The 72,089-nt window shown below is 38.7% G+C and overlaps 3 pseudogenes; 2 read left to right on the top strand and 1 right to left on the bottom strand.

Moving 5' to 3' along the window:
• LOC122354380 overlaps positions 1-9,131 on the top strand; it is a 27,954-nt pseudogene extending 18,823 nt beyond the window's left edge.
• A 10,585-nt stretch (positions 9,132-19,716) lies between these two features.
• On the bottom strand, positions 19,717-22,814 carry LOC122354379 (annotated as a pseudogene).
• Positions 22,815-23,012: 198 nt separating this feature from the next.
• LOC122354378 lies at positions 23,013-29,471 on the top strand (annotated as a pseudogene).
• Positions 29,472-72,089: the final 42,618 nt, after the last annotated feature.

The following is a 72,089-nucleotide window of genomic DNA, read 5'->3' as shown; positions in this document are numbered from 1 at the left end:
GAATTTATCTCACACTAAAGGACTAGTGAGTACAGACCTAATTAGTGGATTATATGAATTTACTTCTTAATTTGTTGAATCTAAGTTATAATAAATTAATGTACAGTACCATTAAAACTTTTGGGGTCAATGTGATTTTTTTATTTAAAGAAATTAATATTTTTATTCAACATGCATGACTTAAATTGATCAAAAGTCAAGACTATTGTAAAGCATAGTTTAAAAACTATTTTGAATAAATTCTGCACTTTCTATTTATCAAAGAATCATGAAAAACATGGTCACTGTTTCAACAAAAATGTTGCCATATTATAATCTTCACAATATTAAAATGATCTCTGAAGTATCATATGACACTGAAAACAGCAGTAATGGCAGCTGAATTATCAACCATTAGAGGAATAAATTACATTTAAAATTTTAATTAATTTACCTCGTAATACCATTAATATCAAAAAATAAAAAAGTAACAACTCCAAACCTTTTGAAAAAGTAGTCATTAAAGATTTTTAATTATGAAATGTATGTTATAGATTCTATTTTTGTCTCTGGTAAATAAAAATCTAAATATTATAAAATAACTTTATAAAATTAACCACACAAGACGGTACTAAGCATGCATCTTGGATTGTTTATGTTACCTTTTTTGAAAGGCATAAATATAACAAATTTAGTTGCATTACAGTTTAAATGCTAATGTATGTTTGAAAGATAATCTCGGTTTGAAAGCCCTTAACCAAGTGGGAAGCTTAAACACACTACACACGTTTTTTCATTGCTCTTTTTTGCTTTGTTGCCACTTTGAAATATGATGCAATCCCTGGCCAGAGAACTTTTCAAGTTGCGCTGTTGTGTTTTGAAATATATTACTTGTTATTTCTCCTGCTAACTGTCTTTCATACTCTTCTTCCGAGCAGATGCCAGTGATCTCGACAGCGTCAGCCATGGCAGTCTGGACAGCTCTAAAACGATTCGGCAGAGCGGGTTTCCATTGATACAGACTTCACTAAAATGGATTCCAGTGATGACAGATCCAGCACAGGTACCCGGTCTGCTTTCAGTCTTTCTGTGTTCTCGTTCCATCATCAGTTCTCCACTGTGCTCTCGGCACAACAGGACGTGCTTCTCTCTCCTTCAAACTCGTCAGAAGTCTCTAGGAGAGTCATTACACTGTGGGAGTGAAAAGACATCTCTCACCCTTTTTTTCTACGCTTTCCAGTCTTTTCTGTATTTCTTTACACACATTAGTATAACACATGTGGTGCAGTGAACAAAGCATTATGCCCTCAGATGATCCAAATTCATTTTGAATGCAATTTTCAAAAAAAAAAAAATTATCAACTTTAATAAAACAAAGGGAAAAAATGTGTATCAAATACACATTATAAAATGCACTACTCTTTAAAAGTTTGGGGTTTATACTTTTATATATATATATATATATATATAATATATATATATACTTCTCTTTTAGACAAAGAACCACATTTATTTGATCAAAAATGCAATTTAAAACAGTAATTTCTATTTCAGTATATTTTAAAATGCATTTTTCCTGTGATGACAACTAAATGTTTAGCAGCCATTACTTAATGTATTTATGATCAACATGTTCTTTCAGAAGTCATTTCTAATATGCTGATTTGATGCATTTTCTATTAACATCAATGCTTATAATAGTTATATTGTTTACATTTTTAGGTGAAAACCATGATACATTTGTTCTGGACACTTCAAAAGAACAGCATTTATTTTAAAAATAAATCTTTGTGTAGCTTTATAAATGTCTTTACTGTCACTTTTGAACAAATTAATGCATCATTGCTGAATAAAGAATATACATTTATTTTTTGCTAATCTGACTGACCCCAAACATTTAAACAGTAGCGCAGTAATGTTTTTGCAGGATCGTTAAACTGAGATGGGCCTAGCATTCATCTCTATATCCTCGTGTTTCTTATATCAAAGGATGCATAGAATTTGTTCATGGAATGAAACTTAATATGGTTCAGAACAGCAGTAGACATCCATTAATACTTATCACACGACAAAAAATACTGTACAGTTTGTATTCCACAGAAAAAGAAAGTGATGAAATGAAAAAAAAAAAAATATGTATGTATCTGACAAAATATTAAAATACAGAGAAAGAAAGGCCCTCCTATATGTTCAAACTGCTTTTGAAGTACTCTAATACAGGCAGGTGATGGTCATGGAGAAGATCTGAGAGATGCATGGTTTGACAGAAGAGACTAGCAGTTACTTGGAGCACTCCAGCAGGTGGTATAGCAGAAGTCTGACTGAGGAGGCGAGAAAGGAAAAAAGGAATGACAATGGCAGTTATTTTAGCTTCACCTCTGAGGCAGCACTGTGATGTGAGCTTTATGCTCCATCAGCTTTCTCAGTGTGGCTCTGTAGCTAGCTACCCTGTGAGTGTGAGTGTTTTCTCTGTCTGTGTTTCTATCTGATTGTGCTATATGAGAAAGTAAATCACTGTTCTCTTGATGTTATATTATCATACTACTAAGATGTGCTAGTTGAAATAACTTTGTTTGAAATCATTCTCCTAAGAGTCTGTATCCACGTACTAAATCACCCAAAATCTTGCAAGTAGGCTAAACTTGAAGCAAAGCAGGAAAGATTTGTGAGACACAGAAAAGACTCACAAAACATCTCTAACATTACTTTCAAGGATGTTCTTTTATGCACACTGCAATGGCTTCACAAGTGTTTAGAGTGTTTGTATGTATTGTTTGGATCTCCAGGTGGTCAGCCTGATCAGGGCTATGATTCTCTGTCTAAAGAGGAGGTGAGGTTAGGGAGGAGTGAGGAGAACCCCCTCTCCAGACTGAAGGAGAAGGACAGAAACTCTGTCTATGTGAGTAATATTGGTAGAATGCTATTCTGCCTAAAACATAAAACATAGCATGTTCACTATAATGTACTACCTTATTACTTATTCTAATAGAATTTGAGTAAAATCCAAATAAATGTTTAAACAGTAATGCAGAATAGTGACAGTAAAATAGTTATAATGGAATTAAATGCTGTTTTTTAAATGTTCTGTTCATCAGATAACTTTAAAAACATGTGGTTTCACAAGGTCCAGTTATCACTATTAACAAACCAATAACTCATAATTTGCTGCTTATTGGTATCCAATATGTTAATAATAGGCATGCTAATAAGCAACTAGCAAGTATAGCAAATGCTAGTATTTGATTACAAACACGAGTTGCACTAAACATCTCTATGTGCTTCCACCTAATGAGAAGTGACTGCAAGCTGAAAACTGGTTTTATATGCTTTATTTGAACAACTCTCTGACTGCATTTCATCTCATTTTAATGTCCAGTGTCCCAGACTGTACTCTCGAAGAAAGAGGATTCATCTCCTCTATGGCTGGAATCCATCCATCTGCAACCAACAATGTGGAAAACCAGGGATGTCTTTTCTGGTCTTCCAAAGACTCAAAAAGGCCAAAACTTCACTGATATTTTCGGAGGAAAGGCTGCAGCACAAACACTCTTGATCTAATCTCCAGACAAAACAGCACGAACTCAGCAATGAACTGTTCTGCACTGATCGAACGAAGGAAGTAGAGCCCACCCAGTTGCCGTGAGAGGACTGCCAGCTGCACAGTTGCTGCGGAGAGGAGCATATCGGGCGTGAGAGGAGTGTGAGCTGCAGTGCTCTTTGGTCGAGTGGTTGAGAGGACAGGTATAGAAGCAGGGTTTGATCCTCTGTCCTTATGATGGCCGAGACTCAACCCTACCGTGAGGGTGATAATGCAGATACCCCAATCACTGCCGAGACCTGGCTGAAGAGATTCATCTCTCACATGAACAACCTGAGCAGCCCAAGTTAAGCCAGCGCTCTCTCTCAGTGCTGGGACCTGAAGGGCCACCAGACCCCGCCCCCTCACAGCTCTCCCCGCATGCCAGCAGCCTCAGCCCCAGCACCTAACCCAACCTCGCCACGCACTCGTCTCTCTCCCTCGCCCCTCCTCCCCTGTGGGTCATGGCGCAGGGTCAGGAGCAGCGACCACCTCCCTGGCCTCCTTCTCACCTACTCCCTCCTCTTCCTCTTCTCTATGGACTTTGCCTACCCCAACCCTGGACGGTTCAAAGCAGCTCTCTCTGTTGGGAAGGGCGTCGCTGAGAAAGCTAGCTGACTATATTCACGATTTTCCTCCCCAGACGCCTATATTACAGTATAAGATGTTTGGAAATTTACTTTGGAGCAGGCCTTGAATGAAGGTCTTGCTGCACTGTTTCATCTCTGTTTGTTATCCTCACCAGGACTTGGAACTCTGACCGGGTCAGTGTGAATCTCTCTGGGTCAGGTGACCCCGATTGCTCTCTCTGATTGAGATGATTCCTGGGACTCGATGGCTCTCTTCCCTACAGCGTGACGTCACTCAGCAGGTCACACGTCCCAAAAGGAGCCCTTACAGGAGCAACCACTGCTAAAAGCCCATCTGCACCATCTCGACTCTACCCGCCAGCTCCTCACCATTGGCACGCCTGCTGGATTCACTGGTTAAATATGCTCTCTGAAGAAGCACTTTTATCTAAAATGCCAGGCACTTTAATACTTTTTTATGCTTTGCTTCATCCTACATTCTTATAGATATATCCAGACACCATCCTATATAATACAATTTATATTGGGAATGCTGTCATTATTTAAAATACCATGGGGATAAAATAATTTATTACTCTTACATAAATTATTGAGTGTTATGATCTGTGCGAGTAATAAAATAAAATAAAAATAAAATAAAAACTATTTAGCACATATAAAACCATTTATACTTTTAGATTCTATATTGTTTTGTGAATTATATTTATATTTTAACACATATTTTATTTTGCTTCTTTTTATGATAATTGGGTTTTTTGAAATTGGAGGGTCATTTGTTATATTGACCTCTTCCATTTTTTTACCATAAATACATTATTTAATGTTTATCTATGTAAAGTTTTAATGGATTTTTTTTTTGTGTGAGTTTATCCATTGGCATTAGAAATAGAATTATAGTAATAGTAATTTTAATGTAATTTCAGTATAAACATTCATTATTTATTTATGCTTATGCTTCATATTTATCTCACACACTTGTCTGTGAACATGATACACTCAGCTCAAAAGAGTGACTCCACTCTATTAGTCTGCCCTGGGTTTTCTAGACAGTGAATCTTAGGATGAGGTTTAAGTGAGCACACTTGTCAAAATGGCAAAAATACATACCACATTTTTTACTATTAATGCATAATGTTGTTTAAGTGGCTCACTGTTCGGGTAAAACTTGAGGCCTCTCTCCTGAATAATAGGCCAAGACAGACAGGCAGGCTGTGAAATCACGATCAGGCCCATGAGTACTCCTCTTTATTTTTTGGCTTTGTTTAGATAAATAAATGTTGCACAACTAGAGAAACTAAGGAAAGATATGAGCCATGTTTAAAGGCATGAAGGAGTGGCACCGAATTGTGAAGAATTGTATTGTAAAATGAACTTATGTGCCACTTTTCCATTCTTTCCATTATCTGTGATGCTTTGGGTGGCATTACACACTGCATATGAGTGCTGTGCAAGTTGTTCATGAGGCTGGTCATTGTTTCTGCTCCAGCAGCTGCAGAAGCAGGCCAGTGATGTGGGCTTTGGGAGTGTGTCTGGCTCTGCAGTAATGGGGCCTGAGGATTCAATCAGCCTGACGTGGGTTAGCTGGAGTGCTCCCAATCACTCACATCCGCATACACGCCTCTTATCCCCAGACTTCAGAGCCCTCTCTCCTCATTCATCGCCATCAGAATTAGTGCATTCATAATCCGCAGGCACCACCTTGAAATGTGACTTGTTTTGAGAAGATTGCTCTCTGATGAGAAAACATCATGCTCCCAAAGCTCTTTTGCCGCAGAGAGTGACTTTGTTTTGTCTTTTGTCCTTCAGGTCCGCCGCGACAGCAATGAAAGCTCGGTAGATCTCAGACGCGCAGTTCTGATTCCAGCCTTCACAGTCTATGCAGAATCACGCTATGCTGGAAGTGAGTTTTTAAATGACGGTTATGCTGGCGATTACTGCAGCAGACATGGCTAACTTTGTTTGACGCTCTAGGTTCGTATGTCCAGTTGTTCAGCACTTGCAACACCTGGGTGAGAGTTTGGGTGTATGATGAAGAGATCATGGCTGGTTGGACAGCAGATGATTCTAACTGGGCCAGCACTTGTCCTTTGTGGCCTCCATTTCGCTCTGCTCAATGGACATCAGAAACCTGGTGACCAGGAAAGGTAATTTGGCCTGCAACCACACAATAGACATTTCTATGGAAATATTCACTATATCTAATTGTTTTCTTTTATCTTCTCAGATCCCCTCTCAAGATGCACATACTGCTGGTGACAGACACTGCAGATGAACTAATGCTGCGTATATAATGCTGCTAGTAATCTATTCAGCAATGGCAAAAAAAGACCTTGTAAGAATACATTTCAGATTATACCTGAATCATTCGAATCATATTTTGAATGCATCAGATCTTTTATTATATTATCTATGTACCATTTTCTGGAAAACTAAGAACTGAAACATGGTGATTTCTCATTCCAAATCGACGGTACTTCTTTATAATGCACTAATGTCAAGCATGCAAAATCATGCAAAGCATACATATTTGAGTTGATGCAAACTAACATCACATTTCCTTTTCACGTACATGGTTTTAGCGTTTTCTTTACATACAAATTAATAAATGCAGTATATGGTGTTTTACTATACTCTAATTCTAGCTTGTTTCATGGCTGTTTCTTGTATTGCCGCCTTTTGACTAGTGTTTATTGTTAAAGGATTTGTTGTGACGAAAACTAAATACTTATTTATGGTGTCTAGGTTTGTAAACATTTATTTTACATTATTTTAATATGATTTATATAAACGGATGCAATTATTTTTTTCAATTTTCACTTACATATTTTCCAGAACATTGGAAGTAATACGCTCAATACGCTCTAATACCTGATAATAACTTTTAGTTATTTTAATGTTTTGTGCTGCAGGAGCCAGTTACTGCGGCCCTACCTGAGTCCTTGGTGCTGTGGAAGGAACTGGAAAGTTTGCTGGAGAACTATAGGGGATCAGGCTATCTCATCTGCAGCCATTGTGGATCACCACCCCATTGTGTTCTGGAACCTGGTGTGGTTTTTCTCGTAGGCTGGATCTGGCCAGTAGCTCAGTTAGGCCTCTATTTGAGCTCCAAACACTACTGCAGAGATTCTCAGGTAATTTTAAAAATTCCCATGTGATGTTTCTCTTCCATTTGTGGCTGAATGCATAAACACTCCAATGCTGTAGCTGATGACACTGTACTTCCTAATAAAAGCTTATGCATTTCTTTACATGTTTTGTTTTGCTTTCTTTAGCCTGCAAAGTTGTGCTCTGAAGACAGTAAGAATGTCTGGTCCAGATCCTGTGGGACAATCCAGACTGCATCAGGACCATCAAACCTTGCTACTTGCTTTGAAATCATATTAAAGAATATAATACAAATATATATATAAGTATATATATAAGTATATATATGTTTGTCATACAGAGCTCTATGGCTGTGGAATGTGCATGAAAGGGTTTTGGCAAATATTTGCAACATATTATCCTTTGTGGTATGGACGTGAGTCACGCCTCAAACCATGAGGCATAAGCTCAAGTGTGGCATCAGTTTCTAAAGAGATCAGGGACTTTGCCTGGGTGGAAGAGAAAAAATATGGGAAAAACTTTTAGTTATACACTTGCATTGGTATTAGAGTTGTAGTCACAGTATTTTTATATTTATATTATTTATTTGGCAAGAGAAAATATTAGTTAAATTTGAGTAATTTTGTAATTTGAGTTTCATTTATTCCAGTTAGTTGATAGGACACTAAGTTTGTTTTAATTTAAGCTTTTGTCTTTATTTATATTAGATATGTTTATACTATTTATGTATCTTTATTAACATTTTTATATATAACAAACAGTATTTAAAGTTTAATAAGAACTACATTAAATGCAAAGTTAAACCTACTAAAAACAGCAGATGCAGTAGTTTTGCTCCCTGTGTACTAGCCATCTACTTCATACTGGGTCTATGTTTTAAATAGGAAAATCCTGCAGATCTGAGGATAGAGGAGCAGGCTGTGAGTCCAGAGCTGCCAGAGGTCGTGAAGAGCATCCAGAGGAACGATGTCTACCAGCCCATGAGTCAGATACTGCAGCTACTGGGAACCTGACTAGGTTTCTGTCAGACAACGGTATGAGAACAGTGTAAGCATACACAGAAGCGGTTTTAATCATTTTGACAAGCCAACCTAATGACTCATTTCTCCTTATTTCTTATCATATGCAGAAGCTTATATAGAGACATCCTGTTCCCTGTCTTTGGTGGTTTTTGGGCAAGAGTAGCATACACAGAGCTGTTTGCTTTTGTTTTACAATGTTTTGAGGTTTGGGTTCAGTAAGATTTTTTATTCAAAATTCTATTTTTATTTTAAATAAATGCATTTTTTGCTTTTCATTCACTCATAAAATCCTGAAACAAATGCAGACCTTCTAGCATATATTTTCAACATCAATAATAATGAGAAACATTTCTTTGATCAGCATATTAGAATGATTTCGAAAGATCACTTGACACTAAAGACTGGAGTAATGACTGCAAATATCTGGAATTAACATCACATTTTTGAATAAATTACATTTTAAAATATATTAAAATAGATATTTTGAATTGAAAAGCTTTTTTAGTACATGCAGCCTGGTGTGCATAAGCTACTTTAATTTACTGACTAAAACTTTTAAATGTACTATATACATCTATTTTAAACCGTAGAACATGATAACTGCTATCATTACTAACATCTTCATTTATTTTCACAGATGCATTTGATCGTGAATACAAAATGGCATATGACCGCTTAACGCCCAGCTCAGGTCAAGATGACCTGGCACCAGACCGTCTAACCCAGCTGGAGTCATGGAGTGCAGGAGAACCTTTGGGCTGCCCAGTCTCTGATTCGCCCCTCTCACTGATCCTCTCCTTGTATCCATCACACAGGAAGGCATCCAAAGAAGGAACACTTTCATTCATGGGATCCTGAATATTCATCGTAACTAGCCACTCTGGCTCTCTATAATGAGGTCCCTTTCACACAAGTCCTGTGTATTTATGTGACTGTTCTTCATACACTTCCCCAGAATATGTCACTTTATATAGTCTGTAGTTTGGTTCTTTTCTTGCATTTGTCCCTCACTTTGGCTCTTCCACTCTGCCTACAATGTCTTGACCTCAACCCCTTTAGAATCTTGGGGTCGCTTGAACTGCCTAGCACCGCTCAGGTAAACTTGAGTTTAGAGGCTTGCCAGATTAGAGCAATATCATTGTGCCCAGTCATTCCATCGCCCATTCGCTCACACGCCCAGTGAATGGTGGGGTGGATTTGGGACTGTAGCTTATGCAGGAACAATCAAATCGATCACGTTTAGGATGCTGGAAGCACAATGTCGAGCAACCCCAACAAACACCGTCCCTTTAGGCCGCTCAGAGGCACTTGTATATTTCATATACAGAGAGACTTTTGGGGGTAATATGTCCCTATTTATTTTGCATATTTGTATTATACAGTTATATTTTAAGACTGGAATTTGTTATAACTGACGTGGTTCCATTTGTAAAGACTATGCTGTCTGTAGTGTATAGGTTTCTCTTTGAGTTGCAGTTGTTTGTCGCCCTGGTCCTGAGACCAGTCGAGTGGTGGACTGGCTATGACACTGTCGCCTTGAGGTACAGAACTGGGACCAAATATAAACTCTGACCTACAGTTTGATATGGTGAGAAAATATTTGAGGAGATTTTGAATTGAGAAATGCTCACCTTAAAGGAGAAATATAATGGAGACAAATTTACAACAGGGTTTAAAGGGTACATAGCAAGATAAAATAAAATGGACTGTTAATGAATGTGAAGTCAATCGCTTTACACCACTAGCATAATCTAGGCGTGTTTGCCAAGAAGGTACGTAACCATAAAATCTTCGAGGCATTGCTTTATATATTGTGCAGTGTTACATAATCATGGGTTTCCATTGTCGAAGATACATAGTACCTAGCTATTACAAGCACTTACATTATGCGATAACTGGAACTGTTATACTTTAATATTGCCCATTTTATCATTAAGTGTTAATGAAGATGCACTTTGATCTGGTGTGGTTGGGAAGAGAACTGATTAAGTTTAAATATTTAAAATGCGATGGATTATGAAAAGATAAAACACATGTAGTTATACACAGTGACATGGGACACTAATGCCCCAAGTAGGAAAAAAAAAGAGATAATACTGCCCTAAACATTTAGGATTTTTTTTGTTTATTGACCTGATGCTGTAATACTACAAAAGAAATACAATTTACACTGCTGTTAATGTTTAGCAGTTTTTCTATCACCTGCTTTTTACGTCAATATGGAGTATAGGTGAAATAAACTGACGTATTCTATGGAAGCTAATTTAAAGCGTTAATGTGTGAGGTGATTTGTTTATTTGCTCTTTAACAACTCATTTATGTTAGGTGCAAATGTGCTTTACATATCATACTCCTTTGTTACTTCTATTTATATTTTTATATATCATTTTGGCTGGGATCTGATTTTTCAGGTCTATAAAATTGTTTAGAACTGTAAATAAAACAATTTAAATCGACTCCATGTGTTTGTTTTGGTGTTCTGGTTTATTTTGATGAAATAGAGGGAGAAAAGTGGCATTTTAAACCCATTTAATTTTGCACTGAACCAACAAATATGGTTTACAATGAGCAATCCTCAAGAGAGAAATCAACATAATGTATGGTATATTCAAAAAGGAACAATCCTTGCCTCTATTCAGTAGTGAATTTAAACAGCATTGCAGACATTTGTGATGGAAATTCACAAACTGTTTTTATTAGAATCATACTGATTACATTAGACTTTGTCTCTACTTTGTGATAGGAAAAATAAAGTCATATCTTATATTGTTACAGATCTGCAATTAGAATGCTTAAGCAATGAGCATTTTTTTCATGTAACAAAAATAATTCCATTAGAGAATGGGTTAAATTACACGTATAATAAGCCACGATTTTCTCCCCAACGAGTCCCAGCTATCTGAAAACCCACAACATCAATACAATCAAGCAATATAAATTATCAAAACAATTTGGAAACATTTGTTATGCAATGCAATGTTCTTACTGAAAACAATTACACACGTTTACCTCTTCTCATAAAGTTATAATCCTTTGCACTTCCATTTTATATGTCGTAAAGAAATGTGTGTTTTATGTGTATCTTGGTATCATCCTAATAAAACTTAAATGGTTAAATTGCATCACAAATCATGTGAGATTTTAAAAAATAAAAGAGAAAAGATTTGATTATGTGGTCCTGTCCTAAAATGGCACACTGGATCTGACCTTTGATTATGCAATCATAACCATAACAGTTTGCCAAGTCCACAAGGCAGTAGGGTGTCTTATTTGTTATTTTACTGGTTCAAAAGGTGCTCAAGAGTGCTCTGTATGTGGTCTCAATGTGCCCTTTTGGAAAGCCTACACTGGTGGGCCAAATACAGCAGTCTACACTCAACAACCCATATGGCATTGCATCACCAAAGTGAGAGGATAACACAAATGGTGACCATTTGGGACAGGGCTCTGTCATTTTTCATTTTAATGTAAGGCTTCAAAGTGGTGACCAAAAAGTGCCTGTAAATAGCAATATAGCTTGAAATGATGGCCAGTTATTGCATCCTTTACAAAAAGATCTTGGTGTAAAATACAGAATAAGTCAACAGTGCTTAGTCCAGAGATGCTTTAATATGTGTAAGTTACAGTTCAGAGCGTTTCAAATGCCAGACTGTATCAACAGGTTTGCCCAGATGGACAGACATATGAGGATTCATCTCAGCATGACACTGAGTACTAGGAATACAAAGTAGAGGATGAAACATATGATCCTAACACTTTATTCATCCTCCACTCTACAGGCAGCGATGGAGATAATGACAAAGAGGAGATGAGGAAGAGCAGCACAATGGCACAGAACAGCCCATTGCTGCTCACGGGCACCGGCGCCAGTGAATGAAAAGATGAGTACATCAGCCAGGGCAATCGTGCATCTGTGGCCAGAATATAATTAAGATATAAAGCATTTATTCAGCACTAGTGGGGATATTTCTAAACAAACAACAGCTAAAATATTTTACTAATTTAGATGTAATATTACTATATACAGTTCAGAAATCACATCTGTGTAGGTGCTTCTTTTGAATGACGTACCATTTGCAATCAAGCAAAAGCATAGTTCTGAATTATATAGAATGAATATGTTTAGTATGAATATAATACATCTTAGGTGTACTATATTGTTAATTACATGTTGTTACTGGTCATTGCCTTACCAGTGTCAGATGTCATCTATAAAACCTCTGGATACACACTCTCTAATTCTCACCATAATTAGTAAATCATCCAGGTACTTTTCAAGGTATTTTCACCTACTATTTATGAATACAATGAATTAAGACATATTACTCATTTGCAGATGCAAGAAATTTGATAGCTTAGTCACTTCATCAGAAGTTCAGAGTTTTGAACAAACGTTGAGCAAATGACACACTCAAAAATGTACAATTTATTTTGTGCATGATTAGACAAATTAGTGTTGGTTTAACTTATAAATCTAGAGGTCACAGGTTTGGGTTAACCAATGTAGAGCATAATTTCTAGTATACATTATACGTGTCACATGTCATGTCACATCACTTTCTAATTTCTTCCAACTTTTAACAAAAAGTTCACTCATTAGGGACTCTTGTTGCCAGCTACTGGTGAAACTATATAATCTGCACAAAATTTACAGAAAATCCTAAAACTGACAGTCCATCTGAAAATCAAACGTGAAACATGTGGTCTGAACACAAACCAGTGAACACAAGGAGCCAGTGTTTAGCCAATCACATTTGACAAAATGTACCTATCATTTCCAGCTATCAAACACCCTACTTGTAAAGTTTTCATTGTTCCTACCCTCATGGTGATGTCAAATATGTTAAGGCCCACAGAGCTCGAGATACCATGTCTCCTAAGCCTTTCGAGCCACAATCACGCTGGGTGATAAGATCAGGAATGGATGTTCCTGCGCCAGAATGGTAAGACCCATGATTTCCCCAGAAATGCCAATGGTCTCACCCACCTAGGAGAGAAAATCTCAATGATTGATTGTTTGTTTTTATTCCTTTATTTGCTAATGCACAATGTTCATAAGCAATGGCTAACACGCTGTTTTCTTTACACTGACCTGATGCCCACCACACCATAAGATAGAGAACAGGCAACTACAATGGCTGAAATCATGAAAGTGACAGATAAAGAACTTCTGGATGCCTGTAAGTGCAAAATATAGCATGTCAGTCTTTATCAAATTTCTATCAAAGTACATTTAAAAAAATAAATGCTAATGTGATGTTTCTCACAGGGTTTCTTGACACCTGGAACTGGCAGCCACAGTGGAAAGACAATGGGAACAGGAAACAAATATGTGGCCTGTTTCCATGCCTGGTATCTGGCCACCTAATGACAGAGGTTCATCATTTTCTTCTCCTTCCTCTCCAGCCTCATCCTCATTTCATCCTCATCATCATCATCGCCATCATCGCTGCCTCATCATTGTCTTCGCACGTCATCTTCATCATCCCCTGAATCATCTGAACCCTCCTGGCTTTCTCTGATCCCTCCCTCCTGCTGCAGTGTCCTCCTTCCTTAAGACAATATAAGAAAAAGACTGGTGAAAACATCTAATAAGCATAAAAACAATTTACCATAATTCAACTTAAAGCAACAGTTCACCTAAAAGTGAAGGTTTATCATCATTTAGTCACATTCAGTCTGTCCTAAACTACTAAGGAATTCCTCTTTATAAAAAGCTTGCCTTTTCCCATGTACTTATAATAATAGAGACGCAAGTGCTTTCAAGCTTCAAAAAGTATACAAAAGCACAATAAAAGGATAATAAAGCAGATAGCTTCTACTGCTCTGCCAGATCATCTTGTCTCCACTGAAATGTTAACCTGAGTCAGAGATCTGACTTGAAGAATTATTAGCTGCGAAACAGACATAGTGAATGTGTCATGAAAATACATGCTTTGGCCCTTTAAGCTTGGAAACCTCTGTAGTTTCCTTCACTGTAATAATATTCTTCAAACACTTCCTTTGAGTTCCATAAAAGAAAGGATGTCATGACTTGAGGGTGATTTAATTATTTTTTTATTTCTTAAATATGAATCACATACTATGGTTTGGATAGATCACCCTGTCAGCACGCAAATACAGTAAAGAATTGATGAGCTCAGCTAAAAGCAGACAAGTGTCTCTTGTATCTCTCCTTCTTCTTTTCCAATTTTTCGAGACGCAATAGGCTCACTCCTTTGTGCCTCAGCTTTTGATCAGCCTCTCTTCCTCCTTGGCCCTGAGCTGAGTCTTTGGAATCTCGGACTGTTCCTGGGCCTGATCATCACCTTATTTAAACCACAAAAATAAAATATCAGTCGTGTTTCTGCAAATTACTTACTAAATGCTGCAGTAATACTACAAGCTCCTCTCTTCAGATGTGGAGTGAAGATTTTCCAATAGGAGTGAGTAATGCTGCTACTGTATATCGCTTAAGGTACTTCAACACAGTAGTTGACACAAGATAATCTCGTGAACTGATTCCAAAGCCTTCCATGCTTAATTCATGAGATGGAGCTTAACTGGTCATGTCAGGTAATGTAAAGTAGCTCTCGAGAAACAAAAGGTGGGGAAGATGGAATGCGTGATGAGTAGAGGCAAAACGGGCCAAACTCTGGCAGCTTGCCCCTCCTTTGTACCTTCCATTCAGCACAGCTGAGCACGTTTGGAAATGCAACATTAATAACTATTTGAATATGCAACAGAACTCATCTGTGAGGTAGACAATGCACTGACCTGTTCAAAGTCAGCAATCATAGAACAGACTAAGATTATAAAACTTCACCTTCACCAGATTTCCTCTTTTGTTCTCATTTTCCCGGGCCATGTCGTTTCAAAAATCTGAGCCTTGTCTTTAAATTTCACTGCAAACTATAGGAAAGGAAGAATATAGCTGAATGTGACTTTGACTGAAAATTATTGTGGCTGGGCCAATGGCAGTACCACAAATGACAGAAGTTCTATTTCACAAGACGTGAAACAAAATGTTATTTCACATCTCACAGGCTACTACTGTACAAGACGGGTCACATCACAAGAATAATATCACAGCAAAATACTAAGCTCCCTTACCTTTACATTCCCAAAGAGCTAGCTTTGCATTCCACAACACTGACTTAATGAGTAAAAGTAGATTCATATACAACAGATAATTATGGTGAGCCGTTGTAAATGCAACTCTAATGCTCCAAACTCATCATTACTGCACTGACTTGAGCAACAAACTGACTTAGTTTAGAAAAGTCTGACAGCAAGGTATAAATGCAATGGGGGAACTTCATGAAGAAATGTTTGGGTTATTAAGCCTGATTTCTTAGATTACAGATTATTTTAAACCTTTTCTCATCAAAACACAAAAATCTTTTGAAACTTCTGAGCTTTAATCAAACTTATTTTATATTACATATATTTTTGTATATAATTAATAGATGTAAGTGCTTAATTTAAAGGAAATAATGAAATAAAAATGGATCTAATGGACCTAATGGAATAGGGTTCTAACTGCCAATAGGCTTCCACATGTTAAAAATCTTTTTCTCACAATTCTGTAAATATTACATAAACAATCTCCTTCTGAGATTCAAAAGACTGATATAGAGCATTTAAAGGCAATACCAATGAGGTCCTAAAGTGTTTGTCAGTGATTTATCAGCCAAAATGTAAAATATGTTTAACTGACCTTTAAATTTATCCTCATTGACTAAGGCTGTAAATGAGCAGGGACTCCCATCACCATAACAAGATTGAGCTACGGAGCCTGGCTCTCATCCAGCTCTTTATGAGCCTCCAATCAAAAGCAGCTTAATGATGGAGGCAGCACAGAGCTAGAGGTTTTTGTGAGGACCCTGAGAGCGCAGGTGCTGCCAGCCTCCTGAGGACAGGCTGAAGGCCGAAAGAGGACCAACCTGAAACTACTCGCACCACAGACCTCAGACCAGAGCAACAGGCTTCTGTTTACACGCATGCATGCCAGCCATCAAACAGCTGTGCAAGGTGCATTCGTATGACATCACATCTTCAGTGCACACAGTGATTGGTAATTAAATTGAAAGTTTGGATGATGTCTTCTAGTTTATACAAGAACTGACATTTGGACTTATGCATTTCTTGTGATGCTAAGAAAACAGTGCTTCGGCACATGTTACCATCTTGTTTGAGAGCCCATGTAATAAAGAAATAAGATAGCGTGAGTGTTCAAATAGACATATACACTGATGTGGACTTCCAACAGAATGTCATAGAGCCACTGCAGGCCTTTCTCTCACATTATGAATCACTCTCCACCTATAGACTGGAGAAAGAGCTATTTATCTTCTTAGTATCAATCTGATTTCCTGAAAAGGTCATCATATGGAATGATTTGCTAATCCATTTGTGTACTGGGAGAAGGACAAACGAATCTCTCCTGCCTACATCTTGCAGCAGCTTGGAATATAGGCCTATGATTGCATTTTGATCTTAATAATATAGCAATGTACAAAAAGTTCAGAAGGTGCAACCATAAAAATATCTAAAGCTCCTTTAGTAAACCAGTAGTGTTTAAATTTCAAGCATTTTGTATGAACAATATCTAGTAAAACATCATAAATGGCAAGGTGAATTCTGAGTCTTTAAAAAAGCGTATACCTTCCTAATTATTTAATATTAACATTTATTCAAAAAAAAAAAAAAAAAAACTAATTTATAAACTCTTGTAATACAGCTTTCATAAAACAATAAGGGAATGTCTTGACTAAAGTCAATATCTCACAACTTTTCATTCCAAAATCTGATTTCATTCTTTGTGAATATAGATAAAGATTTTATATATACAATAATGATGCATGTTGTTTGTTCCCAACGCTCTTCAAAATATTTTTGTGTCCTACAGAAGAACCAAAGTCACACAGGTTTGGAAATCACATGATGGTGAGTAAATGATGACAGAATTGCTTTGGCTTCAGGTGGAATATCCCTTTAAATAGGCAGAATTGAAATTTGTAACGGCTTGCAATGTCGCTTAATGAGTAATCACAGGAGGGTTCAGGCACTGAAGGGCTCTACCTCCCAAGAGGATCCAGTGTGAATCATCAGCCAAAGATGGTGTTCCCTATAGGAAGTTAGCAGAGAGGCAGAACTGCCCTCATTGCAGTGTGTGGGCTTCAGCTACACAAAAGAGGAGAAAATATTCTGATAATGTCGCCATACAAAGATCTATGACTTTGAACCGCGTGCATTATGTGGACTTTTAGAGATATAAATATTATATATGTCGCTTATTTTAGTAGTTAAATTAATGAGAATCAAGCAATTTTATGACAGGATATGTGGAAATTTCGTGTCTTCTCTCATATCTTAGTTTGTAATCCAAAAACAACTATGAAAAGCCTTGTAGATTGACTTTTCTGTGAAGCATTAAAAGGAGTTAAAATATGTTATGTTTAATAAAATACTGTTTTTAGTTCAGCACACATCAATGTTTGCTCAATCAGTTGTGTGATCTCAGTGCCAGTCAATAGGAATACTATGAATGTGTAGATTCTTTAAGATACTAGAGACTATGATATTTAATTATTATGATTATTTTGTTCATATATTTCCCTTATTTTGATTACCTTTAATCTATTCTTGTCTTCTCTGGGTTCAGGTAGTCTGTTCCTTCTTCGCCTCTGAGGTCCCATTGTCCTGTGTGCAAATAAACAGTTTGAAACACATTACAGAAGATGGGAAGAAGATCTACCTTGACCTTCTCTCATTCTGGCAGTTTGGAGAATAAAGGTGGGAAACTGTTACAAATCTCATAGATGATTCATTCCCATACCTCATGGAGTGTATTTAAAAGTATTCTGAACATAAAATAATTTATGATTGTAATGAAAGTATTAATGTAACATACAAGATTAGGTAATATAATATACCAGCATTATTTAGTATTATTTATACTATTACAATAATTTAATATTTTGAATTATCTTTTTTAGATTTTAGTCCTCATTTTAAGTTTACTTAGGTTTTAGTGATGTTTTTTGTCTTTTGTCACTTTTTTAATATTTCTAATTACCTTTATTATTGTTTCAGTATATGTTTGATATTTTAGTACTTCGACTACTTTATTTCAATTACTTACAACCAATATTTCTAATCTCTTTTTAATTTTAAATTTTGTATCAAATATTTCTATTTTATTTTATTTCAGCTTCCAGTTAATAAAAATATTTTTTATAACTTTAGTTTTGTTAACATTTACAAATACTGTAACATGTCAAGCAGTAAATATATAATATTCTGTATTTAATTGTTACTGTTGTATTTATATTCGTGATAATTTCAATCCAGGGTTTAGTTTGACAGAGATCTAGGTCCTCTGGTCTAGTAAGCCTTCTTACACTATATAAGCTTCAATCACACTTAGCAGATTTAAACACTCTATATGTTATACAGTTTGTAAATCACAGCGACCCTCAAAGGATTAAGTGAACGCCTTTAGATCAGGAGTGCCGTGGTCATTGTTACCATTCCAGAGGCCAAATATTAGATTCAGTTACTATTATTTTGACTATATACATGATTCATGAGACATGCTGTCTTATTTATTAACAAACCTGTTCCTGTATAAGACATATTTGCTACAATCAAAATTTGTCACTGCATTTTATAAAGTCTCCTCAGGTAGATTGTGAACAGAGATGTTATGACAGATTATCAAGTGTTGATCTCTCTAAACCCTCTCTCACCACAGCCTGGGTTGAGGGATGTTCAGATGAAGAAAGGAACTTGTGAAATGAACATACCTATTATGTGACGGATAGTGTCACTAATAAGCAGATGGGGGCTGTCACAGTGCCAAAATGCACCTGCTCCTAAACAATTCCCGCTTGGTACAAGACAACCTATTAATAAATGTCTAGCTCCCAGCAGACATACAAGAGATCCTTTTCATTTCCTGTTTATCAAAGGAAAACGCAACCCATGCGTATCTGCTCAATGAATAAACATAAGTGACTCACATCCACATTCACCTGAGTGGGATGCCATTATAGCCCTGTTATCGCAGATATTATAGCAGAGTAAATGTTCCTTATCACTAGAAGGACACTTACTGTGAAATAATCAACACTATCCAAAACCAAACAAACTGCTTATTGCCATCATGCAACCATGTATTTGATAGTACTCAATAATGCACAAGGTTGTGGGTTCGAACACCAGTACTGGGATAAAATGTAAATATAAAATGATGCCATATTTTGTACAATTTATAAATGAATAGCACTATTCAGGTTTATTGAACTGTATATGCAAAAGAAAATCTTATTAAGTAATTTCTAGCAATTTTTAATTATTTATAATTTTTTAATAACCAGATGATTTTGGGCTTATTTAGGTAAAATTTGATGATTTCCAAAAAACTATGTGTAATATATTCAAGGTTTACTCTCTCAGGCTAAGGTTCTTCGACTGCAATAACTTTGACGTATGTTCTTGTGTTTCTGGAGTTGAGACTTAAAGGCCCGCCTAATCTGAACATTGTATTTCAGTGAAGAAAACATAGACGCATACTCACCACCAGCATCATACTCTCCACCACATAATAGCATTGGGTTCAAGAAGAAGATGATGAGCATGATGAGATCGAGAATGTAGAGAAAGAAATATCCTTAAAAAAGAGGCCACCAGGTGAGTGTAAGATCTCCCGAGAACAGCGCATTACATTCCAACTGCCAAACAGGATGTTGAAGACAGCCGAGCCTACGATAGTTCCAATGCCTATTACTATGAGAAATGAAGACCCTGATCAAGGAAGTGAAGAGTTCGGGAGCAGAGCTTCCCAGCAGCCATGAACGCCGCCCTGCCAGCATCATCTGAGATCTCCAGTCGGTCTGTTATGACTTAACGAGGAACGTAAAAACTCATCGCAGACTAAGTGGCCAAAGAAACAACATGTATACCATTCAAAGATGCGTAGAACAACCAGCCTTGGCGCGATCCTCAATGGAGAAGATGTCCTCCGGTACTACTTCGCGTGTGGTGCATCACCAGGTCTGACGCTGTAGTGTTGGGCACTGTTGTGCTGTCGACGTTGCCGTGTAGGAACTGGGGTGGTTTCGTCTGATCCAAAGATGCATTTCGTTGACTGTACTGTTTGTGGTTGCTGTAGGTGTCTCTGTTCTAGAGATAGTTTGATGGATACATTTGTTGCTGGTTCTGACGATCGGACGCTTTATCGGTGGCTGGAGCTATTTACCCAGCAGTGGTCAAATAGTCGAAGTTAACTTTCAAGTCATATCTGACTATCCAGAGCCAGGACTGTGAGCCATCTCTCAGGTTTTCCTGGGTTATTTGGGGCTCAGACCAGGGTTCTGTAGTCTTGCTCTAATAGTGAGCTGATATAAAGAAATGCTGAAAACCCTGTGACAGAAGTACATATCCGCAAGCTGGAAGTCTCTTCTTCGAGTCAGAACATTTTCAGTATGCTTCCAAAGGGCACCTGGGTTGTTTTAGGGGCAATGACACCCAGGAACATCCAGAATTTCCCCTAAAGACGTAGGGTATGCAGCACACACTTCCTCGTATTGCCTCATCTCATTTTCTCGGTGGCAGGCTTCTTCACAGACCTTACAGTGAATAAAAGGAGGAAATACTGACAGTTGTATAGAAACATCAGAATGCAGGTTTAGCAGATTACATGGTCTTATTACATCTTAAGATTGTTCATTTTAACTAACCTATTGCATTAGTTTAAATTAAACAAAATGAAATATTATTTTAATAACTCTAGTTTCTTGTCAATTCTCATTGTTAGAAGCATGTGAAATTTACCATGGTCAGAAATCATAACAATCTGAGTTTAAAACGCATACTCTCAAAGTAATAAAGTAACGCCTAATCTTCAGTTAATCAATCTTTTATACATTTAATCTTATACATATCTATCTATTTAATTCACATAGCCTAAATTAATAGCACATTATGTGTTAGCCTATGGAGAAAACGCCATAATAAAAAAATAAAAGCACCTTGTTTAAAAGGATGACATTGTCCCTAAAATGGCACTGCTCGAATACATAAATGATTAAGAAAAGCATTTCTCGAAGCATTTTCAACATATGAGGGATTTAAATATCCGTCTCATTTCTACAAAAGTCATTAAGTTTGAACATTTATTAATAACATTGCGCTCCATAAAACAACGAAATTGCCGCCTTTGTAACACAGTAGCACACTAAATGTATGTGACTAACTGTTTGGTTGCAGGTATTTCAATATCAGCCACAAATAACCGTGTATTACTAAAGAAATGTATATTGAAACTTTATTTGCTCTCGCGCAAGAAACAATTCAGAACACACCAAATAAACCTACTGGGTGAAAGACGACGCCCGCGGCGGTGCGGAGCGCTGCTGTCTCACAGCTGGGCTGCAGGAAGGCACGGATGCGCCGGAGCGCTGCTTAGGCCGCTTATGACGCACCGGCGGACAGCTCTTCAGCGGATCAGCACAATACCTAATACTCAAAGTCTTTTAAGAGGATTAGATGTCCTCCTCACACTCTCATTACGTCTCTTGAACCATTTATCCCACTATTTTTACGCTTATACGTTTCATTCAGAATTGCAGAAAGTGAATATTATCACAAAATTGACCATAAAAATGTATATAACTCTTTTGGATAATAGTTTATTGTTACATATCATGGGATTATAGATTATAGATTAATATTAAATGGCCTACAATTAGATTTATTAACTAATTCTAACAGTTTTGTCGACGGCGTTACCTAAATATGTACGTTTATGTATAGGCTATCTATCTATTTTTCCCGTCAATTTATAATGATAATTTTTTTTAAGATACAACTTTTAAATATAATTTTTCATGCTCGTTCTCGACTAGAACTAGTTAGCGGGGTTCTTTTGTTTCAAAACGGTCCGCTATCACGGTGCACACTTTGTTAAGAAGAAGGATTTCCAGCGATGGGTAAAATCGTAAAATTTTGCTGAAATATTCAAAAGGTCGCCCATTAACTTACGAATTGTATCTGAAGGCATTACAGAATTTAAAACGTTTACAGTGCGAACACTGGGGTAGCAACATTTATATTTACTTTGTTCAGTGACATGAAAAATAAAACGAATCAGCTGCAAGAATAGTTATAGCTAGGTTTAACCAGCAAAGATGCGCAAGTCGTCTTAGGCTCGTATGGTTGCTTTATGGGTTGTTTATTTTTTCTGGCAGAGTGCACAATAAGAAAACTTGGGAAATTATAGTATATGTGTTTTCTATTACCTGGCGTGCTTGTGATGTCCACTGCAGAAGCCTCTTGCCTGCTACTGTCGTATGCTCCTGGTTCATACAGATATATCAAGCTTTCATTCGTAGTTGTTCCTTCAGAGCGCAAGAGAAGAGCTGCAACCATGCCCACTGTGGTTCTTATGGACTTGTCACTGGTCCACAGACAATGACCCAGGCCAGTGGGAGGGCAGTGAAGAGTTTCAGAGAAAGAACAGCAGTTCATGTGACTGACCATGCTGTTTGAACACATGGCCACAAACTACAGATCAAGTCTACTTCACTTGTCGCTCCCTCTGGGATCTTATGGAAGTTCCTCACCAGAGACTACAATATCTGCAGGTAAAAACAGACCACATTCATATATGTCTACATAAATAGAAGTTGTCTGTGTCCTGTTGTTATCTTTCATTCAATGTTATGCAGGAAGCCTTGAATAACCTTGAAGACTATGATAAACCTGCCTAGAGGCTGCATTGCAAGGTGCTAGTAGCTGTAGTACAGCAGGAATGGGGAACCTCTGTCCATGCTAGTAAAAAATGTGTGTGGAGTGTGAATCAGGCATATACAGTATAATTTCTATTGGAAGTGCACATACTGAATAACTATAATATAGTATGAAATACAGTGTTATGTGCAAATGCCAGTGTACAGTACAATGTAGTACATACAGTAATGTACATTACATTATATATTTAGATATAAATGGCTATGTTATAACTGTACATTTTCAAAATAGCTGTCAATATAAATCTGGTGTAGCCTGGAATGTCTAGATTTTATATATTGTTTTATATATATAATATATATAATATTACACAAAGTGCCTCTACAGTGATACTATTGATTTGACTGCATTGATGTTGTTTATCTGTGTTTATGTTGTTCTTATTTTGGCCTGTAGGTGGTAATAATACTGATGGTGCATTTGAATTGTCAGATCTTTATGTCATTCCCTAAAGAAACAAAGAAAACAACGTGTGGAGGACAAGAAATTCCCACCGCTGTTCCCTTCCCTTCCAAACTCTCTATGTCATGTGCATTGCAAATGCAGAGGAGGTACATTAGTCTGTTTCTCGCTGTGTCCTCACAGTGTTATTTTGGTATGATTAAGAGACTGTTTTACTTATTTGCATTATTTTGGAATAAGTTTCATACTAATATATCTAACGCTTTAATTTTGGATATAGTTTCAGTAATGCTGTTTGTTTCTTTTGTGTTTTATTACCTCGTTTACTCCTTTTGCATTTTATTCATGAATGTACTCAAGAACTCCTGAATATACACTTTATATTCTAACCTATACTGAAGGAAAATCTTAATGATAAAATAAATGTTTTCTTTCAGTGCATGTTGGCTACAATTACTGGCATATCTTTAAATATCTTAGAATATTCTAACTAATTTTCAATTTATATTCCTGCTCAGACATTCACAAAATTATGCTCCATGGTGATTATAAAATGAACATGAAATTATCCAGCCATGGCTTCCTGATATACAGAGAAATATAATAGGAGGAAAATGCTTCCAATTCCTTTAACTACTTAACAATAAGGGAAACTAAATAACATATGTCTGATGTGCAGCAGAAGATAATTGAGTCACAAACTAGTGAAGTTGTTTCAAAAAAGAGCCAGAAATAGTGAATAACATTCCTTTTCCACCATCAGGGCAATAATTATAAGATAGGGCCCATAAAATACTATGAAACTGGGCTCTTGGAAATTTGATGTGTCTATATCACAATGCAGTGTGAGGGAAAAGAGTTTGAGTGGAAAGACTGTCCAAGTACCAGCTGAGAATTGCAGGAAATAGCGCTATGATCAGACAGAACAAAAATATTTTGTATATGATTTTAAATATGTATTTGTTTTCTTTTATGATTCTCCTTTATTTTATGTTTTTCCTTTCTTTAACCTATGTTATTTTGATAAACCCTGAAGCTCCAATACAGATACCATGGATAACTTAGAGCAGCTGATTAATTTGAATGTGGTGGAGAGGGTCAGATATACACTATGGAGGGACCCTTTGTCTTAAAAAAGTGTCCATTCATGTTTGTGAGTTATGTTACTTAAATTTGCATACATACTACTAAATACTGTATTTAACAGATGGATTTAATTAAGTGCTTTTGCTGTTTATGTAACATTTTGAGGTCAATGTTACTTTGTGCTGCTGGCAGGTTGATTGACCATGACTCTCCTTCCATGCAAAGGCGCCAGGGAACCTGACTTGGATGTGCAGGTCTTTCCCAGGCCAGAGCCAGTGATTTATAGATGAGGAAGTGATCCCATACCTAGAAATAGTGCAAACAGGTATGAACTAAGAAGATAGTCAAACGATCACAAGTCTTTAATGTTAATAGATCATTGAAGACATCTTGAAGTACTACTGGTTGATTAAAGACTCCTGTGTAAAGTAATCCCAGAAGGTGCCTGGCTGGGCTTCTAGCAACCATTACAAGAAAAAAGAATCCAAGGCACTTTTTCTAGTCCAAAAAGTTGTGTGCTTTCCATAATCGCATGCTGGCCACTTCAGTAAAACATTAAAATGCTCAAAACTGCACATCAGTACATTTTGGCCTACAGCCTTCCTCTAGAGTATTAGGTGTGTTACATATATAAATAGGGCATTTATGAGCACTTTATTAATAAAATATATGAAACATTATATCATTTATATTATATTTGTATGTATTACATTTAAAAACCTTAAACAAATGATGAATGTAAATATAAATGTTTTATCGGTTACAATTATGGTAGATTCACAAAGAGGAAATTGAATGTAAAGTGCTCTTGAGGTAAGGTACTGTGGTTTTATATATAGACCTGAAATTGTGGTTTATTGAGATTGCGTATATCTCCAGCCCCCTGTTTTATCTAGGTGACTTGGTCCTAGCCATTGCTGTGAACAAAGGTCATGTATTTTGTTTAATATTTCTGGGTCATCTTATCTGTATCCTTATTTATTTTCTGTTACCTATGGATGACAAAGCTACTTTTTCTATAATTTTTCATAGCTATTTTTACCTAGAAAAATAAAAATGTTTGTATGACAATTTTGTGTGTGTGTTATATATATATATATATATATATATATATATATATATATATATATATATATATATATATATATATATATTATTATTAATATATATATCATTAAATGATTTAAAAAAATCAATAATAGAATTGGTAAATGTGCTATAAACAAAAATCTGAATATCAACTGCCCAATAATTATACACGTGTAATGATGAGTGATTTTTATTTTTATTTTTTTGCTTGAAAAGGAAAAATATTAAGGTGAGTCCTAGAGCTATAAAAGCTATGGAAAGATATACATACACATTTAATATAATTTAATTTTTATTAACTTGGTCATATCACCTGGCTCATGGCATGTTCTTTCTTGACAGAGGGGGATGAGGATCGCACGGGGGCCACTGGATGACACAGAGGAAGAGACTTCCATAAACTCAGGGATGGCTGGAAAGAGCCCAAACTTCTGTGTTCTTCTGCATGGCAGCCCCTAAGGTGGAGGGCATGGTGGCTCTAGTACAACTAGGTAAGGATCAGTATGAAAATATGCATGTGTCTTGTCATAAGCATAAAATGTTGGGAATACATTAAAAAAAAATGTGATTTTAGTGAAGTATTTGTTTGAATCTCAAGCATATTTGAGATAAATCTACAGTTACTGTGAAATAAAAAGTTTTTCCTAAGAACATTGGTTACTGAGTCTGCTGTGCCTTCTCAAACTCTTATCTGTACAGCATGGTTATCTGCATATAGAAAGTTACTTACACTAATAATTGATTCATTCTTCTGTAATATATATTTGTTTTGTTTTCCTATAATAAAGCCAGTGCTTGATCAGGTTTAGCTTACAATTCTGTTTGTCAGTGAAACAAGGCAAAGATGATACTTCAGGAGAATGGCAATTCTAGAGGCAAGCAGAAAACAACTATCATCAGCATTCATGCTTTGGGTATTATGGCTACAGAACAGGAAGTCCTCCCAGGCAGAAAATCCTTCCTTTAGCATCCCCTATCCTCCAGGAATCCGTGGCAGAGCCTGAAGTGTACCTGCAGGCTTATTGGCATTCTAATTCAAGTTAAATATCTTCCAGGCCCTTGTGAAAAAGCACACTGCTGATGTTGGATTCATGCTCAAGTGTAAAGTCAGCCAACAGCATCTCGCCTGCCTTGCTATAACCAGAAGGCCATTTATGTTCCTTTTCTGTAAAGTCGGCCACAATTGGGTCCATTCCATATTGGCAGTTTGACTCCCTCTCTCTTAAGCTGCAGGTTTGTTCACTGTTCCGCCTCTCAAGGATGGAGTTTGTCAGATGGAGGACCGTTGTGCCAAGAGGGTAAGGAAGCTTTGACTGCGGAGGAACTGAGCGAAGTTCTACGTTCAGAGAAAACCATCAATATCCTCCTCTGCATTACCTGTCTGGCAAAACCACTGCAGAGGAGGGAAAAGAGGAAGACAGAAAGAGGCAGCCACCTCGCGACATACCAGAGATCTTCATCGGTCAGAGCAAGATCATCGGTCGGAAGCAAAGACCGTCAAGTCCGAACAAGATCATCGGACATCATGCATTTGCATGAAAAGATGGTAAATGTTGCCCTTTGGATGCATAAATGAACATTTCGGGAAGAGGTCTAACACTTGGTTCCTTTACAAAGTTACAGCCTCGTGAATGCAAACATATTGAGTATCATCTTCGGCTAAAGATGCAGATAAAGAGATGGTCTGAAAGTGCTTCGCCCTTCTCTATGACTCTAGACCTCGAGGCTCTTGCATTAGCGTCAAGAGGTGACAGCAGCCATAACATTATCATGTCAAGATTCAAGTTTGCGTGACCCCTCGTAATTCCCACCTGCGACTTTCTAAAAGTGTTTATGATTTACTCTAAAGGAGGCAATTACAGTCAAGCATGGAAATGAAAATTACTCAGCACCATTGTGAGAAAAAAAATGGGAGAGATATTTCAGGACTGTGACAAAATTACACTCCCACTTCTCACGGCATTACGGCACCATGTACATATAAAAGCGTTTCGCGACTATTTAACATTTTCATGCAGACCTGTCAGCGTTATTTGCATCCAGGGCTGATGTAAGCAGTAAAAAGCGATCTGCTTATAAAGCTTGTTTTAAAGGAGAGGAAAATTATAGATTTCCTTTCATTAGCATATAAACCTCATTAATGACCATGTCATTGTTTAGTTCAATTTAAATTGACAGAGTTAAATTCAGTGCATGCACAAACAGCCTAAATAATAGATTTTACTACAAAACTGTACAATTTTAACTTTTACTGTCTTACTTCTCAAATGGATTTTAAATTGAACAGAACTGAAGTGATGAATCAATGCAAATACCAAACCTGATAATACCTGTTGATGTCTGTTTTATGTTTTTCTATTTTAATTTTTTATTAACCTTCCCATGTTAAGTCTGCGCATGATTCATTTATTTGTATTCTTTTATTATTATTAACCTGTCCAGTTTGACATGTTTTATTAATTTGCCCATGTTGATGTCTTTATATATCATTAACCTGCCTGGTTATTTATCCACCTATTTTTAAATGCATTATTATTTAATTTTTAATTTTAATTTTAATTTTTCTGCCCAGTTTGATTACATACATTTCTAAATATCTGCTAGATATACAGTTTGATTCATAATTTATTAACTACATAAAGATATGTTGTGTTGCATTGTATTTATGCATCAAACATAGTTTTTCCTTCTCTTCAACAGTCATGGCACTCAGTTGGTAGGAAGTGCTCATTTATTACAAAAAAAGAAAAAAAAAAAAAGTTTGTTTTTGCTTTTGTGCATGGGGAGGATGCCATTTAACTTCACCATTATGTCATCAAGTTATAAAACATAATGAAAAATGGCTGTGACTTTCATTATTTAAGCTTTAACTCCACGTCAGTACATTTTGGATTTCCATGCGTTCCCTCACTGAGCTTCAGTCTTTGTGACATTGTGACATCTTTTGTCTTGAACTAATTAAAGAAGAAACAGCAATGACAGCTCCCTCCCTTTACGTAGCTATTAGCATCCCAGAGAGACCAGGAGGAAAGATTTCCCTTCATTAACAACAGTGGAATTGTTAATGTCTAATAAAGGATAAAGAGAAGCTCTGTTTAATACAACAGCCAGAGGACAGACAAACGACACGCCTCCCTGCTCTGCCTGCTTGGCACATTCATTACACATCCCCTCCTCTGCGTTCGGTTGCCAGGTCCTCATTTACAGGACTAAGTCAAAAAGGAGGCAAATCCTTATGTCCCTGTGTAATCAATTATTGAAGCCTTGCAAATGTGATTTGGCTTCCATAAAGGAGCAACCAGGCGGAGGAGGCTGGGTGATGAAGTCCCGTCTGTGGGAGGAGCTGCCGTGTGGGAGCACTCCCAACACCGAGCACAGCGGTGTAATCCCAACATTACGCTCCGTAATGGCTGATGTTTGAGCCACAGGCTGGAGCGGTGCAGTCCGCTGGGGAAAGACCCGCTAAAGGCAGGCGGAGTAATGTGGAGGGATGATGAGGTGATGAGAGAGGAACGGATTGATGGATGGATAGCACATGAATGGATGCGTGTACTGGAGCGTAAGGCGTGTTTTAATGCATGGCTGGTCACTTGAGTCCCACAAGACAGAGTTAAAAATGCATCATCAGCACCTCTTTTCCTCTCTGTTTCACTCTCTTTCACCCTCTTATGCATCCAGACCCAGCGGCAGAGCAATGAAAGGCGGTTTGACCTCGTCTCTCACCTCTCTCAAAGCAGCCTGGACCCGCACACAATATCTGACCTTGGGATAGTGCCGTCTCTCTGCACCAAACAGGCCTCTGGCTTCACCCTGCCTCTCTGGTGAACAGACTGATTTCATTCCTGTAATTAATAAAACAAATATATTTAATAAAGGAAGCTAATGCATTTTTGATCTGTTGAAATATTCATTCATGACGAAAAAGCTACCTCTGCGATAATGGTGGCTGGTTCAAAATGCATCATGGCGTACTTAAACCTTGACTGTTCCACAATGACATGACTCACGTTGCCTTAAGCCAAACAGCTGGACATCGCGAGCGTAATTATTTGCCACCAATATTCAGATTCTTTTTGCTCATCTTGAATAGGATTACTATATAAGACTTTCATCCGCCAGCATTTCAGAAATAATAAAAATAATAATAATGATCAAATATTTATATTATGTTACAATAGAATATGTATAACATTTTAGAAATATTTGATATATTTTCAGTAGTTGTCATAAACATGTAATAAATATCTTAAGAAATGTTTTAAGTTATTTGATAGAATCCATGATGCCATCTGAATAAGATGAACAGGACCCTTAGCAGAAAAACAGGGCGCAGATAAAAGAGTATTAAATATTGATATATTTTGTTTGCCAATAGAGGCACATTTGTAGCATACACTCTATGTATTTCAGAGATTTGGACAAACAACCTATCACAGGCGTACTGGTTGAAAGACAGGTTGAAAAATGCAGCAGGATATTTAACCATAGGCATGGAGTACTTTTTTTATCCTTGTTTGTACTAAAGCCCACCTGGTGGGTTTGCTGCCAAAGAGCTCTTCTTTTAATTTTGTCTGACAGTGGAAGCCAGTGTCACTTAAAAGTTTTAGTCATGTCTGACAACTGAATATGCTGGAGTTGTTTTTGGATGAGTGAGGGAGGATTTATCTTGAAACCATGCCGAATATCATATTGTTATTTATTAAATATATTTTTTGGCTTTCTGACCCCAAGACTCAACTAATCTCTTTAATTCTCAGCTGTGATCCTTGGAAACTGTCAAACTGTCCTCCTCAGAGAGTATTGGGACATTATAGACACACACTACTCTTCCAGGTAGATTTGTAACATCTTTAGTTGACTGGAAAGTCTTAACGCTTTAGTGTGTACGTTCACATCGATGCGATCAGGCTTGGCTGGTTTCTGGGCGTCACGGTCACACGGTGTGATTAGATTGTTTAGTGCATCACGTCAGATCGAGACCAGATCGGACGTGCTGAGCACTGTCATATTATCACAAATATTTAGTTTTTTCAACCATATGATGCTTATTTTAGGTTTCAATACATATAAATACTAGCGAAATCATACATTTATAGTTTTTAAAATACATGCTGATATCTATGGAAATGGCTATAATGATCCTTACAAATATAATCTGATGACATGTTTTATTAATAGCATATAGAGGTTGTGTATGTAAATATAAAGCTTACTTTAGCTCTTCTCCTCCTTACTGGAGACTTACTTTAGTGTGTTTTTGGGAAGACAGGATGAAATGCGTGTTGTAAATCCCACTGCTCGGATTCAGCATGAATTAACATGTGGTGCATCACCCGGTATAGATCAACTAAGACTGTCATTATAAAAGTGCTTAAGCGACCAAATACATTTACTTGAGCATATTTCAGAATCTGAAATATAACATATTTCATAATAAAGCGAGTGAATTTGTGAAAATTAAAAAGAAAAACAAAATAATAACGATCCATGTCATACAGCGCTGTTGTGACTGCAGTGCGTCACATGATAGGCATGATGCATCACCACGGAAACAATAGGGCTAAACATTTTAAAATAACGCTTTAAATATAGCTAAAAATAACTCAGATTGGGGCTTTGCTAGAATATTTTAAACTCATGTGTGAAAGGGGTTTATTATTGGCCTGATGGTGGATATGGGTATTTTGATTGCTTTAGCTTTTTTTCTAGCAGCGACTTTCTGTTTTGTGAAACTTGACCATCTTGTTTTTGAACATCAAAAGTTTTTTTAGTTTTTGCTTTTTACTTCTTGAGTAATGGCCTTTGTGCTCCTCACATTTATAAACCACGTGGAACAGGAAGTCATGGCTGGACACTTTCATGCTCCTGTCTGGGAATATACTTCAGTGGTATTTTACTCATATGTATACTTATACTATGGGAACAAATAATAATGGCTACCAAATTGCCTAATAATGAACATTATGCAGAGGAAACTTTTTAATAGGAACTATATCAGTGCATTCTCTGTTTTCTACATCATAATCATCAAGAACTATCAATGTATGAATGACACTGACTGCTAACAGTTTCTTTTTCCCACATCATTTTATTTTATCTATGAATGCATTTAAAGACAAATCACATAGAACAGTAAAATCACTCCATAAATTATCTATTCTGTATTTAATGCGCTTGAGATTGGTGATGTAAGCGACACTGACACAGACTTTGTTCCTATTGGTTGTGGCTAATCAAAGTCTCTCCTCATTTGCATGAAGTTAAACAAGCAATCACCTGTTTATAGATTTTCAGTGAATGGTTTACATTCACACTTAAATTATAAATACTTTTTATTAATATATTTTTTTAATTTAAAAAATAGTAAGTAATTATTTTTGTAAGCAATAGAGGTGTTGTTTTGGGTGTCTTGCAAAAACATAATTACTAAGCATACATTGCCACATGTTGCCAGTGTGAAAAAAAGTGTATCTCATCAGCTGTGTGCATGTGGAGGTGAGATCTTGTTCTGAAGTGATTATTATTCATTACAGGAAACACCCACTGTGTCACATCTCTGGACTCTTTGTTTATGTTTTTGTCCCGTGCCATGTGCTCCTGTGCCCTACCTTCCCTCCGTGTTAATTATGTTATTGTCATCAGCTGTGTCTCGTCAATTACCCCGTGTATTTAAGTCCTGTCTTTTCAGTTCTGTTTGTCAGAGCGTCAAGGTCCTACCCTATGTCCCTACCTGTGTTTATCCTGCCTGCCTGTTCTGACCTGCCTGCCTGCCTGCCTGTCTGTATATCTTTTTATTTTACCATTCTGAATTAAACCCTTTATTTTCATTGAATCTCGTTGTGTGCTCTCGTAACACCACACAACCGTGACAAACCTTCGGACCTTAAAAGAAGTAAATAGCGTATTTTCCCCCTTATTTTTGTTTTTTTGCCATGTTTTGCCCAGTTTAAAGACCCAAACTTCCTCATCCGCCTGCTGGAGCAGGATTGCTCTCTCGAGGACTACACCGAACTGTTCCTCGAACTGGCCAACGACTCTCGCTACCCGGACTGCTCTCTGCTCGAACTCTATTTCCGCGGACTTAACACCTCCAGCCAAGCGCAGCTGTCGGGAGCGGTCCTCGAGAGAGCCTCGCCGCGTCGTCAGTGGGTGCTGGTGTCCTGCAAATCAACCATGATGGTTGCGCCTGAGGACAACGACACCAGCCCAGACTCAGAGCCTAGCCCATCCCTTCACCGCATGGTCGAGCCCCAGCCTGAGCCCACTGCTGACACGGGGGCGAGTCGGCGTGACCACGGACCCATCGTCACAGAGGCGACAGAGCCGTGGGCGTAACAGGACCCGAGCCGTATACGTCAGACCAGGTGCGCGAGCCAGCAGCGGAGCTCAGCGGTGGGAGACAGCCGACTGCGAGGAGGCGCGGAGTGGAGCTCCGCCCACTACACATCGGCTGAGGATGAGCTGATCATCCACCTGGGGCTGCTGGATCTGCAAAGGGAGCTGGATGATGTAGACTTGAACTTGGACTTAGACTGGGCACCTCCCTGTATCCTGAGTTCCTGTTCCCGTTCAGCTACCCAGTAAGCCCGCTGGTTCCGCCCAGCCCCGTCCGTTAGCTCGCTAGTTCCGCCCAGCCGTCCCGTTAGCTCGCTGGTTCCGCCCAGCCGTCCCGTTAGCTTCGCTGGTTCCGCCCAACCCGTCCGTTCCGCCAGCCGCCCCATAGCCTTCGCTGGTTCCGCCCAGCCGTCCCGTTAGCTTCGCTGGTTCCGCCCAGCCTTCCCGTTCCTGTGCCCGCGCCGCGTGCGCTCTGTCCCGTTTCCTGTGCCCGCGCCACGTGCGCTCTGTCCCGTTCCTGTGCCCGCGCCCGCGTGCGCTCTGTCCCGTTCCTGTGCCCGCGCCACGTGCGCTCTGTCCCCCGTTCAGTGCCCGCGCCCGTGCGCTCCGTCCCGTTCAGTGCCCGCGCCCGTCGCTCCGTCCCGTTCAGTGCCCGGCGCCCGTGCGCTCCGTCCCGTTCAGTGCCCGCGCCCGTGCGCTCCGTCCGTTCAGTGCCCGCGCCCGTGCCGTCCCGTTCAGTGCCCGCGCCCGTGCGCTCCGTCCCGTTCAGTGCCCGGCGCCCGTGCGCTCCGTCCCGTTCTGTGCCCGCGCCCTGTGCGCTTCCTCCAGTGCCGCCTCAAGTTTCCCACCTCCACCTTGCCACACACCGTCGATGGATCCCAGCAGCCCCTGCGCTCATCCTCAGCTCACCATCCGGAGCTCGCCACGGGTCTGCGGTCTCCATCGCCGTCGAGGGTGAAGGATCCCTCGCCTCGCCGTCCTGCCTCCGAGACCCAGACTCCTCCTCGGCTCGTAGACCCGTCGGCTCCCCTGGGCTCCTGGCTCCCTCCTCTACACCGTGGTCCGTCAGTCCACCAGCTCCACCAGGCTCCATCGTCCCTCCGGCTCCGCCTTGGTCTGTCGTCGACCATCCGTCGCCTCGGGATTCCTCTCCTCCGGCCGCCTCGTCACTCCATCCCACCCGGCTCTGTCAGGCTCCTCCTTCCCTCCGGCTTCACCTCAGTCCTCAGTCGCTCTGGCTCCGCCGCGTCCTTCCCGTCCCCCGTCTCCGCATCAGTCGCCAAAGCCTGCGGCGTCGCCTTGGACCTCCAGCGCCTCGACGTCACCCTGGCTCTTCGGCTCTCCGTCTCCACCTCAGTCTCCTCCTCCACCTGCTCCGCCGCCCGTCGGTGTCCCCATGGAGTCGATGGCTGCTCCTCCTCCATGGCTCCTCCCTCCGTCGGCTCCACCAGACCACCATAACTGGGCTCTGGATCTCCTCCTGCTCCGGACTCCTATCTCCTTCCTGGCTCCTCCCTCCGTCGGCTCCACCTTGGACCACCATAGCTGGGCTCTGGATCTCCTCCTGCTCCGGACTCCTCCTGTCTCCTCCCTGGCTCCTCCCTCCGTCTACACCTCCTTGGACCCTTCTGCCTTCTGCCTGCCCACTCCTGGGATCCGTCCTCCACCACAACCTCCTCCCAAGACCCGGTATCCCCAAATCTTAGTCATTTTGGTTTTTGTTTGTTTTGTTTGTTACCCTTTAGGTGCGAGGCGCACCTTCGGGAGGGGGTAATGTCACATCTCTGGACTCTTTGTTTATGTTTTTGTCCCGTGCCATGTGCTCCTGTGCCCTGCCTTCCCTCCGTGTTAAGTATGTTATTGTCATCAGCTGTGTCTCGTCCAATTTACCCGTGTATTTAAGTCCTGTCTTTTCAGTTCTGTTTGTCCAGCGTCAAGGTCCCTACCTATGTCCCTACCTGTGTTTATCCTGCCTGCCTGTTCGACCTGCCTGCCTGCCTGCCTGTCTGTATATCTTTTATTTTACCATTCTGGAATTAAACCCCTTTATTTTCATTGAATCTCGTTGTGTGCTCTCGTGCTTACCACACAACCGTGACACACTGTGTCTATCAAAACACTGTTGAGAGAAAATGAATACAAGTCAAGTGTCAACACATGGAGGAGAGGGGTGAAAGAAAGAAAGAAAGAAAGAAAGTTGATTAACTGCACATGCATTGCTAAAAAAAAAGTTTGCATTACCCAATCAGCAGCTTTTTATCTAGGTTTCATCTACAATGTATTTTACACATTTTTTTATACAGCAACAAAAATGAAAATTCAGCCATCGCACATTCCTCACTGGATTTTGCAGTATCTTAAATATAGCTTTCATTTTATCAAGAATCATATTCCCTGTATAGAATGCCACAGTTGGAGTTCCCCAGTAAAAATCATTAATTTTCTCCACAGAATTGATTTTTACTTGATAACTTGTATGCGTTTTTAATCATTTGTGTTTGTGACTTACAACATTTTAATCACTGGTGTAGATTTCTGTAGAAGCCAGGAGCCTGAAAAATTTCAAGTTATTTTTAAATGATCATGTTGAATTGTAGAATTTCTTTTTATTACAGTTTTATTCCATTATTTGGTTCATGGCTTATGACTTCTTCTTTTTTTCAAGTATACTCGTTGTTTGTTTTTTTTTTTGTTGTTTTTATGATAGTAATTACACAGCAGTCACATTATTATTATTATTATTATTATTATGTAATAACATTGTTAGTATCTATTTTGTGAAAAAGCGTCAATTATTAAATTGTCTCTCTTCTTCTGTTTTTAAGAGTATCTACAAGCGATAAACTTGCAGTCCACATTCGTTTTCATTCATCTAATCCTCTCAATAATGTGTTTCATCTCTCATGAGACACCTCTTCCAGTTGGAGAGGTTTGCTCCTTGTATAAGAGTCTTTGTTCATTTCATGACTTTTCTAATCACGGCACGACATTAAAAGAATAAAGAGAATTCATTACTTTGATAGAAGCATAATTAGGTGACAGAAAGCATTCGGAACAATTAGCGAACTGGTGAAACACAGAGAACTGGCGTCCGTCTCTCTCCTCCCCACCGATCTGAGCAACAGCCTGGTGAGAGCAGCTGGTACGCCCGTCCACTGAATCTGGACTGACAGCAAACTGACTGCGAGAGAAAGAACTATAGTACAGCGGAGAATAATATGTATTGTGAATGCTGAGAGGAGGTGTTGTTTGAGTGAGTCAGTGGAAAGAATCAATGTTCGGTGTAAACCTGGGTCATGGTATTGCATGCTCAGAAGAAAGATGAATGGAAATATGATGCAGAAGCAATGCTTTTCTCTAATAACATATATTTGTGAAACTTGTTACATACGTAAGTGTCTGCCAAAGATCCTGATTGATTTTTGTTGGAGGAAGATTTGAAATGGCATCCATGAAGGTCATTCTGATGAACAGATGTAGGGAATCAGATTTGTGTTGAAGACAGATTGGTTCTGCTTTCATTCTTAGTCTTTCTGATCCATGTGCAAGAAAAAGGAGACAAACTGACAACAAATTGGATCACAGACTGTCAAACCACATCAGTCAATCATACCAACAGACCCAATATTGCTTGCGCTCATGCGAAGGAAAGCAGTTCCTTCCTTAAGGGCAGTGCTGCTAGGAATCAAAATTTAACAAAGCTGACTTTCTGAGAGAGACTAAACCACTTCTCTGTCATCAGGTGAAGACGATCCCTCTGTTATTGTCTGTCTGGACCGCGGGCCAATCAGAGGGGAAAGGAGCAAGAGGCCAGAGTGATATTTGAGTCTCGTTCAGTGAACTTTACCAGACAATTTGGACAAGAGGAAGAGACAAAGCAATTAATTACAACAGTACACACACAGAGCACAAACACACGTGTTGATATATGATTTTAGACATGGATACACATTGATGAGTTCAAAAACAGCCAAGTGAACTCTTAAATCCTTATGCAGACCTCATTCATAAGCTCTGTTCTCAAACATAGCAAGTAATCTCATTAGGCAGCAAAAAAAAAGTATATACATATTTTAATAGTGTTTTAGTCTGCTTTGCAGATTACTATACTTGAAACAAGATATAATTATATAAGAAAAACTCTGCTTAAGACTTAGAAAATGCGTTTTGTCTTTTCGTCTTGCTGTAGCAGATATGTTTATTATTATTATTATTATTATTATTATTATTATTATTATTATTATTATTATTATTATTATTATTATTATTAGTAGTAGTAGTAGTAGTAGTAGTATTATTAAGTAAAAAATAAAAATAAGTGGGGATCTGCCATTCCAGTAAGACAAAATATGTGTATGTTAAAGATAGTAGAAAACAATAATGTAAACAGTGAAGCAACACAAGGTATAATTTAGATTCAGATTTAGATTAAGAATATATTATAAAGAATATTTTCAGTGCAGGGCTAATTGTCACACATCAAAGTTGTCCAAAGTTCTTTATACTGGTAACTATAAGATTTTAAGTCATAGATTTAATTGCACAAATGTTATTTTATTTATAAATAAAAAAATATATATATATTTTTTATGTCTGGTTACATGTTTTTATATGCTGTAGTGTGTAGCACCACAAGCACTGCATTTTAAAGATGCTAAATAAAAATAAAAAATCACATCAAGATACGTTCCATTTCATTGTACTGTCTAACTTTTGTTAAACACAAAGACTAGACACACTGTCTAGATAGCAGCGGTTTTGCCATGAATAGTCAAAAAATCTTGTTTAAAAAAAATGTTTTGCCAAACTCGCTTGAAACTATTTAAAAGATACAAATCTCTGACACAACTTTCCCTGTGTTGCTGTCCTCCAGTTCTTCAGAGTTTGGAAGTGAAGTACAAGGATTTTCCATTGAGGAGAGTTGGTGGTAACACAGCGGATATCACAATGGTAAAATCTAGCTGACTTATGATCAGGCTCTTTACTTTTCCTGAGAGGTACACACTTTGTTCCTTTCACATCTACAGGAGAGGCTTAGAGTGATCTCTTGATCGCCTTCACTCCTCTCTTCTAAAGAACCCGTGTTGAAGCAATCGCCTGCCAAAACCTACAGCCTCCTATAAGTGAGTGATGCTTTGAAACCGGAGAAAGTGCAAGAAAGCGACACTCGGAATGAAATATGCGCTATGCCGGAGAGAGTGAAGCTGTCAACAGTTGTATCGCACCACATGATGAGAAATTCAAATCCGGCGTGAGGTCAGAACAAAACAACAGCATAAACATTCAGAGGACGGCTTGTTTTACAACACTTTTAGAGGTTTTGCTTGGAAAACAGAAGTAACCTTTTTACATAGCGTGGACTTTTCCTCATAGTTGGGGTTTATAATGAGCACTGCGCCGATATAACAAATCAGGGTCTGGGGTAGATGGTGGAGGTCAGCCGTCAAAGAGAAAGATGTGGAAGACAGGATGGACATGCAGCTAGAATCAGTAATGAGTCTGGAGATTTCAGCCATCCAATCCTAGGAAGAGGTAATTGAAAGGAAGGATAGATGGATGGACAGATGACCATGTGTATGAAGATGGATTGGCCGTCGAATAGCCTTGGAAGATTGATAATCCTACTCGTTTCGACACGTACACATGACCCACGCACAAGAACAGAGGTCAAGGCCATCTGGTCTGGATGATGAGTGTGTCGTAAGCCTGATCTTGAAGAAAATTAAATCAAACAATGTAGGCAAGACATCAGATAAAGAGCCTAGATCGACCTTAAATGGTTTCTAAGATGTTCTGGAGGGCTGTGAGAGGATTGCTGGCCAACTGCTAACATAATTTTAGACACTGATAGACCAAACAATTAACAGATAGTTAGTAATTTAGGCTCATGTATACTTTTGCAAAACGGCTCTAGTACAAACACCATAAGCGTCACTCTCCTGGTTTTGAATTCTTAGCAGCCACAATAAGTACCTCAAGCAGAGTAATGCAACCAACAAGAATAATTGTACAATAACTTGTATTAACAAATTAAAATATTAAAGTGTGGTAGAAATGTATTTCCATTGTGACAACATGCCCCACTGTAAGTTCAGGGAATATTAGATAGATAATTTCCTTGTCCTTTTCCTTTCCTTTTTTCGTTCTCAGCATGTGGGAGAGATCACAAGTTCAAAGATATGCCAGGATCCATTAACATGTGTTCGAGACATTTCCCCTGCGTTTCACACAGAAACTGAGCTTCTCTCTCACTTTAACTATAGCCTTCAGATGGACATGACTTCACTTTGTGGTATATCTTGACCTCGTCTCCCAAGACAGTACAATGAGCACATTTAAGTTGCACTCTTGATGATTTCAGGCAATTATAGCTTTAAAAATAAATAAATAAAAATCTGTCATCATTTACTTGCCCTTATGTTGTTCCAAGCTCTACAACATGACTGTGTTTCTATTATGAATGATACACTGGTTGCTTTTTTCTGACACTTTCAAGCTTAAAATACAGTGTAAAAGCACAATTAAAGTATCACAAACGTACTCCATATGACTCATGTGCTATAGATTTCCTTCTTCTTGTTTTTATTGTATCTATAAAGTCTGGAACGACATGAGGGTGAGTAAATGCTGACCATGTTTTCATTTTTATGTGACCTGATGATACATACACAGACTCCAGCAAGCAGTATTAAAAGTAGTTTGTCTTTCTCACTCAAGTAAACATATGTTTGTACTTTTTTTAGTTTGTTCTTCTGATACAACAGCTGTATGTATGCTCAGATGAGTTCTCATTGATGAAATATAAAACATCTGTCTGCCATTTCTGATTGGTTTTCTGTCAGACCATAGTGCTGTGCTATGGTATGCGCCTCCAGATGTTCAGCATATGGCCTCCAAGGTACATATGTAGAGATAATCCCACATTATAGAGCACAAGTGACAAACGCCACTCAGCTCTCCAAGAAAAGTGAGAGGCGTCAAAACTTTTAATTGAGTTGGTCTGTTTTTAAAAAGTTAGTGTTCAGTTTTGTTGGTCAATGTTGTAACAATATTTTAGTTTTTTATGTCTGCAGCCTTTGCCATCAAGCATCATGATGTAATTCGTCACATGACATTTACAGCTCAGGTGATCCGGGTCTTAGTTGAATGTACCAAAAAATGTATCATCAATGTCAGAAATAAAACTGTTTGCAAACTGGTTCCATAGTGACTATAATATTTAATAACAATTTGCATCATATGTGCACTTAAAATCTAATTTATTATTATCGCTTTCAAATAAATTAATTTTAATAATAAATAATAATAGTAATTTTATTGCAAATTTAATCCATACTCTGTCCATTGATTTTCCTTTTTCTAAACAAATTAAATCAATGTCATTTTTTAAAATGAGCACATTTTATTAATTAAATTTACATGTTAATGAAGTTATCAGCCTTTCATTTAAAATATAATATAATATAACATAATATAATATAATGTAATACAATATAATGTTTGTACGTTTTCTTCTACATTGCACACTGTTCTTTTTCTTTCTAACACTTATTTTGTAAATACATTTAAATAAACGTATCTACATAATTTAAAGAATACATTTAAATGTCATTAATTAAATTGTAATTTTAATGAAGTTCTTAGTCTTTCATTGTATATTCATTTTTATTTTATACAGCATCTCTGAATAAATTTTCATACTGTATGTCTATGCAGTTTCTTTCTAGCTCCTCTCAATTTGTCCCTTCCCTTCTCAAAAATGAGGCAGAATTTCAGTCCTGCGGTACCCACTCATGTTTGGGTTGCTAAGGGACTGCATATACTGAAATTTTCCTGACAGCCCAAGGTCATATTATTATTATTTTTTTTACCTCCTCTCTCTCCTCAGGAACAGCTGTAATGAAACTGTCCCCATTACAGGGCTCTTTTATGGGCCTAAAATGGGAATATTGCCAGCGTCGGCCTGGTGATGGTCTTGTCAGGCCCAGTGTGTGCTTGTGTGTGTTTCTCTGAGAACACCGCAGAGTGATCATTTTTAATGGGAGTGCAATAGTCCACACCTCCTCATCCGGCAGGATCCGTGAGCAGGAGAGAGGTGACAAGACAGATTATGAGAGAAGGAGAGAAAGGAATAAGGCGAGAGAGGATGTATAAAAGGCATGTAAAAAATATTTTCACCATCTCTATAGTTGGAGATGGGGATTGTGGTAATGCATTGTGCGTTTACCTTCTTTTGATTAGCTCTCCTGAGAATATCTGTGCCAGAAGTTTCGGCCCTGTTCCAGTGTTTGCTACAGTGGCATTTTCAAACAAAATATTTCGATCGTAATAGAATAAATGCAGCTTTACACCTTTGCTAACCAGACAGGATGACACACGTTTCCAGCAATGAGCAATTTGCCTGTTATAATATATTTGAGATTTTTACGATACAGGTGAGATTTTAGCGTGGGTAGAAAATAACAATTGTGTGAAATGTACAGCGTAATCCGAGACACACATCCAGACCAAAAATAAAAGCCACATGTATGGTCTCAAGACAATAAATGGTGTAACGACAGAAATAAAGAACACATTCATGTTAATTAGAGTTAATCCAGTAAGAGAATTTCACATTGACATTTATCTCTAAACAGGCATGAAGGAAAGTTTGTTCTCTCTCCGTTTTTAATAAACATTCAAACTTCTCTCAAATAGCTGGTTGTAAATACGTACTGACAGGGCACCACTTAGCACCACGTGGGCATTAGCAATAAATGGCTAAGGTAATTGGATTTGTCCTTCACTCTGCTAATTCTTGCACAGATTATACAAGACAACCGGTTTGTTTATTAAAACAGAAAGACAGTGGAAGTGATTTGGCTGCTTATAGCGAGCTAAACACACGTCCTCCTGAGCTCTCAGTAGATCCAGATGAGCTTTTGAGCGGATTTGTCTGAAGCCTCACACTCCTAATTGGTTTTGAAAGTTTGGAGGGCTAATGTCTGATCTTGAACTTCCTGTCACCGTGGTTTCTGACAGAGCAGCAGCAATCAGCTGCTTTCGGAGGATGGCTAACATCAAAGTCCTGCCCTGGTTACTCCCATCATGCTTTAAAATTGACCCCATTTATTTTCTTAAAGGGACAGTTCACCCAAAAATGTCAGCATTTACTCTGAAACTTTTTTTGTTTTTCATCTCTATACAATGAAACAAAGACAAACAATCTTGTTTGGCGTGACTTGAGGAATAGTAAACAATGACAGATTTTTCACTTTTTTGGCTTGTAATGCATGTTTCTGGTCTTAAATCAGGTGTTGTTGCTGTTGCTTGTCAGATTGTGCAATGTCAATGACAATTTGACAGCATTTGTCTCTATATTTCGAATCAGCAGCCATGACACATATTCTCATTGTTGAGCTAAATTTAAAGCGGTACCAAACTAACCCAAGCAAGTCCTTCTGTCGTGGCTTTTACGAAAATCAGTTTGTGCACTGCTCATTCTTCAGAAGCGAACTTGAGGACATTTTGATAGCACAATTATGTAGCGTCAACACTAACGATTGAGCACTATATCAACACATTGTATGGACATTTAAAACTGTATTTCTTCTTTTTCAGCTCTGCAATCTAATTTTCCCATACTGCCAGAACATTGTTGAGAAAAACGGCATTCAAGGCAATTAATTGGCCACTAATGAGCAAGCAAGTGATCAAAGCCTAAAGATTCTGGCCTACAATGAAAGAAACTTTGGTGTACGTAATATTTCATTGAAATGCGACAGCGCTCCACTTTTAAAACGACTTTATTTGCAGACGTCGCTAATCCACCCAAACACCTAAAACGAAATAAAATTTTAGCAATATAAAATGTATAAATCTTACGCATCCTTGCTGTATAAAAGTATTAATATACTAAAGTCAAAGCATTTCGTTTGCACTTCCTCTACTGGTAAAATGAGTTGTTTCGTATCTCAGGAACAGAAACATTGTTGTGCCGTTGTTAGGTAAACAACACTTTTCAGTGAGCCGTTTGTTTAGGGAATTCCACCAAGATGGAAATTAATGTTTAATCTGCAGTGTTATGTTACAGTCTCAGCAGTGGTTGACCAGTTTTCATTGCGTTTCAGATGTCAAATTGCTCTCGTCGAGGCGAGTGAGATATTGAAGTAATTGCTCAGTTTTGTTCCTATGAATTAATACAGACCGGGGTAGATTCCTGACTGAATAGACAATGCTACAGCTCAATGTCTTCACCCTCAGGCTCATGTTCACATAAAATCAAAACCATAGCACAAACTGTAAATATAGCGAACGCACATACACAACACGGATTCGCAAATAACAGAGAAACAGGCAGACGCTATGTGACATGTTTTATTCATTTGCCAAATCGTCTATGGCTCAACACTGCAGAGGCCTCAAAGCAACAGAGATTTCAATAAATGAGAACAACAAAAACAAACACAGGGAAAAAAAATAATACACTGAAGGAAAACAATAAAAAAAGGTTTCATAAGATAAAGGTGGGCAAACCGGAGGCGAGGCAGGAGGGCTGAACGGAAGAAGAAAGCAAAATAGTCGGCTGCTCCATCCGGCCGTCGACGCCATTATCACAGAACAGTGGCGTGGATGTCACACCCCACTGCGGCTGTGAACATGACACCTTCTCTCTCCTCTCTAATCTCTTTCTCTCTCCCTCGCACACACGTACTCTATATTTAGTTTTGCCTTCATTCCCCATTCACTCTCATATTGGCTTTCTCTTATTTGTCTCTGTCATTCTCTAGCGCTTGTCTCACACCGGCTCGTTCCCACACTTCTCTACTCCTTACCTTTGCTCATCCCGCACTGCAATGGAATATTAATACTGTTTTTCATCTCGTTTCCTACAGCTTTGTAGACTTGACATTTCTTCCACATTTTTATGCATTATCACCGAGCTACGTTCTTCTCTAGGGTCCCGGCAATGAGGGCGTCAAACTTACTTTCTCCTCCTGCCTGACCTCAGTGGTCTGGCTTGGATCCAACAAGTTTATTTATTTTTATTTTTATTTTTTTATGATAAGCAGACATGACTTCTGCCGGAGAATGGTCTGTTCGCGGTTATTTACAGGCTCGTAAACACAAAACAATGAGAGAAATTCAGTGGCTTGTAGAGGAACTGTGCGCTGCATGGAAGTTAAACAGTTTCCTAGCTGGAAAAAAGGATTTTACGACAGTGCGGTTTGGTTCTTAATTAGAAAAAATGTTTTAGCGACCTTATGCAATGAAAAATCATTTTTTTAGGTTTTTGAAAGCAGTCTCACCAAGACTGCATTTTTTGATAAAAAAAGTTAACACAGAAACATTATATTATATTAGCAATTTTATTTCTAACATTCATTAGTTCTATGTCAAGGTCAGTTGATTGCATTAGTTTACACAGTAGGTTTTAACTGCCTTTTGTCGGTTGTAAGGCAGGATGTTTCATTCACATTCAGCTCAGCCTCACCTGCCTTTTAAGCTTCAATAGCTTTGTCCCCTTCAGATCTTTTTAATACCCTGCACAGAGGGTCTGATGAAAAGGTCAGGCTAGCTGAATTAGAGGGCCAGCTGTCTCTGGTTAGGGTTTGTTGAGCAATCATTTCCATATCTGGTTAACTTGGTCATTCGTCTCTCAGGTGAATGCCTTGTCGGAGAATGAAAGCTGTAAATCTAGAATGAACTCTCATGGGGACAGGCAAGGCATGCTGGGATACTGTAACCTTGACGATGAAAGGCTACGCATAAAAGCGGTGCAATTTTTTTCTACCATTTATGCTGGTATTAAAAACTGCATTTTGAAACCTAGACATTATGTGGTGTAAATATTAAAAAGTTCCCAAGAAGATCTTTTCCTTTCATCTTTTTGAAAAAGGGTGGAGTGAACTTAAATGAACCATGAGTTATAACAACAAAAGCTAACCTTGCGCCACGCTAACTGAGAGTTTGCTGCAGCCCCGCTGTGAATGAACTACTGAAACACATCTTTGACAGTTGGATATAAATCCCCCGAACAGTTTTAAGACATTATTCTTTACAAAATAAAGCTAATACTCTAAAAATGCTGCAATCATGACAACTCTCAGGAGGATTGTAGGATGGTGATGGATATGGCAGTGTTTATGTATTTGGTCTCGTGAAATAGATCTTCCACGCTGCTGCTGGATTGTTGTTGGTTATTGCTGTGGTTGAAGATTATTGCTGCTGCTGCAAGCAGTACAGTGCTGGACCTTGCTACTTGCTACCAATACATATGGTGATAGGGTGCTGTTAGTGTCTAAGACATACTGCTGCTGCACAAATAGCATAAAAAATAACCCGTAGCAGATCTACAGGTGGAGCTGGGGAGGTGGAGGGTTTTAGAGAAACTCTGAAAGTGTGCTACAGAAATCTCAAGTGAATGCTAGCCAGCGACATAACGCATGAACCAATCAATCGTTTAACTCTCTGAATATCATCAATTAACAACCTGTCAGCTTGCTGCCATCTACAGTAGAGTTTCATGACTGAACTATATATTTTCTCTAATCTTGGTTTTGCATGTTGACCTTAAACATTTAGTTACTAACTTTATATAATTTTGTTATATATTATTATTATATAATAATAATAATAATAATAATAATAATCATGTTAATATGCTGATGTATCATCAATGTTTGAATTATATATTCCCGTGATTATTTTCAAGATTTAAGTACAATATTTAAAAAAGCTATTCAAAATAGTGATATTTTCTGGTTTAGTCTTTTCTGCCCATTTTAATTCAATTTAACACATCCAAAATCATTTATTTATTTGAAAAAAAAAAAAAAAAAAAATTTAAATGGTGGTGTATATTGTTACAAAATATTTATGGAAAGTATTGTTGAAAATATGTAACAGCTTTTTTTTGTTGTCAATGACAATGCCTAACTTAAAATATCTATATTGAATTGGACTTTTAAAGATGAACCCTTCCTGAAAAATATTCACTGGAGTAAAAAATGTAACAACTAGCTGTGGTCTTCCCTGTAAACAAGTGTATCATTAATTTGAAACGTTGCCTTGGTCTTGGCTACATATTTGTGTTATAAATAAGAGTGCTGATGGGCGAAATCAAATCATGTGAATGTTAAAGTTAGGCCATTAAAGAAGAGCAGGTGTGAGTCTAAAGTTAAATAATGTGATAGTCAAGGTTGAACTGATGCTTTCAGGGCCTTGCAGGATGTTAATGTGATTCCCTTGCGACTTTCAGGCCTTGACTGTTTAACATTTATTTTCCAAGCATCCGTTTTTTATGCAGTCTAAAGGGTGGAGATACAGTGATAAATCTTCAGCAAATATCTCCAAATCCATTCTGAGACCCGTCAATCTGATGCAAGAAGAGAAGAGATTAAAAAAATGAACACAAAATGGTTTAATTGGAGAAAATCTCAGCACTGTGTTTTGAGAAGCAGTCTCATGGTCACAATTACAGTTTTATCTTGTGAAAATCAATGTAGGAGAAGTGATAGGGCTCTTTGGGTTCTCCCATTCCAATTAACCAACCAGTTAATAACGCAATCAATTTTTGATTTCAGTATATGCATGGTGGATCGGATTCTATTGGTTTGGCTGTAATGTCTATCTTTAATTAAGAAAGTTGCAAATTTGTTTTCCAATCCTATATATATTGTGACGGGAGGAGCCAACGACAGACACAGTGGGCGTGGCGTCAGGCCTCGGAGAGCTTTTTATTAACAAAAATAGTACAAAATAAAGTGTCCAGGGGAAAAGTGTCCAAATAAAGGGAAACTGGTGCCCTCGTTGTGCTTCTGGGATTGTGGAAGGTCAGGTAGTGTTCCAGGGGCAGGGTCCAGGTAAGGGGCGGAGTCGGCGGTCGCCTGCGCGCTCCTCTCCTGTTCGGGCGCGGCGGCGGCTTCTTCCGCGGCATCTCCGTCGCTTCTTTCCTCCGGTCGTCAGAGATTTAGGGGATTTAACGGCTCGGCATCCTGGCCCGTCAGCCGTATCCGGGTGCAGTCGTCGCCTGGACTGTCACGGAGTCCCACGGCGCGCTTGTCTAGCGGCGGGACGAGCTCCTTCACGCACCCTTCCTGGACCCACGAGGACACCAGCGTGCATGCACGGGAAGAGACCGGTCTCCCGAGGAGGCGCGCGCAGGGCATTTGCGGCGTGGCGGTGACAAGGCTAAATCCCTTCAGGTGTGCCTCGTCACACGCCGCCAGACCTGGCGATACCACGCCCCTCCTCTCGAACACACCCACTCCGTCGGAGCCTGGTGTGGCGGCGAATAAAGGGCGGGGTGATGGTGACAATAAAGAGGAGGGCAGCCGACTCGTCACATTCCCCTCCCCAGCGTCAACCCGTCAGGCGGTGCCCGCCGCGCAGGAGTGCTACCTTCCTCAACCAGGCTCCAGCGGTCGGAGTGGGCGGGGCAGGGATTCCTCTCCGGGCAACTCCCCTCTCGCACCGGGACAGAGAAACCGGGAATTAGTCGACATGCTCAACCAGCCACCGGGTAAATGACAGTAAAGCAAGCGTCACTTACCCTTCCTGGTGGCTGGGAGCGAGTCTCCGTTGTTCCTCCGTCCGGCATGGGTACCAGCGAGAGGATGGCGTCATCAGATGTCGCCCAACTGTGCCGTCTAAGCTCCGCCTTGCCCGCATTCTCCACCACTGTGGCGGGAGGAGCCAGCGACAGACACAGTGGGCGTGGCGTCAGGCCTCGGAGAGGCTTTTATTGACAAAATAATAATAATACAAAATAATAAGTGTCCATGGGAAAAGTGTCCAAATAAAAGGGGGGATCTGGTGTCCTCGTCGTGCATGAGGAAAGTGAAGGTTGAGGCCGTGTTCCAGGGGAAGGGTCAGGTAAGGGGCGGAGTCGGCGGTCGCTACACGCCCCCTTTTCTGGTCGAGCGCGCGCGGCGGCGGCTTCTTCCATGGCGTCTCGTCGTCGCCGTTGCTCGGGCGGCAGAGTGGGATGAGCTCTGTGTTCACAGCCTGGACTACGGAGAGTCCCACGACGCGCTTCTCGGGCGCGGGTGAGGTCCATCACGCACCCTTCCTGGACCCACGAGGACACCAGCGTGCATGCACGGGGGAAGAGACCGGTCTCGAGGGAGGCGCGCAGGGCATTTAACGGCGGCGGTGACAAGGCTAAATCCCCTTCAGGTGTGCCTCGTCACACGCCGCCAGACCTGGCGATACCACGCCCCTCCTCTCGAACACACCCACTCCCGTCGGGAGCCTGGTGAAGGGCGGCGAATAAAGGGCGGGGTGATGGTGACAATAAAGAGGAGGGGCAGCCGACTCGTCACATTCCCCTCCCCAGCGTCAACCCCGTCAGGCGGTGCCGCCACGCAGGAGTGCTACCTTCCTCAACCAGGCTCCAGCGGTCGGAGTGGGCGGGGCAGGGATTCCTCTCCGGGCAACTCCCCTCTCGCACCGGGACAGAGAAACCGGGAATTAGTCGACATGCTCAACCAGCCACCGGGTAAATGACAGTAAGCGCAAGCGTCACTTACCCTTCCTGGTGGCTGGGAGGCGAGTCTCCGTTGTTCCTCCGTCCGGCATGGGTACCAGCGAGAGGGGATGGCGTCATCAGATGTCGCCCAACTGTGCCGTCTAAGCTCCGCCTTGCCCGCATTCTCCACCACTGTGACGGGAGGAGCCAACGACAGACACAGTGGGCGTGGCGTCAGGCCTCGGAGAGGCTTTTTATTAACAAAAATAGTACAAAATAAAGTGTCCAAGGAAAAGTGTCCAAATAAAAAGGGAAACTGGTGCCCTCGTTGTGCTTCTGGGATTGTGGAAGGTCAGGTAGTGTTCCAGGGGCAGGGTCCAGGTAAGGGCGGAGTCCGGCGGTCGCCGCGCGCCCCTCTCCTGTTCGGGCGCGGCGGCGGCTTCTTCCGCGGCATCTCCGTCGCTTCTTTCCTCGGTCGTCCAGAGATTTGGGGATTTAAGCGGCTCGGCATCCTGGCCCGTCAGCGTATCCGGGTGCAGTCGTCGCCTGGACTGTGCGGAGTCCCACGGCGCTTGTCTAGCGGCGGGGCGAGCTCCTTCACGCACCCTTCCTGGACCCACGAGGACACCAGCGTGCATGCGGGGAAGAGACGGTCTCGAGGAGAGGCGCGCAGGGCATTTAACGCGGCCGGCGGTGACAAGGCTAAATCCCCTTCAGGTGTGCCTCGTCACACGCCGCCAGACCTGGCCGATACCACGCCCCTCCTCTCGAACACACCCACTCCCGTCGGGAGCCTGGTGAAGAAGGCGGCGAATAAAGGGCGGGGTGATGGTGACAATAAAGAGGAGGGCAGCCGACTCGTCACATTCCCCTCCCCAGCGTCAACCCCGTCAGGCGGTCGCCGCCACGCGCCAGGAGTGCTACCTTCCTCAACCAGGCTCCAGCGGTCGGAGTGGGCGGGGCAGGATTCCTCTCGGGCAACTCCTCTCGCACCGGGACAGAGAAACGGGAATTAGTCGACATGCTCAACCAGCCACCGGGTAAATGACAGTAAACGCAAGCGTCACTTACCCTTCCTGGTGGCTGGGAGGCGAGTCTCCGTTGTTCCTCCGTCCCGGCATGGGTACCAGCGAGAGGGGATGGCGTCATCAGATGTCGCCCAACTGTGCCGTCTAAGCTCCGCCTTGCCCGCATTCTCCACCACTGTGACGGGAGGAGCCAACGACAGACACAGTGGGCGTGGCGTCAGGCCTCGGAGAGCTTTTTATTAACAAAAATAGTACAAAATAAAGTGTCCAAGGAAAAGTGTCCAAATAAAAGGGAAACTGGTGCCCTCGTTGTGCTTCTGGGATTGTGGAAGGTCAGGTAGTGTTCCAGGGGCAGGGTCCAGGTAAGGGGCGGAGTCCGGCGGTCGCCACGCTCCCCTCTCCTGTTCGGGGCGAGGGGCGGCGGCTTCTTCGCGACATCTCCGTCGCTTCTTTCCTCGGTCGTCAGAGATTTAGGGATTTAACGGCTCGGCATCCTGGCCCGTCCAGCCGTATCCGGGTGCAGTCGTCGCCTGGACTGTGCGGGAGTCCCACGCAGCGCTTGTCTGGCGGCGGGGCGAGCTCCTTCACGCACCCTTCCTGGACCCACGAGGACACCAGCGTGCATGCACGGGAAGAGACCGGTCTCGAGGAGAGGGCGCGCAGGGCATTTGCGGCGGCGGTGACAAGGCTAAATCCCTTCAGGTGTGCCTCGTCACACGCCGCCAGACCTGGCGATACCACGCCCCTCCTCTCGAACACACCCACTCCCGTCGGGAGCCTGGTGAAGGAAGCGCGAATAAAGGACGGGGTGATGGTGACAATAAAGAGGAGGGCAGCCGACTCGTCACAATATATATATATATATATATATATATATATACACATACATTTTCTAATTTTAATTTACTCTTTTTTTATGCATAATTTTTTCTCCATGTGTTCTCAACTTACATTTTCAGTTTAATTCACGCTTTGTAATTAGTTAGTTTGTTTATTTTTATTTTTATATTTTTTTGTTGATCTTTAAAGCAGACATTTAAGTATGCGGTGACTCGTAGCTTTTTTAAATGTCATTCTCATCACCATTCCTGCTAATTGATGTGGCGAACAGAATGCGATGCAAAAACCCTGCTCAATTATCGACGTAGACCTACACGATAAAACCTTCAGAGGTCAACCGAGTTCTTGAGTCATCAAAACAGGACAGGCAATCAACTGACAGGTGGCAGTGTTTGATGATGTAATTTCCTGCACCTGTCATTCTCGCAAGAAGGTGCTGCTTTTACATTTCATTATGACGTCTCGCTTCATTCAGATTGCGAAGGTCAGGGAGTCCGGGTATTAAGTCCACGTGACGCATCTTAAATGAAGCGCTTAAATTCGCAGTTTGCCGCCGGACCTGGTAATTCAATTCGTTCACAGTCCAAACTAGGGCTGTTTTTCCGCAAATACTTCATCTAACCGCGTACATTCCTCTATGACTAATGAGCCGTGTGCAGAAACTTGGAAACAGAACAAGAACATAGCATCCTGTGTTGCACGGGGAGATTTATCAGAGGGCATTTTAAGCACAGGAAGTAAATGATCCAACAAAATACATTAACCTTATTTACTAGATAGAGAGAAACATTAGATCGCTCACCACAATGAGCTCAGCTTGGTGTCTCTGTCATTTCCAGCACATTAAGAAACACACAAATCAGGCGTTTGCTAAAGTTTATTACATTATTTAGCCGAGAGAATGACCTTGATGTTTCCTTGGAACATTTAACCAACCCCAAGGTAGACATTATAGTGATGAATACACAGGAACACTGACAGCAGCCAAATCTTATCTATTTACAGAGCATGAGGAAGAGCCTCTCTCTCTCTCTCTGTCTGTCTCTCTGTCTCTTTCTCTCTCTCTGTTTGGTCGTTTGGACCTCATGCTGTGGCCTCTTCACTCATTTGTCATTACACCCTGCTCTTCCAGTGTCAGCTCAGCAGTGAGTGTCGAAACCCGCCAAGGCTGCTCATTCTCTCGATCTCTCTTTTTCTCTCTCGCACACGGGCCCTCGCTTCATCTTTCGCCCCTCCTTTTCCTCTATCAATAACCAGCTCCCAGGGTCATCGGAGTAATATTTAGCAGCGTTCAATCGGAGTCGGAGTGTTTATTAATCTCTGGTTGGTGGGCCAGCATGCATTCATAAGCCTGATAATTAAATTCTAGGTATGAGTTCGGTTACACCTCTACAAAATCCTGGCCCGTACCGCAAGGTCTGTGGCGCTGTGTTTTGACTGTGTCCGTACTTGTAAAACCACCAAAAAGCAAGGCAGAATCATAACGGTGATGTCTGTAAATCTGTGAGTGGACTGAAAAAGTTGAGGTTGCTACTTTAGAGCTGACAAATCTGTGTTGTTGGTATTGTTGTATACTTGACATGTTAAAAACACAAGTTTAGCTCACTGTGGTGTTCATGAACAAAACATTAGACTCGACCAGCATGGTTTTTCTGATGAAGCACAATAACTAAGATAACTATAAGGATAACGGTATTGGAGTCCACATGAGCAAACGTGCGTCTGCCTCTTTAAATTCTAAAGCTCGTTGTAGCTGTATGGATTCTGATTGGCTGTCAATGTTTTTATTGTTTATCAGTTGGAAAAAATTGTTATAAAAACTTATATGGACTTTGCTTATATGGACTTTGCTATTCTTTAATATCAAAAAAGACTTTTAGAACTATATCTTTATTATGATCATGCTTGGTGTGAGAGCGGTCCTTAAGGAAGACCCATGGGGCCAGTTTCATAAAATGAGCTAATTAACTAGTTAAGAACTAGTCTGACCAAGTTATAATTAGTTAACCAAGTTATCCAGTAAATAATCAGCCTTTTTTTCTAATTACAATTGGACCAATCTGTGTTTTTACGTAAAATGTTATCACCAGTTTTAAAAAAGAAGAAGAAAACACAGATGAATATATTACAAGACTAGTCTAAGCATTGTGTGGAACCAGATCACTGCTGTTTAAGAACACTCTAGCAACCAACAGCATTGTGATGAATACACTCTAAACAAAGCATCATTTCTTACATAAAAACAAAACAAAAACATAACATTTACTACTACTGTGATCATTTTCAAGAAACATTTCAGATTATCAGTGTTGAAAACCGTTGCTTAGTAATTGTGTGTGTGTGTGTGTGTGTGTGTTAATAGAAAATGAATGCTTTGATTCAGTAAACGTTGATCAAACAATCTTTAAAAAATGTTTCCACATGAAAAATGACCATAACAATACTCATTATTAATAACTAAGCACTACAAATAATTGAACAGCAAATCTGCATATTATAATTATTTTCTAATCATAACATAAAAATGCACAACAGAAAATACTTGTTTCAAATTGTTTCAAATATGTTTCACAATATTACTTTTTTGGCAGTATTTTGAACAAAAGCATGTAGCCTTGGAGAGCATAAGAGACTTCGTCAAAAAGGTTTAAAAAAAAAAAGTTTGATAAGTCCTGTGTATATAGCAAATACAACAAATAGCGCACCACAGGCCTTTTGCAGTAAGGGAAGTCCTTGAAATTGTTAGATCATCAGTCCAACAAGTATTTTTTAGCTTTTGAATTTATTTGTTATTTTTCATTATTCATGGTTTTTGAATAGAACATTCAGACATAGCTGTGTAGGTCAGCATTACATTACAACATTATTTTTATTTTTTGTGTTCCTCACTGTTGATGTCACTGATTCTGAACTCTTGCTCTCAAAAGGTCAAATTAGTATTGACATCTGACACCATTTTTTTAGCATTTTCCCATATTCGATAGCGCAATTGTAACACAACATAACATATCTACATAACTAACTATAATAAATAACTATTCCTCACGGGATGCAAAAGCATGTGCATATTTAAAAAGACCCATTGATTTACACTCACAGGGATGGAGTAAAACCCTCTGCAAATACAGTCTCTTCATCATCTCAGCTATGCTTTTTTTTCGCCACCCTCGCTTGAACTCACACTGAGATGCAGAACGAGTCTCTGACCTCCTTCACCTTGTGAGTGGGAGCCCCCTCCACCCCGTTACCTCCATCCCGACTGCAACGCACACCTTCTCCTGATCAATACGCAATCAGCCGTTCTGTTCCTCAGCTACCCGGTCATCAAAACTGTTTACAAAGCTAACAATTACTTTCTGAGATAGTGCTCTAAATTATTGGCACAAACCACAATGCTACTTCCAAAGTTCACAAGGATTAAAAATAAACGTGTCCAGTATCTACGATTTGGCTATAGGGTTATTTGCTTATTTGTGTGTATTAAATTAATTATGCTTTTACATATAGATTGATCACTTAGAACTATACCACTTAAGGAACAGCTCACATAAAATTTAAATTTTTCATTTTACTATTTTTACTTTTTATATATTTACTAAAAATCACATCATTCATAACTTGCATAAGGAGAAAATCGTGTGAAATTGCAACATATGAAAAGCTTTTAGAGCTTTGAAAACATAAAAGCGGTCCATAATATTGAATCATAAAATAGACCAGTTGTCGTGGTTCATAGATCACCGTCTCATCCTTGCACTGTCTCTGTGTGTGTTTCTGTATGAGTGGGTGTGTCTTTGATTGTGGCCGTGAGCTGATCAGCTACAGCTGTGGCTCGTTAAGCGGCTCTATTTAAAGATCTGCTAAAGCTACCTCTGATATTAGATTCTTGGTTTCTCTACTGTGCTCTGGGCTGGATTCTCCAGCTCCTGTCTCCTCATATGACTTGACTCTGTTTCTTCTTCGGATCCCACTGCGGTGTGGATTGGCTGCTCATTTCTCCCCTGCACTACCCAGTCTGTGAGCGTTGTGCGTGAGCGTTGTTCTGACAACTGACTGTGACACTTTATTTGTTTCTTTCAATAAACTGTCATTTATTATGCATAACTGAAACCTCTGTCTACATTGTGGGGCAAAAAGTGGTATTTTCTCCAAGATACTTTCGCTCCACTCCATCTGTAAAAAAAACTTGTTCACTGTCACGAAGATGAAACTGGCATACAGGAGAATTTACAGTTTGTCATGTTTGCAAATTACAGCCTGTTTTTCGCTCGCCCTTTAATCTGCTGGCTTCAGTTCCCCCATCGTTACGTCTCATAGATGGGGAACCAACTTACTCAGTAAATAGTGTTCTGGGCTCAAGGCGGAGAGGATGCAGATTGCAGTACTTGGTGGACTTACAGTCCAGAAGAGAGAAGATAGGTTCATGCAAAAGACATTCTTCACACTCCCTTTATTGACAATTACAATCAATGTGTAAGATCGGCAGAGACTGCCAGGAGGTGCTCATAGGTACTGTCACTGTTTATGGATCACATTTTCCATTCATCATTAGTGGCTCCATTTAAAGATCTGCTAAAGCTACCTATATTATTGTACCAAGCTTCTTTATCTCCTAGCACTCAGATCTTTATGAACTTTAGTTTGATATGCAAAACCACTGTGGTGTGCAGGACAGAACCAGCATGATCTGCTGCAAGAAACGCTCTAGATGGCTTGGTAGGGAGTGTTGAATTTCATGTTGATGCATCCCCAGAGGAGTGATGGCATGTTAGTGTCTCTTTCATCTGGGTCATCATCTGTGTCTTTTAATCCACGGTAGTCAAATAATTTGGCTTACTCCATGAACAAATTCTCTCACCAAGGTCACCTCAGCGTAGTTTCTCCCAGTCTGATCTCCTGACAGAAACTGGTCATCTGTGGCCTTTTAATCTGACCAAACTGTACTAGTCATTACCTTGAGTAACTCTTAATTTATTTTATAATTGCGGGAGGCGTTCAGCGGTGATGTTTGCAATTTTCATTTTAACAGAATGAAGAGCTTAAAGCATTTGCTCCCCGATTTGAAGAATTCACGGAATATGCTTTGGGAATGGGCGCAAGAACGTCCCAATCTGGAAATTGCACAAGAGAAAGCGGAAGACCCACCTCTCTAGCCTCAGCCAGATCAAAGTGTGATCTTAGCGAGGCGTAGTGTCTCGTTCTTTGTGAAAGAATGCAAGTCAAATGCAAAGTGCAAAGGTAGTGCTTCCCTCTAAAACAAGAGCATCATACTGTTACCCCTAATACACCAAACAATACAAATTCTTTTCCAAGATAAGCCATAAACGCTACACTTAAAGGTGTAATGTGTACATTTTAGTGGCATCTAGCAGTGAGATTATGAACTGCAATCAATGGCTCATTCCCCCGCTCACACCTCCCTTTAGAGAAGCTACGGTGGTCAATACAGGATTGAGATGTCGTAGTCTGAGATAGCAAGCAAAGAGGTTTTTTTTACAAAGCTAAATGAAACTATATTACTTAATTATTCAATAAATCAATATGTTATTGCAAATATTAATGTTATTTGTTTATCATTGTGTCAGTGTTTTATTCGCAAGAATAACAGTGATAAAACACACTCTCATATAAACATGATAGCAACTTTTATGTTGGGGGACCCGCAGTGTGATAAATAGCTAAGTTCATAAAAACATATCTTTTATTGTTTATTGTATAAGGTCTTTATACACCTGAAAACACGTATATTGTATTGCATTTCTCTCAATAGAGCTTCCTAAATATTACACACTGCACTTTTAAATAAATAAAATGTATCCACTGAAAATTTTAATGCTGCCTTGATAAGATCTTGCCTGAAAGTTACAACAGTTTGGAGGCCATAGAGACAGGTTGAAAAGATGGATTGATGGAATCAAGTACAAATTTTTGTTTGTCAGTTGTTTGCATTATCTTACTCGCTGTTATTAAGACATCCATGGATGGAATACCACAGTAAATAAAATCTACCCAAATGTTATAAATAAAAGAAGAACACTGGTGTATAATATAAACAAGCTAGATACTGCAGCAGTGATACCCTTGAAGAGATGAATTTTATGCAATAAAGTATAGGTTTCATTTTGTGCTCAACGTTTTAAGCGAAGGTATATAAAATAATGGCAATTTCAGAACGTTTACATCGATTTTAAAGGTCTGTGTGGAGGCTAATACAGCCTCTTTATACTGACCTGACCTTATGCACATTTTCACTGGCTTTGCTGTCTGAGTTTAAGTGTTTACTAGTCTCACCACTTTAAATGAAGGAAAATTTCTTTAAAGACTGAGTCACAATACTCACTAATAATGGATGACATCTCCTAATGCCCAATAATCTCAAATGAGGCAGTTCTATGCAAATTATTTTCGTTGGTGGCAATTTGTGCATGGTTAATTGCCCATTAATATCCATTAGTTGGGTTTCTTATATAATTTATTATGTGTTGTGTATGCTCTTAGTGGATGCGAGCATTTCCCTTCAGACCGACTTTATATAATCCATTTGAGTCCAGCAATTCTTATTCTTAAAGCTATTTTCATTGAAGAGGGAACCATTACAATCAGCCTCATTGCATGATTGCATACTATAGCTGCACAGCATGCTGGTAATCATATAAGAGTGTCCTTTTTTTTTATACGTGAACCGAATATACTTCAACATTCTAAATTATACAGAAACTTTTTAGAACCTTTTTTAAGGCTCTAAAGGAGTGTGTTTTGGAAGCACACTTCAAAGATCATGTTCTTCGAAATGTATCTTATTTTGTGATGTTCTGGGAATGGCTGAGAAAGGGGTACAGGGTGGATTTCTTGTTTCTCGGTTGCTTAAAGCCCACAAATTTGTGAAAGAAATGTAATGTAATGAGTTTGTTTAAGAAGGAACTTGAGTCTGAAAGATGAATCCTTTTGTCCTCTTGCTTCTTCCAAAGTAGGGAGGTTAGCTTTTTTTCTCCCTTTTGCTTTTTCATTTGCTTTTCTCCTTTTATTGAGGAGCACAAATGTAACATAAAGAAAATATATTTAAATAATTCCTCTTCTCAGATCAGGGCCACAAGGTCAAGACAATCTCATTGTTTAGAATGCAGTAAATGCAATTTTAATTGCAAACCATCCTATGAAATGCTTTTTTTTTTTTTCATTTCATGCGCTGCAGAAGGGGAGAAGGTTTGGTTGCCAACTGTGGATGCAATCAAACTATTATGGTTCATAAATGCTATCGTAAACATAATGCTCTATCATATTTTACACTGTTTGGTTATTAATTAAACATGACTTTTTTGTAATTATACATTCATAAACCATATATTTATGAGCTCATTAATGGTTTGCTTGCAATCACGCCATTCTGATGACACATGAAATTCAGAGGGAGGGCAGGAGGTCTGTATTTTACTACAATATTAAAAGAGAAACATAAGAAGAAAATCAAACATATGTTGTACATTATCTGGAATCAAGACATCCTTCTATTCCAGGAAGAAAATGAAAGCATACAAAAGTATAGAGGCATACTGTACACATTTTTTTTAGTTCACGATTGGGGCAACGACCTTGGTACTAAGTGCTCCACAATGAATACAGTCTGGATTTCAGTGAGTGGCATGTCTTTTCTGTGGATTAACCTAGCAACAAACATTTAATGCTTCTGCACCTCAAAGATCCTATTATTAATATACTATCAAGCATTTGTGGTTAATAAAGAAATGTCTATTCTTTTTATTTCCTCAGGTGGCCAGAATCCTGTTCTCATGTCGATTACTTTAATTTTACAAAGTACAAAAACAGCTAATGTTACATAATCATAAAATAAACACAAGTTACCTTTGCCAAAGTGCTAACTGCATACACAAGCGTTATCAAACTCTGCTCCTTCCAAACGCTAGTTTCATGTAGCCAGGCCTTCAGCTGTCAGAGCCTGAAATTCATGGCAGCTTTCATTGGGCCAAGGCCAAACCATGAGACCGTTTGACTGACATGTCAATCAAAATGAGTTGTGATTGGTCGTGAGCTATTATTGTTGCATACTTTCTTGTTTTTCTGTCAATTTCTTTTTTTCTACAACATGCAGCTTGAAAACATAATGCAACTTATTTGAATGTATCTGTTGAATATTTGTATTAGTTCTTCTGTTTTTTTAAACAAATTCTATTTTGAAGATTGACTTTTAATAGTATTTTTTCATTTAATTTTATTTTATTACATTTATTTATGTTTTATATATATTATTTGCAGTAAGTCAGTGGTTACCATTCAAATTTTTGGTTACCAAAATGCTTAATTCTCTCTGTCTTTTTTGATAAACCATCCCTTCGAATGCAAATAATAATAACACATTCCAAAGCCAGCTCTTGTTTATTCCAAAGTGTAATTGTACGAAGCACATGGATATTTAATAACCTATGATAATTCCATGGCACTCACTGTATATGATCATAGGACTGATGTGGCATAGCTATTCATTTATCATTTATCATGGAATAATGTCCTCTGCCTCATATTTTTTCATAACTGCGTACTGCACCATGTTTTCTGAGTCAGTATACCCTTACATAACCAAACAAAGCTCGGCGTGAACTAGAGAATGTGAATGCTGTAATTAATTCATTTTGCAAAGGATGTGTTATAGTTGTCCTATGTCCTATAGCTTGCCAAAATATAGAGGAAAGTACTGAACTACTTTGCTGTCATCTCTTCAGAAAATGTGACTCTAACATGCGCTCCACACATTTTCATTACGGATTCAATAATATTCATTTCAGTTCTCCAGCTATTCAGTGATGTTTCTAATTCAACAATGATGTTCACTTGTTGCTAGCAACTGGCGTAACACGCAACTGAAAATAATTTTTTCTCTTTGATTCAAATAACTATATAAATCAAATACCCCCGGCCAATCACTGTTCAACACCTGCACAGCTCATTCGAGCTAATTGTCGAGGTAACGCTTTTAAATTTAAGAACGGTTTTTGTAGAGAACTCTTTCACTTTAGCAAATGCTTAATTTTGCTTATTCAATCTATTTACTCCTTTTAAATGTTGAACATCGTGCTGCTGTTGTTGTTATTTTGGAGAGAATTATTTGTGGAGCATGTATCTCAGATATTGAAAAAAAATAAGTCTATTGATTCAGTCCCTCATGTGAATTAAGGGCACTGCAACAGGTGTTTTGTAGATAGTCCTTGTCTACAGAGAGCATGCAATCCGTTTAAGCAGGACAACTTTTTGAAAGTCCAGATTTTAAGCCCTGAGGCAGGGTAGCGTTAGTCTGTCTGCAACCCTGAAGCAGCTCTGGACCGTTTTCCTCACTCAGTCCTCGGTGCTGTAAACAATCACATTCCCCAGACTCAATTCACAAACAGAAAACAAAGGTTGATAACATTGAATGGCAGGATAAAGTGAACAAAACAGAAAAATACTCCCTTCCAAAAACTAGTGAGCTGCCTGTAGGCGAGGCAGGTAATCTAATCATGCCTCCTTAGATGTCTTGTTTTATTTCATATTTTATGCATTTAGCTAACTTAGTGGTACCCTGCTCTCATGTTCGCTACAGTTTAGGGTCAGTAAGATCAACTGATAAATCAATCGCTCGAATACTGTTGTTCAACAAGCATGCATTAAATTGATCAAAAGTACCAGTACAAGACATTTATAATTTTATGAAGATTTTTGGTAACACTTTTTCTGAAGCCAGTATTTATAATACTTTATAAGGGTATATAAGGCATTGTTAGAAATGAATAAAGCATTATAAAAAACTCATAGTTATAATGCATTATAAGTCTCATGTCTTGCCATTTTACTTATGTTACATTACTTAGCGCAGACAAATACCACCTATAAGTAATAATAATAACAACACTATTTTTTTTCTCAAACAGCCATAAGAACAGATATCAGATGAATGTGTAATATGACACATAGTAGAAAGTATTAGCTAGCTCACATTAGCCTTAATTTTACAGGAAACACTCAAAAAACACTCATCACCTAACCACTCAAAAGATGTTGAAAGGTACTTTGCAGATCTTAAATAAATAATGTCCAGATATGATAGTCTATTATAAATGAAGTAGATTTGAATTGTTTATTGTGTGTTAAAAAAAAACATGTAATCACAATACATTCTAACATTTAAGTATGATCATTTTTGTTATTATTATTATTATTATTATTAATTAACATTATATGTTATTTATTTTTATAATGCATTATAAATAAATTATAATGCCTTAAGGCATTGAAGGGTCATGTTAAATCACGGGTTGCCTGCTGTGGCAAAGACAAGAAACAAGGATAAACAGTCTTTTATCCAAAATGGTTAACACAAGGCAGGAGAGACTTACATGTCACAACACTAGACTCAGGAAAACACAGGGCTTAAACACTAAACAAGGTAAATAAACAAACACAGAAGGAATTAATGAACTGAACAAGAACAGGAAAATAATCAAATACGGGCAAACATGAGGTAAAAACCAGTGTAACACATTAAACTGAAAAACACGAGACACCACAAGCCTGACAATGATGGCGCTGATGGGTGGAGGATACCTTTTATTGTATCTAGTTGTTTTGCCATGATAATGCGTTAAAATTAAAATGTATTTAAATAAGAAACAGCTATATAGTTTTGTTTATGTGCAAAAAAGTAATGTATTGATATTAATACATAAATAATATTTTGTATTCGTATATTTATAGTGCTAAACAAAGATTAATCCTGATTAATAGCATCCGATATATGTGTATACGGTGTATGTTTATGATGTATTATATGTCTAATGCCCAGACTGAGTACTAGCTGCGCTCAACCACTATTCTTCCTCTACACTCATTTCCTGTTTGAGGGCTTTATAACCAAAGGCCCTTCATGCGCCTAATGAGAAGTTTTTGCCAGTTTACCTGCCTTGTGGAGCGTTCTACCTGTGTTATCTGCCTGTTATTCCTGTGTATGATTTTGTCTGATTCTCGATTACTTGGATCTACCCTCTGCTCTGTTTGCCTGATTGGACTGATGTTTTGTTTAGACCCATTGCCCGCCTTATTACTTTTGCCGTTTGGACTAGCCCTGTACACATTGACGAATCAGACTGCCATTTTGAACTCATTTTGTTCACATGGATTCTAACTAGCGTCCATGATTTATATAAATATATATATATATATATATATATATATATATATATATATATATATATATATATATATATATATATATATATATATATATATATATGCATGTGTGTGCATTTTCATGTACACAATAAATATACTCAGTATGCACATATATATTATGTGAACAAAAACTTTCAGTTTGGATGCCATTGATGCCGATTAATCGTTTGACAGCACTAATATATACATTCATATAATTTATTCTATTTAATTTATATTTGATGAATCGACTTACTTTACTAGGTGCGGAATGAAGCTAAAATCAGAGATGAAAAGACATGGTCAGAGAGGTGTATTTATCCAAGCGGAAAGAACGTGTCACTCCATTGAAAGCAGCCTGCGTAATCCCTTTCCGAACTCAGCAGAAAAATATGGACGTGGAATTAAAACCTGTCCGTGTGCTTTCAGAACAGGAGAGTTGGGGATTTATGAACTAAACATCACCGAGAGCAAGAACGACAGAGCTTGTGCTGGGGCGATCGGTAGGATTGTGAGCGTCTGCTCCTGTCATGTGTTTAGGAATGTATTGGGTTTATTCACCAATGGCGGTTTATTCACTCAATAGTCTGCGGTGCTTCAAGCCCCGGCGTTGCTCTGTAAATCATCCTTTATTTCTCCAGCTGCCCGCAAGGCTAGGCCCCCTCCAGTGCGCTTCTGCTATTTACCATCCTGTTCAGTAGCCGTCCAATCTCTGCAGCATAGCAAATAATGTGGAAAAAGGGATGTGGGGAGAGATTTTGTGGTAAAATTGTGGAGGCTGGTTTTTATGAGATTTTGTATAAATCTAATTCATACATAGCGGAGGTAATGGAAGGTAGAAGAGACACCTGCTCGGATTCAGAGCTGTCATCTCCCCATCTCCTGAACAGATTGGATGATGGCATGGAAATGTTTGCCGCAATTTTCCTTCGCAGTACCACTCGCTCTCTCTCTTTCTCTCTTATCTGTCTCTCTCCCACTCGTCCTACCAGCGCTCGCTCTCCCTCTCTTTTGATAACAGTTCTGTGTGACTTGTACCATTTATCAAAACGCCTTGCAGAGCTGCAGAAACTCAATAAATTATTCTGACAAATTACGGCATCAACGGAGATGCGTCACTGCTCTTTTCTGACTTTGCAAAGACCTGTGGTCAATATCTAGAAAACTGGATAATATTGTTTAGCTGCCGGATCTGTTGTGAAGAGCGGCGTTGTGAAGAAACTAACTGAAGCAGAAAGCGTTACTAACTACTATAAGTTAGCTTGGTGCTCTCGTGAACGTGCGTGCAAGACTAACATGGAAAAATTGTTAAATAAAGTAATTATTTTTGTTTTCTTTGCGCATAAAACATATTCCCGTAGCTAAATCTCTCTGATTCATAAAAAAATTGAATTGTTGTTGACGAATGAAGGTAGCTCCTTTTAGCTTTAAAATTGTAGCTTTCTACTAACTGGCAGAAATACTGTGACTAAATGCTACAGCATATTAAAATGTTTTGTTATATTGTGTTTAGCTTTTTTTTTTTTGCCTTGTAAGACACTTATTGTTCACTGGGATTGTGTAGAACCCTTTAAGACTTCATTGAAACTCAAACTGAAGTCCAGTATGTGGAGAAAAATCCTGGAATGCTTTCCTCAAAAACCTTAATTTCTTTCTACCGAAGAAAGGATGACATGAGCATCTTGGATGACGTGAGGTTGAGTAAATTATCATGGATTTTCATTCTGGAAGTGAACTAATCCTTTAATCGCTGTTTTTGACTGTCGTTTTATATATTAGTTTTATCTATTGATGTTCAATGCTGTCAGATCTTAGCAGATTTGGATTAATTCACACATTCAGAATGTGAGTGCAATCAATTGCAAAAAAAGCACTAAATTGATTCGTGAAGTCCCAATACATCTCCAGAGAGATTTATTTGATTTAATTTTTAAACAAGGATGAATCATTCATCATAAAATCAGTTACATGCATTTCCATTTCCAGCTGACTTTAACTGCTAACCTAGCTTTAATTTATGAATGGCTCGTTGCTTTAGCAGGCGAATCTGAAAGTTGCCAGTATAGTGAAGAGTTACGCTTTAAGATGTTTAAACGCCTCATTTAGCAACCCTTTACTTAGCCTATTAGCCATTAGCCTGGAGGTTGAAATGTTAAAATGTCTTTTCATTTGAAATCAGCTTTTTGTAAGCCCAGTTATTGGGAGAAGGAAGGCCAGTGCCACAGCTGATGACAAATGAGCAAAAATAGTGTGGGTGTACACACATTCAAACGCGATTTAGCGTAAGTGTTTTCAAGCGCTTTTGGCTGGAAAATGTGCATGGAGCAGAGGCGTTGCAACATCAACCCCTGGAGTTACAGGAGAAATTGTATGAGGATGGGATTGATATTGGAGCAGAAAGGAAGTGACAGTCTCATCTTTGAGAAGAATGAGAGGAAAAGAAACGAATAACCGAGTCATGTACGGACAGCTAGAAACTACGAGCGACCTCTTTTTTTTTTTGTTGTTTTTTTTAATGGAAAGATTTTCATGCGTACTGACAGCAGCAAAGCGATTACGGGAGTTATTAAATTAGCGAGTCTTTCTAACACAGGTTGGGCATTTTTATGCATTTATTTACTTATTTGTCATCCGTTGCCAGCCTCGTGATCAAATTTGTTGAATGTGTTTTGAGATAAGTGCCTCCAAACACATTTCTAATTAATTCATTTACTCCAATACCAACCAAAACATTAAAGCGTGCATTTCAAATACTGTCCTGCATGGCGAAAAAGGTGTTTATCGTAATCATCTCCACTCTTGAAGGAATTGTCATTGTCGTTCAGAGAAATCAGGCGTCGATTAATATGCTAATGAGAGACATTTCAAGGACCCTTAAATGGTCAATTATCACATTTTCTAATATCCAAAATCCTCTAATGGATTAATAAGATGAACATATTTGTGCTTTTTTTGTTTTTTTCACAGGGAGCCTGGTATCAACATTAACGTCCATGGGAATAATTAATTTCTAGGCTCTTTTGTCAATCAGTTCTAACCCAGGCATTTTTCTGGTTTTGATGCAATGTATCTAACATTCCTTTTATAGTTGTGTTATATTAATGCTGTAATGAACCTTAAAATAGCACATTAATTGAAGGAGTATTCAAATGAAGCATTTCTTATAGTTTTAGTCATTCAGTAACTAAAGTAAGCAAAATATTTTGTATTTTCTGTTACAGCGTGCATTTTCTTACATCATGCTGTTGTTGGAGTTTGCTAAAGCTTTCCCGAATGGTTTTTAGTTATGTTATGTGGATGCTAGGGTATTACTTGGAGGTTTCAGTGGTATTCAGGGTGGATTAAATAGAATTGCAAATTTATTTCTCAGTAAGTGCTTACTAGTTTAGGACCACGTGTTGGTCTTTAGCCACTGATAATTTACCATAAAGTATATATATACATATGAAAATGTCTGTTTCCTGTCTTTTAGTTTCAAAACAGACTGATTTGCGGCCAAGTACAATATTCCAAGCATCATTACGGTGTAAACTGATGGACATATGGACAATGAATCAGAACACTAGTAGATACAGAAATATTCCCTCATCACGTGGAAAAACAACGTATTTCCACATGAAAGATGCAACATAACACCAGCAAGGGTCAATTGAAACCTTGTAAATAAATAACAGACATTTAATTTTGCAGAAATACATAATAAACGGAACAGTTATATGCTGTATTATTGATTTGTTTATGTTGCTAACGGTGGTTGCTAAGGGTGTTTCTCATACACAGAACTGTTGGATGAAGCAGTCATATCCATGCTGTATTGTGATTAAAACACAGCTGCTGAGAATCAAGGAATGTTTTATAAAAAAAAATATCCTGACTCTTCCAAGCTTAGTAATGGTAGTGGGTAGTGGCCATTATTTTGAAGCTCCATAAATCAGATATATCCATCATGAGACTTACCTATACGCCTCTGGGGGGTCTTCTGAAGCACTTTAAGTGTTTCAGATGGATGATCAGTCAACACAAAAAATATTCCAAACATGAGAATAAATAAGTGATAAGTAATTAAAAATGTACATTGTAATGTATTATTATTATTTATTACAGTGTATTTAACACCAGGTCTACAAATATAATAATAAAATAATAATAAACTTCTTATATATTCAAGAAGTTCAAGACCTGCAAAAATGTATGTGTATTTAAAACTAAATTGGCAAATTTTGTGTTGGAAAAGTTGAAAAAAAAATCTAACAGGTTTTCCACCAGAAAAACTAGGGCATACACAGAGCACACGGGGAATGAAAACAATATGAAAGTCCCGGGGTGTGACAAAAACATGAGATGTGCCACAAATCTTGTTTGTGTATAGTGTTTTATGTAGACAAATTTGGATTTCACACACACACACACACACACAATATTAGACAAAGTGCATTTGACGCATTGAAATCGAATAGTTTTTTTTGACAGTGTAAAAGTTAGTTTTTTCATACTTTATTATTACATGTATATTCCATGCTAGTTTCCTTCTTTATTTTCGACCGTTCTTTAATATTGCTGTGAGCAGCTTAGCCTACCTGCGGCTGCTTTGGGTATACAAATGTAGCGTTATTTGTCATTCCAATAAAGCAGAGTGAAACTGAGGGGGAAGGGGGGATGAAGTGTAGCGAGTAGTGATATTACTGCAGTAATCAGTAAGCCTCTCTGTCCTGTGGGATAAGGCTGCTGAGAGAGGGAATGAGAGGAAAGGAGAGCGAGGGGAAATGTTTGTGGTGGGAAGTGAAGGAGGAGGAGGCTGAGGAGGAGGAGGAAAGGGGCCCGGCATAATTCATGCTCTGCATCTCAAGTGGGGCGGCAGAGAGAGTATAAGCGCTGAATAATGAAACCTAGATGAGGTATTAGAAGTATGCTGTGGAGGCCTTTGTCGGAGAGCTCTCAGAATTATTTAAAAGGTTAGTCTATGAATAAACATGGCTCATCAAGGTTCTATACATGGCAGAAGAAACAGACACTAATGCCTAATAAGGAGAGGATGTGGTTATGTATAAAAGCAAGTGTTCATCCTTTTTCTCGCCCCTGCGCTCTGGCTGATGGTGTAATGCGTCCGGGAGGGCTTTCTAAGGCAGGAGGACAAGGACAAAACGATGAAAGTCAGCACAGCACACCATTCACAACGCATTTTACTTCCTTAATGTGACACATTTATGAGCGAAACGGCTAAATATGTAGGCGGGCTTTGTTTAATCCATCGGAAATGGATTGGATCGTGAAAAGTGTCCATTATGGAGCCAGGTGGTGAACAATAAAACAATAAATAGCGTCAGTTTTGAGCACATGTTAACTTTAAAAGGAAAACGGCAGCTAGTGAGTTATCCTCAGATGGTTTTCTGGGACATGATTTTTGCATCATTGGTCTGCTGGCAGCTGCTTTCCTATACTCTCCCTTTTCTGCTTTGCCCTGCACTTCTAAATTTGTTTGTGTTTGTTTCAAATGTAGAATTGTGGGCTGAGTCGTATAGAGTCACTTTTCTTGTGCATTTGTTGATGTTTTCTTTCCCTTTTAGATCTGCATGCATATAGTACCAGTTAAAGGTTTGACACAGTTGTTATCCGTTATTTAAAGTTCACATGCTAGACACTTGCTGTCTGGTCAAACCTTTCAATTAAAAACAAATATATAATTTATTTTAATTTAATTAAAATGAAAAGTGTAATTAAAATTTAAATGGAATGAGATAAAATTAAGTGAAATGAAATAAGATTAAATTACCATATTGTATCTGGAAATTATCCACAGCACTTCCACATATTGTTACTCCACATTTTGTTTTATTAAGCCTCATTACAAAATGTATTCAGTTCATTATTTTACTCAAAAATCTACAAACAATACCCTATAATGACAAATGAAATAAATTAGCTTGAAATCTTTGTGAATGTATTACCAGAAAAAAACAAAAAAACAAGCCTCAATACACCTATTTTTGGGCATTTTCTCCCATTCTTCTGTGCAGAACCTCTCAAGCTCCATGGGGTTGGATGGAGAGCATTGGTGTTTAACCATTTTCAGATCTCTCCAGAGATGTTCAATCAGGTTTCAGTCTGGGCTCTGGCTGGGCCACTCAAAAACATTCATAGAGTTGTCCTGTATCCACTCTTTTTGTAATCTTGGCTTTTTGCTTAAGGTTGTTATCCTTGTGGAAGATGAACCTTAGCCCAGTCTCATGTCCTGAGCGCTCTGGAGCAGGGTTTAATCAAGGATGTCTCTGTACATGGATGTCTCTGTTACATCCGTGTTCCAGAGTAGGGATGGTATTGGTCAGGAGATGAACGGTGCCTGGTTTCCTCCAATAATTATGCTTGCCGTTCAGGCCATGAGTTCAATCTTTGTTTCAGAGAATATTGTTTCTTTTGATCTTAGAGTCCTTCAGGTGCGTTTTTGGCAAACTCCAGGCGGGTTGTCATGTGCCTTTTACTGAGAAGTGGTTTTTCGTCTAGACACTTTACCACACTGGCCTGATTGGTGGAGTGCTGTAGAGATGGCTGTTCTTCTAGAAGGTTTTGCTCTCTCTTTACAAAGAAATGCTGGAGCTCACCAATGGGTTCTCCGACTAAAGCTCTTCTCTGTGCTCATTGGGATTCTCAATGAAGTAAAGTTTTTAATAAAGAAAATGCATACATTTTTCTGTACCCTTCTCCAGATACAAATTTCAATATTACGTTCTGCATGCTCACTCTACTTGTGAAACGGAAAATAATTAAAAAATAAAGATGAATTTCAGAAGTCCAAGCCAACTTTTAATTGAAACAAGGTAATGAATGTATAGCCCCAGATCTTGTCCGATAGCTTATCAGAATTCTCTGATCAAGCCCATGTCGTGTCTCTCTCTGTCTCTCTCTATCGCTCTCTCTCTCTCTGTCTCTCTCTCTCTCTCTTTTCCCATTACACAGCTGCTGTTGCAGCCATTAAAATAGTTCAGTTTTAGTTTTTAATGGCAAAGTGGTTATATTTCGTTAGTTTCTAGTTTATTTAGAAACATTGGAACATTCAAATCTCATTTTACAAATTAAAAAGAGTGGAGAAAAAGAGGAAGAGTGGAAGCTGAAGCGAAATTTGAAGGGCATGGAGGTGCTAGCGCTATCACATGCATTTTTTTCTTAATAAGAGTGGAAAATTAAAAGTGAAAACATTTCCTCATAAAGGAAAGAGTAGACCTACATCATTCTGAAATGCAAACAGTTTTACTTGTGTTTAGCACCAAAGAATACTATAAACTACTACTACTTAATAATAATAAAAAAAGATCAGATCATTTGGACATGGTGGTGTACAGAGGTAAAAACAATATAAATGCTGTTCGTTTTTTCTCACACAAAATACTAGTTTAAATTGTCTTATCAATATATCATTACGATGGGGATTTCTCTGTGCATGTTTTTATTTCCTCTCTCAGAGAAAGAATCCTATACAAACCATTATATGACTGACAGACTACAACAGTTTGACTTAAAAATCTCAAAATAGGATCTAATGAACAAAAAGGACACCTACACCTTAGAGGCCCTTAGGGTAAGCTGATGAACTTCAAATTTTAGTTTCAAAGTGAATTATCCCTTTAATGTGAAAAATTAAAAAAAGGAAAGTCTGTGGCATCCAGTTTATCATTTGTGAGACATTTGTTTGCATTAAATTGTTATTTTAAAAAGTGCATTCAAATATTTGTTTATTATTAAGTGAGAATCTCCGGTCATCCGTTGTATAACTTTGCGCAGTAGTTGTAAAACGTCAACACAAATAATACCAAGACACAAAACATACTTTCTTGTCTGCGGTTAATATATCCGTTCTGTGACAGTCAGACGGTATTATTCAGCTTAGAAATCAACGCAAAGAGCGTAATAGCCTACTAAAGCTGTCACGCTTCAAATCTCACAACGATTTCATACTTTTACCTAATCCATTGGTGAGCAGACCTGACTTCATCTCATGGATTATTGTTTTTAATTAAATGTGAAAAATCTAAACATTTTTTCAATCAACTTCAAAATGTATACCCTGCAGCTGCAAACTTATATCTAAATGACTGACTGTATACTGTCTGTATGTGCTGACCAACCGAAGACGTTTAAAATACAGCAGTAGGTCAAGCCACTTTTACTAAAATCAAACAAAAAGGCATGGTTTATTTAGGTGCATTGAGGTGTATCGGTGCTATGGCCTGACTGTGTATCTATAAACACACACACATGCATTACATGTCAGAAAATGTTTGCTAGTTTTATATATTAAATCTAATATATGAATATAAACAGATATGTAAATAGATGTAAATATTTTCTAAAATACTGTATGTTTGTGTATTTATAGATACATAATAAATAGCCTATATATGTTTATTATGTAAACAAAAAGTTGGATGGATGCAAATAATTGTGATTAATCATTTGACAGCACAAAATATACACATATACAGTATATATTTTTAAAAATATGTGTACATGTATTAATGTGTGTGTGTGTGTATATAGCGTGTGTGTATATATTTATATATATATATATATATATATATATATATATATATATATATTTGACCTTCCGTCTAATAAATGTTTCTCATGCCGAGATATGTTGTGTGTGGGTGTGTCGTCTGTGCAGTTTTTCCATGTGATGAAGAATAGTACTGTATCTTCTATTTTTCATCTACTATTATGTAGGTATGATTATATATGGCCATTAGTTTACACTGTAATGGCGCTTGCAATCTCACGCTAAGCTGTGTTTTGAAACTAAAAGACTAAAAGATTTCACATTCTGACAGATAAGCAGATATCCGTGTAAGAGAAAATATCATATCACGGTGTTAAAAATATATGTAGTGGTCTCTGCAGTTCTGTTTTTATTTAGGCTCCATTAGATTTGAGGAGTGTTCAGAACCTCTTCTTGCATTTGTTGCTGTCAGGGGCTATTCTTTTAGCAGGAGGAATGCATTTAACAAATATCAGCACTGTATATTTTCAGTTTCTTTTATTGTGTGGTAACCGTTTTTAACGCGGCGTCGCGTCGTGCCTAACAACTCTCTTCAGCCGTGATTTATTCATGATACAGAACAGCCTCTCGGACCTTATTGCAATACAGCACGGCCATGACCATGTATATACATGTAACACATCTTCCTAAAAAAATGCTTTTTCAAGCACATCCCTGCTTTGTATTCATGTTTTTATTTATTTATATACTTTTTAAAGTTATAGTAGTATGTGAGTGTATGTATTTATTGTATAGAAGTTACTAATTGTTGCGATATTTTGTGTTCTGGATTATTTGGGTAAATAATGTGTATCTGATTACTTCTGATTTGTGTTTTCAGGTCATTTCAAATCCTTAAGATACAGGTCTATAGTTCTGTCAGATAATCACCTCGCAGTTCAGTGCTTTTTCTTCCATTTTGTCTGAGCATACATTTCAAGCCACCTCTGTCCTGCTCTCTCTCTCTCTCTCTCTCTCTCTCTCTGTCTTTTCACTAAAGATATATTCCCCTGCGCATTAGACCTGACAGGTCAGCCTTGTTTCTCATTCAGCCCCAGTGTTGTTTGTTGCGCAAACTGGTTGGATCGCGCACCGCAAAACAAGCTTTGCATTCAGCTCGTGCTCCTGGCGTTCCCGCTCGCTCGAGCCTGTCACGCGTGGTGCGTCCCACATCACCCGTGTCTTTACCTCACCAATATTAATGCACAATAACACCTCGGCCCGAGTCTCACGCCTAGGAGAGAGGCAGATATAAGAAGAGAGAGAGGTGTATTGCATTTTGGAGTGCTGTGTCACAAAGGCAGGTGCACATGCTTGCAATTGGGGATTTGTTTGTGTTTTTGTGCTGTAGTGTTGTTTATAGAGTAGCGATATGAGGCTGTTGTTTTTAACAACAACAACCCTGGTAATTGAATGCCCTGGATACTGAGTGCAGACTATGTTGTTTGATTTTCAGATGGGCCAGGTGTCATTGTGAATAAAGCACTGGCCGTAGAGAAGGTTCATCACCAGCCCTGGAGGAAAGAGGAGAAGGGGAGAAATGGTTGGAGAAAAGAAAGGTACATAGGCAGAGAGAGAGAGAGAGAGAAAAGAGATTTATATTCTCAATACACCCAAAGACTCACCTAATTAATCAGCAGTACTCAGACACAGATGTGCGAAAAAAATAGAGATATTTCTTGTTTAACCCAACAAGCATCCAGTGATACCCTACATTTATATTTCTTTATACTCCACACCCAATTCCAAAAAAAAAAAAAAAAAAAACACACACACACACACACACACACACACACATATATATATATATATATATATATATATATATATATATATATATATATATATATATATATATATATATATATATAACCATTTAATATTATTCATAAATTATTTAAATTATTTATTATGCATTACATTTTCTATAGTCAAAATATTTTTTCTAAAAGCTCTGCTATATTGTTTCAGATTATATATGTATAAAGTGTTTTTTTATGGAATCCTTTAATTCAAGGAAAACCTTTCATTTGAATTTAAACCATTTCATTTTAAACATATTTTTGGTT

This window comes from Puntigrus tetrazona, chromosome 11 (assembly GCF_018831695.1).
Source record: "Puntigrus tetrazona isolate hp1 chromosome 11, ASM1883169v1, whole genome shotgun sequence".
NCBI lineage: Eukaryota > Metazoa > Chordata > Actinopteri > Cypriniformes > Cyprinidae > Puntigrus > Puntigrus tetrazona.
Note: the sequence above shows the minus strand (reverse complement) of the source record. Positions and strands in the feature narration are given on the sequence as shown.